Raw genomic sequence first — 72,089 nt, forward strand, 5'->3', positions numbered from 1 at the left:
ATCATATGTATGTTGGTGTGATGTGTCCCGATGAGTGAGCTCAATTAAGACCATGTTCAACAGAATAACACTTCATGTTTATAATTTGCAGAAGATTCTTAAAAACACCTGAGTACTATATTATTATTACAATATAGATGATCATTGACTAGAAATCAGCAGAGTACTACTGTAGAGGAACTTTGAACAGTGTAAACATATCCCTTCATTCACCATGAATTGATTAACGTGGACCCTGACTTAAAAAAGTGGAAAGCATTATTCGGGTGTTACCATTTAGTGGTCAATTGTACGGAATAGGTACTGTACTGTGCAATCTACTAATACAAGTTTCAATCAATCAATGTTACATCGAAAAGCAAATGACTGTAATAGTGTCAGGTATAATTAAAAAAATCTATCCATTTTACAGGTCTACAGTTTCCAGTGTACAGTTGCATACTCAAGCTAACATGTTAGCAGGTACTGTATGTTGTAATGTGATACAGGACATTGTATATATTTGAAAACTAACAATTACATCTCTAAATACGGCGTTTAACCTCCTTTACCTGTAGCTTGTGATGATGTTTGAGGTAAAGAGAAAAGCAGCACCGTTAAAATGAAAGATCGGACTCTTGTGGACATGCTGTTGTTTCGTTCTTTCGTGTGTCCCGCCATGATGTTGACGCCAGATAGTTCCGGTTGGTCCCGCCCTTTCCTCTTCCCGTCACTCGTCATGAAACCCACAGCCAATCATAACATTGGACTTGATCGTATTTTGGTTGTACATTCATGACAAGAAAAACGGAAGCAAATAAGAAAATTCCACGGTTGAAGTCTAAATTGTTCATAAAGCACGACGCACAGGACAGTAAACTAAAAAATGTAAACATGACGTAATACAATAAATGATGAGAAGTGACGAGAGGAAACAGTATTAAGTAAAACGTAAAAATGTAAATAATCCTACAGCTTCACGGTGGGAGAGGGGTTAGTGCGTCTGCCTCACAATACGAAGTTCCTGCAGTCCTGGGTTCAAATCCAGGCTCGGGATCTTTCTGTGTGGAGTTTGCATGTTCTCCCCGTGAAAGCGTGGCTTCCCTCCGTGTACTCCGGCTTCCTCCCACTTCCAAAGACATGCACCTGGGGATAGGTTGATTGGCAACACTAAAAATTGGCCGTAGTGTGTGAATGTGAGTGTGAATGTTGTCTGTCCATCTGTGTTGGCCCTGCGATGAGGTGGCGACTTGTCCAGGGTGTACCCTGCCTTCCGCCCGATTGTAGCTGAGATAGAAAATGGATGGATGGATGATTAAATAATCAGGAGGTTTACATATGCCAAAGGTTAAACGCACGACTTTCTAAAATAAATCCAAGAATGATTACTACTGAATACTACTTCTCTTTGCTAAATAATGTATAGTGTTGGGATATCATTAAGACAATGAAGGATGAAGTGATTGAGAAATGTTTAAGACAGGGCGTCAAACTCCTTTTAGCTCAGGGGCCGCAAGGAAGAAAATTCACAAGTGGGCCGGAATGGTAAAGTCATGGCATGATAACTTCAAAATAAAGACAACTCCAGGTTGTTTACTTTGTTTTACATTGGCCAAAAATAGAACCAGCACATTGTGAAAACATAAAAATCACAATAATTCTCTGGAAAAAACACTTAAAGTTTGTTGAAGATTCTGAGGAAACTAGTGCAGTTTCAAAAACACAATGAGTTTAGACGTTGTCTCAGATTATCTGCAAAACCAGGATTAAACTTTAAATCGCAGTCTTTCTGGGATTGAACAAAAACACAACATGTAAACTCTTCGAGGTATCAAACACCTCCTTTCTCACGTCCACGTATTAATCCAGAGTAAACTCAACAAACCGTGAGAATCAGAGGTAAAACTATTCAAAAGGGTTAAGTTTTCTCACTATATTTTCATACCTTAGTTGGCACCTGTCATGGCGGTAATCCTAGAACCCGTTGGTAGAACACCTTATTTCACCGGTTTGTTCCATGTGCCGCCTTTAATGGCTCTGATATTCCGAAGGGTTTCGGGTGTATAGAAAATAGTTTTATCCATCTATTATTATTATTAATGTTATCATTATGGAAAAAGGAGAACAACGAGGCATCTTGCAATGGTAAAAGTTGATTTTCAAGACCAAAAATTATTTTCAAGGTAAAAGTTGATTATTCGAGTACACAAGATACTAGCGTCTATTCTTAAAACCCACACAAAGACATTTTTGGGGAGTAAGGGTGCCAAATAACGATGTGTTAAAAGCGGAAGACACAAACCTCTTGCTGGTCCTAACAGAATTGCTATTGTGACATCCAGTGGACACATTCAGAACAGCAGTTTCTTTCATTAAAAAAAAAAAAAAATGCAAGTCATTTTAATACTTGGCAAACTCATCAGGCGGGCTGTATAAAACCTGTTGGCGGGCCTGATCCGGCCCACGGGTTGATGTTTGACACCCCTGGTTTAAAATATCTATATGCTTAGAATAGGCCGCGCAACTAATCATATTTTCTGAGTTTCAGTTGAAACTGGGGGAAAGTTAAGGCCGACCATAAACACTCTTATCTCCTACATCTTCAATGGTCACTTGGCTTCTTTGCTGAGGTCAAGAAGGACAAACACCAGATTTGTGGGGTCGGAGTCCAGGAAGGAGAAGGCAGAGGAAGATTCCACGCCCGAAAGAAGACACCTCGTTGCATATTAATACATTGTGATGTATATTAGTAGAGCGCGAGGGAAAGGACGCGTCCGGACAGCCATGTGTAAGTCGCCGTGTTGATACTAGTGAAAGACAGCGCTCAAACAAATTGTATTAGAATTGCATCTAATAGGGAATAAATATTTCTGATTTTAAGTTTACGCATTATGCCCTCTTTAAACATCTTATGGCTCCAGATTAAACAAATACATCCACAATAATAAGCAATCAAATTGTATCAATGAATTGATGAATGAATGAATGAATGAATATCTGTTAAGACCCTAAAGTAGTGAGCTGTGAAAAAAAATCCCTTGTTTACCTTTTGACTCGAAAACCTAAATGACTCTACCAAGTCTATAGCATCCTCTTGTGGATAATGACTTGACTTGACTTCACTTGACTTTATTAATTCATGGTTGCAGTGGAGCCAAGGCGCCAGTGAAAAAACAGCTGAACTTTAAAATAAATATCAAACAAACAACAATAAAAAATGGAAAGAAAAAACAGTATTTTAAACATTTTGAACATCCTCAGGGCAGTAGCAGCATGGAAACTGTTAGCATTCTGGTATATGACTATATTACTTATTCAATTAGATAGTGTCATTATACAGCTTAATTGCAGCGTGCAGGGTAGAGTTTTTAAGTCTCTTTGTCATAATCTCTGTGGACATCTGTATTTACCATCACTTGTAATCCTAAAGCCAAACAGAATGTATTATTTTGTTGATTATATTCGCTGTGTTCTTTAATGATATTATGTGTGAAAATAAACCAGTAGGCCGTGGAAAAATTATAGTAATAACAATGATAACAACAACTGCTCAATAAATGTTTACGAGAGAGCATAAAATCACACATTGAAGTAAGTTTTTCCAAACACCGAACTCATTATTGTTATACTGTGTAGTTTGATTACATATTATTCAACAACTTTCTTTGTGTGTAAGTGACAACGTATGTTGAGCATTTAGTTGACAAATCTGTTGTCCAAATAATATAGATATTTATTATTTGGGCATTATTGCCCTGCGTTGGGGGTGTACCCCGCCTTACGCCCAAGTGCAGCTGGGATAGGCTTCAGCACCCCCGCGACCTCGAGAGGGACAAGCGGTAAAAAATGGATGAATGGATGGATCTCCAACTGTTGAATATTTTAGTACTTTTTGTACAACTTGCTCTTCACTAACGACTCAACAGAGTGTTGACCAATTTAATTTCTGGATGTAACATATATAAATAAAACAGATTGTTTTTGGTCTATTTCTTATGTCAGTGTTACAAATAGTGAACAAAAACTGCCTTGTTATGCAAAATATAAGTGTCCACTGCAAAGGATACTAACTCCCAGGAGGTTAAATGTCAATGCAAGGATCTGCCATACTATATGTTTACACTGGTCAAAGTTCTTCTACAGGAGCACTCTGCTGTTTTTAAGAAAAGCTAGTCAAAGATCATCTATATTGTAATAATAATATAGTACTCAAGTGATTTTAAGAATCTTCTGCAAACATTTTAGCCTCTACCAAGTTTTGAATTGAACTCCGGGGAAGTTTATAGGTCAAACCCAGGGCCACATCATTTTATATGGCCTGTGAAAGCCTGGAAATGGTGTGCGTCAATAAAGTACCCCATATTTCCTAATAAACGTATTTGATCTTTCCATTTTGACAAACATGTATAGCCATACATCCGTTTTCTACCGCTTGTCCCTTTCGGGGTCCCGGGGGGTGCTGGAGCCTAGCTCAGCTGCATTCGGGTGGAAGGCGGGGTACACCCTGGACAAGTCGCCACCTCATCGCAGAGCCAACACAGATAGACAGACAACATTCACACATTAGGGCCAATTTAGCGTTGCCTATCAACCTATCCCCAGGTGCATGTCTTTGGAGGTAAGAGGAAGCCGGAGTACCCGGAGGGAACCCACGCAGTCACGGTGAGAACATGCAAACTCCACACAGAAAGACCTCAAGCCTGGGGATTGAACCCAGGACCTTCGTATTGCGAGGCACATGCACTAACCCCTGGTTCACCGTGCTGCCCACAAACATGTGCACACTGCATGAAATTACATGTCTTTTCAACTTTAATACAAACCCTGTTTCCATATGAGTTGGGAAATTGTATTAGATGTAAATGTAAACGGAATACAATGATTTTCAAATCCTTTTCAACCCATAATCCCTGCACACATAGCAACTTTCTTAGAAAAATACCCAACTCACATAATGTTTTTTCTGCTATGACTGTGGCAGAGTTGGACATGCGTTCTACTGAGGTGACAAATTATGATGCGTTCAGTTTATCGCAGCACCAAGCAAAAAATCTGAAATTTCCCGTCATATCAATTCCTAGATATTGTTGTAATTATTTTAAGTGCACTACGCAAAATAAACGCAACATTATTATATTGCTACAACGGAAAATTGGATCAAAAACTCCTTAAAACAGCCCACTACCTATAATATGGGCTTTTTAAACATAAGGTCATTGTCTCCCAAAACGTTATTAGTTAATGAGGTCATTAGAGACAGCAATCTTAAAGTCATCAGTCTCAGCGAAACCTGGCTTAAACCAGACGACTTTTCTGCGCTAAATGAGGCATCTCCTCCTAACTATACGAATGTGCATATTGCCCGTCCCCTTAAAAGGGGTGGGGGGGTCGCACTAATATACAACAAAAACTTTAACCTTAGTCCCAACCTAAATAATAAATATAAATTGTTTCAGGTGCTTACTATGACGTCAGTCACACCGCTGCCACTATACCTGGCTGTTATCTACCGCCCCTCAGCGCCCTATTCGGACTTTATCAGTGAATGTTCAGAGTTCGTTGCTGATCTAGTGACACACGCCGATAATATAATTATAATGGGTGACTTTAATATCCATATGAATACCCCATCGGACCCACCACGCGTGGCGCTCCAGACTATAATTGATAGCTGTGGTCTTACATAAATAATAAATAAACCCACGCATCACTACGGTAATACGATAGACCTAGTGCTTGTCAGGGGTATCACCAATTCCAAAGTTATGATACTCCTGTGTACTAAAATAATGTCCAATTATTACCTTGTAAAATTCAAAGTTCAGACTCATGTTCGGCAAGCTAATAATAATAATAACTGCTAATAACGACTCTTGCTGGCATACTGCCCTCGGTAATGGCCCCATTCCCAAAATTATGTGGGCTCTATTGATAACCTCACTAACAACTTTAACGACGCCCTGCGCGAAACCATTGATAGTATAGCACCGCTGAAGTTAAAAAAGGCTCTAAAAAGGCATACCTCATGGTTTACAGAAGAAACTAGAGCTCATAAATTATCATGTAGAAAGCTGGAACGCAAATGGCGCCCGACTAAACTTGAGTTTTACCATCAAGCATGGAGTGATAGTTAAATAACTTATAAACGCATGCTTACATTAGCTAGAGCTAAATATTTCCTCAAATCTCATCCGCCTTAATAAAAACGATCCTAAATTTTTGTTTAGTACAGTAGCATCGCTAACCCAACAAGGGACTCCTTCCAGTAGCTCCACCCACTTGGCAGATGACTTAATTAATTTCTTTAATAAGAAAATTGAACTCATTAAAAAGGAGATTAAAGACAATGCATCCCAGCTACAACTGGGTTCTATTAACACAGATACGACTGTATATACGGCGGATACTGCCCTCCAAAATAGTTTCTCCCGTTTTGATGAAATAACATTAGAATAATTGTTACAATGTGTAAATGGAATAAAATAAACAACATGCTTACTTGACCCACTTCCTGGGAAACATATCAAGGAGCTCTATGTTTTATTAGGTCCATCAGTGCTAAATATTATAAACTTAGCACTTTCCTCTGGCACTGTTCTCCTAGCATTCACAAAAGCGGTTATTCATCCTCTCCTTAAAAAGACCTAACCTCGATCTAACCTTCCCTTTATTTAAAAAATCCTCAAAAAAATTGTTGCAGAGCAGCTAAATGAACACTTAGCGTCTAACAATCTATGTGAAACCTTTCAATCCGGTTTCAGGGCAAATCACTCTACGGAGACAGCCCTCGCAAAAATGACTAATGAGCTATTGCTAACGATGGATTCAGATGCGTCATTTATGTTGCTGCTCCTCGATCTTAGCGCTGCTTTCGATACCGTCGATCATAATACTTTGTTAGAGCGTATCAAAACAAGACTATGTCAGACTTAGCCCTGTCTTGGTGTAACTCTTATATTACTGACAGGATGCAGTGCGTCTCCCATAACAATGTGACCTTGGACTATGTTAAGGTAATGTGTGGAGTTCCCCAGGGTTCGGTCCTTGGTCCTGCACTCTTCAGCATCTACATGCTGCCGCTAGGTGACATCATACGCAAATGCGGTGTTAGCTTTCACTGTTATGCTGATGACACCCAACTCTACATGCCCCTAAAGCTGACCAACACGCCGGATTGTAGTCAGCTGGAGGCGTGTCTTAATGAAATTAAACAATGGATGTCCGCTAACTTTTTGCAACTAATTCGCCAAAAAAACGGAAATACTGATTACCAGTCCTGCTAGACACCGACCTCTATTTAATAATACAACTTTAACATTTGACAACCAAACAATTTAACAAAGCGACTCGGTAAAGAATCTGGGTATTATCTTCGACCCAACTCTCTCGTTTGAATCACACATTAAAAGCGTTACTAAAACGGCCTTCTTCAAAATTTGCTCCATTTTGTCCACTAAAGACGCTGAGATCATTATCCATGCATTTGTTACGTCTCGCCTCGATTACTGTAATGTATTATTTTCGGGTCTCCCCGTGTCTAGTATTAAACGATTACAGTTAGTATTAAATGCGGCTGCTAGACTTTTGGCAAGAACAAGAAAGTTTGATCATATTACGCCTATACTGGCTCACCTGCACTGGCTTCTGTGCACTTAAGATCTGACTTTAAGGTTTTACTACTTACGTATAAAATACTACACGGTCTAGCTCCAGCCTTTCTTGCCAATTGTATTGTACCATATGTCCCGGCAAGAAATCTGCGTTCAAAGGACTCCGGCTTATTAGTGATTCCCAGAGCCCAAAAAAAGTCTGCGGGCTATAGAGCATTTTCCATTCGGGCTCCAATACTTTGAAATGCCCTCCCGGTAACAGTACCAAATGCTACCTCAGTAGAAGTATTTAAGTCTCATCTTAAAACTAATTTATATACTCTAGCCTTTAAATAGACCCCCAATTTCTCTATTTTGTTTCCATTTAAACCCCCATTATTTACTTTTTACTTTTTTTAAATTGATCTGAACTCTGTACACTGCTGCTGGAATTTTAATTTTCCTGAAGGAACTCTCCTGAAGGAATCAATAAAGTACTATCTATCTATCTATCTATCTATCTATCTATCTATGTATCTATCTATCTATCTATCTATCTATCTATCTATCTATCTATCTATCTATCTATCTATCTATCAATCTATCTATCTATCCATCTATCTATCTATCTATCTATCTATCCATCTATCTATCTTTTTAGACCAGTTGATCTGCCGTTTCTTTTCTTTTTCTCCTCTGTCCTCTTCTCCCTTGTGGAGGGGATCCGGTCCGGTGGCCATGGATGAAGCACTGGCTGTCCAGAATCGGGACCCAGGATGGACCGCTCGTCCAGAGTCGGGACCCAGGATGGACCGCTTGCCTGTGATTCGGATGGGGACATCTCTGCGCTGCTGATCCGCCTCCGCTTGAGATGGTTTCCCGCTGGCTCCACTTTGGACGGGACTCCCACGTTTATGTTAGATCCACTATGGATTGGACTTTCACAATATCATGTTAGACCCGCTCGACATCCATTGCTTTCGGTCCCCTGGTCATCATTGTCACTGTCACCGACGGCCCACTGGGGTGAGTTTTCCTTGCCCTTGTGTGGGCTCTACCGAGGATGTCGTTGTGGTTTGTGCAACCCTTTGAGACATTGGTGATTTAGGGCTATATAAATAAACATTGATATATTGATTGATATTCAATTGAATGCACTACAAAGACAATATATTTGATGTTCAAACTCATAAACTTAATTTTTTTTTTGCAAATGATAATTGACTTAGAATTTCATGGCTGCAACACATGCCAAAGTAGTTGGGAAAGGGCATGTTCACCACTGTGTTACATCACCTTTTCTTTTAACAACACTCAGTAAACGTTTGGGAACTGAGGAAACTAATTGTTGAAGCTTTGAAATTGGAATTCTTTCCCATTTTGATTGATTGATTGATTGATTGAAATTTTTATCAGCAGATTGCACAGTTCAGTATATATTTTTTTACAATTGACCACTAAAAGGTAACACCCGAATACGTTTTTCAACTTGTTTAGGTCGGGGTCCACGTAAATCAATTTTTAGTTTTATGTAGAGCTTCAGTCGTTCAACAGTCCGGGATCTCCACTGTCGTATTTTACGCTTCATAATGCGCCACACATTTTCGATGGGAGTCAGGTCTGGACTGCAGGCGGGCCAGGAAAGTACCCGCACTCTTTTTTTTGCGAAGCCACTCTGTTGTAACACATGCTGAATGTGGCTTGGCATTGTCTTGCTGAAATAAGCAGGGGCGTCCATGAAAGAGACGGCGTTTAAATGGCAGCATATGTTGTTCCAAACCCTGTATGTACCTTTTACCATTAATGGTGCCTTCACAGATGTGTAAGTTACCCATGCCTTGGGCACCAATGCACCCGCATACCATCACAGATGCTGCCTTTTGAACTTTGCATCGATAACAGTCTGGATTGTTCGCTTCCCCTTTGGTCCGGATGACACGATGTCAAATATTTCCAAAAACAATTTGAAATGTGGACTCGTCAGACCACAGAACACTTTTCCACTTTGCATCAGTCCATCTTAGATGATCTCGGGCCCAGAGAAGCCGGCGGCGTTTCTGGATGTTGTTGATAAATGGCTTTCGCTTTGCATAGTAGAGCTTTAACTTGCGCTTACAGATGTAGCGACAAACTGTTTACAGTGACAGTAGTTTTCTGAAGTGTTCCTGAGCCCATGTGGTGATATCCTTTAGAGATTGATGTCGGTTTTTGATACAGTGCCGTCTGAGGGATCGAAGGTCCCGGTCATTCAATGTTGGTTTTCGGCCATGCCGCTTACGTGGAGTGATTTCTACAGATTCTCTGTACCTTTTGATGATATTATGGACCATAGATGTTGAAATTCCTAAATTTCTTGCAATTGCACTTTGAGAAACGTTGTTCTTAAACTGTTTGACTATTTGCTCACGCAGTTGTGGACAAAGGAGTGTACCTCGCCCCATCCTTTCTTGTGAAAGTCTGAGCATTTTTTGGGAAGCTGTTTTTAAATCCAATCATGGCACCCACCTGTTCCCAATTAACCTGCACACTTGTGGGATGTTTCAAATAAGTGTTTGATGAGCATTCCTCAACTTTATCAGTATTTATTGCCCCCTTTCCCAACTTTTTTGTCACGTGTTGCTGTCATCAAACTCTAAAGTTAATGATTATTTGCACAAAAAAAAATGTTTATCAGTTCGAACATCAAATCAAATATGTTGTCTTTGTAGCATATTCAACTAAATATGCGTTGTAAATGATTTCCGTTTATATTTACATCCAACACAATTTCCCAACTCATATGGAAACGGGGATTGTATTACTTCATCAAGTAACCAGTATTATATTATTTACTGTATTAAATGTTTAGTAAAAATAAACATCCATGCAGTAGTTAAATATTTGCTTGTCAAAATAACTTATTTTAAAAGTTATCCATAAATTTGTACATTAAACAAATCTAATTAATAAATGCAATGGCAATTGTGTACTAATATCGTGAGGCGATTATTCATTTTTATGTATACATATTAAATGTTACAATACCCTCTCTGAAGGCAGCCATAATTGTGATGAGGCACTTAATAAAAATGAGTTTGATACACCTGTATAATGCATGTTATACAAATGAACATATTAATCACATTCCAAGCTTTCTTGTGGAGATGATCAAAAATACATAATTATCTGCTTCTCACCTTGACTTACAATTTTAAAGCAAGTTAGAAATCAATATGTCAGTAATCCAATACAATAATCAAATGCATAGACAATTGTATATAATGAGGCTTTTATTATTTACCTCACTGTTATAATTGCAATGAAAATGACTTTGACACCCCAGTGCAGTGGTCCCCAACCACCAGTTCTTGGGACCAGTACTGACGCATTTGCTACCAGGCCACATAGACACATTAATTAATTTATAAATGACCGCATGTTCTCTGACTTAACTTTTTTCCTCCTGCACTAAACACATACATAAGCTTGTACATAGGTGTATAGTAATACTCCTGATAGGAAGTTGACATTTGTTATATTTGTTATATCTTTGTTACAAAGAACAATGCACATTAATGAACATTTAAAATGGAAATGTACCATATTGTAGCCAAAGGCTAATTTCCATGTGCAGTCCCTGTCAAGTTGATCTTAGATACAGGTGTGTAACGATCTGTCACTTACTTTCTGATAGTTTTTCGTGTTTTGTACTTTATTTCCTGTTCAGTGCTCTTATTTTGTCATACTTCCTGTTTACTCCGCTGAGCACTGTTTTTGTCACACTCGCCGTTGATTGGCAGCGGTCCTCAGCTGCTGTCAATCAACATAGGTCTATTTATGTTTCACTCGAGCACTCCTCAGTGCTCGAAGTTAAAACCATGTTGGGAACATCTCCATGCAAGACTGCTTTCTGTTTATATCTTTTACTTTGATGAAATTAAAATCATCTTACCGGCTTTCTGCTCTCCTGGATTTTTGCATACTTGAGGTCACACAACTGCAGCCATGCGACATCCCCACAGTAACTTCGAGCCAGAGAATTGTGACCTCGCGAGAATCCCTGTCGGCAATCCTCAGCCGACGTTCTGGACCGCACAATTCCTGGAGGACTTGAAGGCCAGGTTTGTGCGGTCCCAGCCTACAGACGCGGACCCTCTCCCCGCGGCAACGCCACCGGCTTCGGCTCTCCGACCGGCGCGTCCGCCACTTCCTGCATGCCTCGCGGCTCCCGCGGCAACGCTACCGGCTACGGCTCTCCGACCGGCGCGTCCTCCGCCGCCATCCTTCCTCTCGGCAACGCTGCCGGCTACGGCTCACCGACCGGCGCGCCCGCCTCCTCCTTCACGTCTCGCGGCTCCTGCGGCTCCGTCGCCGACTGCGGCTCTCCGACCGGCACGTCCGCCGCCGCCATCCTTCCCGTCGTCTGCTGAGCTGCTTCTCCCTGCTCCTACGCAGCTTCCAGCGGCTGCTCCCCGGCTGCTCTTTTTGCCAGCTCCCGCTCTCTTTTTTGGTTCGCCGAGAGCTCCAGTGGAGCCCACAGTGAGGTCGCTTTTGTCCTCCTGCTGGGACTCGGCACGGGACGTGTCTTCGTCCCTCCTCCTGGTCCCCTCCCGCCCGTCCCTGGTTTTCGCACCGGGGGACTCCGACGAGCAGGCACGTTTTCCCGCATGTGTGAACGGTGTCTGGCAGCCACCTAGTGGAGGGGGGCCCACTATACACTGCGGTGCAGCCAGGCACACACCGCTGTCATCCCCGCCAGCGTCTCCTTCCACGGAGACATCTACGTCCCTGGCGGGTTTTCGCCTAGCCCCAACGCCGGCTCCACGCCGAGCCCCAACGCCGGCTCCACGCCGAGCCCCAACGCCGGCTCCACGCCGAGCCCCAACGCCGGCTCCACGCCGAGCCCCAACGCCGGCTCCACGCCGAGCCCCAACGCCGGCTCCACGCCGAGCCCCAACGCCGGCTCCACGCCGAGCCCCAACGCCGGCTCCACGCCGAGCTCCAACGCCGGCACTACGCACGGTTCCAACGCCGCCAAGAGCAGCACCACGCCGGGCTTCGTCACCGCCGGCATCCGCTATTCCTCGGCCAGCATTTGCTGCTCCTCGCCCGGCGTCATCTGCCGCTTTCACGCCGCCGATGACATCTGCAACAATCACGCCTCCGATGACGTCTGCCGCTTTCACGCCGCCGATGACGTCTGCCGCTTTCACGCCGCCGATGACGTCTGCAACAATCACGCCTCCGATGACGTCTGCCGCTTTCACGCCGCCGATGACGTCTGCCGCTTTCACGCCGCCGATGACGTCTGCCGCTTTCACGCCGCCGATGACGTCTGCCGCTTTCACGCCGCCGATGACGTCTGCCGCTTTCACGCCGCCGATGACGTCTGCCGCTTTCACGCCGCCGATGACGTCTGCCGCTTTCACGCCGCCGATGACGTCTGCCGCTTTCACGCCGCCGATGACGTCTGCCGCTTTCACGCCGCCGATGACGTCTGCCGCTTCCACGCCGGCACCAACATCGGCTCCTCAGCCGCCTCCTGCAGAGGTATCTGTTTTGGCTGCAGCCCCCTCCGCTTTGTCTGCTGTCTCCGGGCCTGCTTCAGCGCGCCCGCCTCTACGTCAGCCGCGGATGTGGCCGTGCCCTGGGCGTCCTCCTCGCGGGATGCACTCGTCTCTTTTTCGGCCAATGATGTGGCTGTTCCGTGGCCGCCCGCCCCGCCAGTTCCAGCGGCGCTCTACGCGCCGTCGCCACCTGACTTTCCCTCGCTGGCTGCGGGGACACGAGGTTTGGCGACCTTCCACCAAATCCTCCTTCCATCCTCCCTTGCTTTGTGGACATTTTTTTCCATTTTTCTTTTCCAGGGAACATCTGGTATCTGTTCCTTGAGGGGGAGGTCCTGTAACGATCTGTCACTTACTTTCTGATAGTTTTTCGTGTTTTGTACTTTATTTCCTGTTCAGTGCTCTTATTTTGTCATACTTCCTGTTTACTCCGCTGAGCACTGTTTTTGTCACACTCGCCGTTGATTGGCAGCGGTCCTCAGCTGCTGTCAATCAACATAGGTCTATTTATGTTTCACTCGAGCACTCCTCAGTGCTCGAAGTTAAAACCATGTTGGGAACATCTCCATGCAAGACTGCTTTCTGTTTATATCTTTTACTTTGATGAAATTAAAATCATCTTACCGGCTTTCTGCTCTCCTGGATTTTTGCATACTTGAGGTCACACAACTGCAGCCATGCGACATCCCAACAAGGTGAAACTAAAAAAAAATATATATATCTTGTAAAGATTCATTTATTCCAGTTATTAGATTCCCAAGGTGAAACTAATGCATGAAGTAGGCTTATAACATGCGACTGAATATATTTCAAGCCCTCGTTTGATATAATTTAGATGATTTTGTTTTACAGCTTAAGAAAACCTTAAATTGAAATTCTCCGAAAATTTGGGGTTTTCAAAAACTGTAAGCCATGATCATCAAAATGATAAGAAATAAAGGCTTGACATGTCTCACTTTACATGTAATGAATTTATATCAGATATTAGTTTCACATTTGAAGTTCAATTGCTGACGCAAATGGACTTTTGCATGATATCCACATATTTGGTGTTTCACCAAATACCATCCACCTCCCGAGGACCATCTCATCACAAAGAAAAAAGCCCAGGGCTCCCACTGATTCAGTGTAATGGTGAGTTGGATTTTTCATGCACTTATTTTTGCTGTATTTATATGCCATACGTGGAAAGGTCAGTTCACGAAAAATGATGGCTACATTAAATTGGTCCCTGGTGCGAAAAAGGTTGGGGACCCTTTCCGATGTAACCATCCATCCATCTTCTTATCCGAGGCCAGGTTACGGGGGCAGCAGCCTTAGCAGAAAAGTGCAGACTTCCTTCTGACCAGCCATTTCGCCCAGCACCTTCCGGAGGATCTTGAGGTGTTCCCAGGCCAGCATGGGAGACATTGACCCCTCAATATGTCCTGGGTCTTCCCAGTGGCATCCGAAAGGTCAGACGTACCCTAAACACCTCCCTCGGGTAGGCGTTTGGGGGCCGTCATGACCAGATGCCCAAACCACCTCATTTATAACTCCTCTCGATGTGGAGGAGCAGCGGCTTTACTCTGAGCTCCTCCCGATTGACAGAGCTTCTTACCTTTCCTCAAAGGGAGGAAACTCGTTTCAGCCGGGATCCTGCCCTTTCGGTCATAACCCTAAACTCATGACCATAGGTGAGGATAGAAATGTAGATAGACCAGTAAATTGAGAACTTAGGGTCCGCATCACTCCAGACGCCGCACTGATCCGCCTGTCAATCTCACAATCCACTATTCCCTCACTCGTGAATAACACTCCGAGGTACTTGAACTCCTCCACTTGGGGCAAGATCTCCTCCCCAACCTGGAGATAGCACTCCACTCCTTTCCAGGTGAGAACCACGGACTCGGATATGGAGGTGGGCGATTCTCATCCCATTCGCTTCACACTCGGCTGCGAACAGATCCAGTGAGAGCTGAAGATCCTGCCAAGATAAAGCCAGCAGGACTACATCATCTGCAAAAAGCAGAGACCTTATCCTGCAGCCACCAAAACGGTTCCCCTTAACACCCTGTCTGTGCCTAGAAGTTCCATCCATAAAAGTTATGAACAGAACCTGTGACAAAGAGCAGCTCTGGCGGAGACCAATCCTCACTGGAAAAGGGTTTAACTTACTGTCTTCAATGTAGACCAAGCTCATACAGCGCCCCAATCTATGATAATTGTTATGTACAGCGGGGTAAGGAGACGACACAACGGCAGGGATCAGTTCAATAGGTTTAATGAAACTGAAGATGATGATGTGTTGGGATGTGTATGCTACTGTACACGAATGGTGCAATAAGATGTGTAGAATTATCAATGGAAATGTTACCAGTTTGTCGTATGTGCGTGTTGGATGAATCCTTCGTCAGACCAGAGGGGCAAGGCAAGAAGAGAGTCCGTGGGCAAGCGAGAGGTTGGAGGCTGGAGAGAGCCCACAAGATCCGCCTCCAAGCAGGGTTCGAGGATCGAGAGAATCCGCTGGGAAGTCGAGGCACACAGCTCGATCAAGGGAAACAGAGGGAACACTGCAGGGAACACAGAGGACATAAGACACGGGCATAGGAAAGCACAGAGAGAGCAAGTACGCGGAAGGAAGCCACAGATGGGATGCTTACTACGGAGAGTGAACTACGTTCCAGCACTGGATCTTCGGGTCCGCTGGTCTTTATGCCGTCTGCCCTCTTTAGACTCAGGTGCACTGATTGCAGATTGCTTGCAGCCGTGTGGCCACGACGTGGGAAGAGCGAGCAGGGGCGTGTCCCGGCGCGCTTCTAGCGGAGCTGCCGGCTGCGCTTGCAGCAGATGCCATGAGGGATTGCACATGCGTCGTGAGAATAATGGCAATTCTGGCACTGGCCTTATTTTTGATGAAAAATACTAACATTAATTTGTCAATGTCCATCCATCAATTTTTCTACCTCTTGTCGCTTTTTTGGGTCGCGGGGGATGCTGGAGCCTATCTCAGCTGCATTTGGGCAGAGGGCGGCGTACACCCTGGACAAGTCGCCACCTCATTGCAGGTCCAACACAGATAGACAGTAATTTGTCAATGTGCATAATATAAAACTGATTAATGTTCAAATATTAAAATTGTACAAAAACCTAAATCTATCATTCTCAGGGGAATTTTTGCTTTTGTACACAGGCCCATGAACATTTTAAGGTGTGCATGTGTCTTTCCTAAATGTGTGCAGATTACAGACTTGCTTCATTTGGAAAGTAACAAGCAAGGCCAGTATAGCAAAGGGCAAACAACGACAATGTATCATATAAAATTAGATTAGATTACTTTATTTCGAAGGGGATCTTTCTCTCTGGCACTCATCGAGGGTGGATGCTCCCTTTTCCTCTCCCTTATCTCTCCTGCTTGCTTCTTTGTTTTGTCTTGTCTTAACTTTCTTGTTGCCTCTTTTTGCACTGCTCTCCAAATCTAAACATTGGAACTATTTAACTGGCCTCAACAAAATTGACAACATCTTGGGTTTGGGGGAACCTGCTGTTGTGACAAAGCGGTTGTTGCTGGACACACGACGGACTCTTGGGAGAAGAAGGAGTGCCACGTGCCTGGCGAACCTTTTCTGTCGAGGACGTGAAGATATCCACCTATTCGGAATTATGACAACAGGACTTCTGCTGATTAGAGTAAGCGTTGCTCTGGTTTGTCGACAAATTGGAAGTTGCTGTCAGTCTTCAAAGTACCCCAAAGCTGCCACAAATGATTGGAGGATGCGAGAAGTTCTGGGGATTACATCGGACCGTCTACCCCGCAGGTTTGAGGACCAGTCATAGACAATTTAGAGTGAAAAGGAAATTTTATTTTCATTCGCATACAAAATATTCTAACTTGGATTGTTTCCCTGGCTTCGAGACTCTCCCGAAAGAAACTGCAGAGAAGACACAACAAACTCCCTTCTTGTCTCTCATGGACACACACCTGCTCTTGTTGACTTTGGACTAGCAACTGCACAATACATCAAGGCCGCGGAACAGGGACACACTACGGGCTTACACACACACACACACACACACACACACACACACACACACACACACACATCCACAAAAAAATATACGCCACACATACACCCCCCTTCCCCAACCCACTGCCCTCGAAGCAAATCCCGTAGGGTAGATGAATGGATGGTCAGCGCCTGAAAGCTGCGGCCTACCACCATGACCTTGAACTACCTTCCCTCTGTTGCTAGATAGCTCGAGATGTATGTTGTAATATGTATATGTGCTTTGCTATGTAGGTTTTTTCCCACTCGAGACTGGGCCCCCTTAGGAGCCCAGTCTAGATTGTATTTTTTTATTCATCCATCCCCGGCGTTTACCTTTTTCCCATCTTTTATGGGGCGCCTTATGGCGACCCATCAGCGTTCTTCTTCTGTAACCCTGTACACAGTTCGTTTGTCTAATCTTGAACAGGTTTGTGCTGAAAACAAAGTTTTGTTGTACTTGTGCAATGACAATAAAGACCTATCCTATCCTATTCTATCATACAATGCAATTTCATAAAACACATAACTACACATGGTTAAAAAAGCCAGAATTAGCCAAAAGGTCAGTTTTCATCTGTAGTCCCCTGGCCATGATGTAAAAAAGGCAGTACAATTACAATTTAAAAGAAAAAGACAAGAAAGACAGAGAAAAAGAAAAAAAAGCACACAATACGTACACATCCATCCATCCATTTCTACCGCTTATTCCCTTTTGGGGTCACGAGGGGCGCTGGCACTTATCTCAGCTACAATCGGGCGGAAGGCGGGGTACACCCTGGACAAGTCGCCACCTCATCCCAGGGCCAACACAGATAGACAGACAACATTCACACTCACATTCACACACTAAGGCCAATTTTAATGTTGCCAATCAACCTATCCCCAGGTGCATGTCTTTGGAAGTGGGAGGAAGCCGGAGTACCCGAAGGGAACCCACGCATTCACGGGGAGAACATGCAAACTCCACACAGAAAGATCCCGAGCCTGGGATTGAACCCAGGACTACAGGACATTCGTATTGTGAGGCAGACACACTAACCCCTCTCCCACCGTGAAGCCCACAATACGTATACAATATGATAAAAAATAAAATACAACATCACAACATAACATTTATTTTAGCATCAAAACAGGCTCATCTTTTAGTGCTGGCACCTGTAGGCGTTGATAAGCCACATTTTCAATTTTTTTTGTGAAGGCCTTGTAACCAGTTTAACCTTCTCAGGTACTGAGTTCCTCACATTTACGTTCCTTACTGACCAGTGCTCTTCCGCAGAGGAATATACAGTAACAGTCACCTCTGACGGAGCCTCGAGTGACAGGCTGCCAGAGGATCTGGAGCCAATTCATGCAGTACTTCATAGGTCAGTTTTAAGTCTGCAAATGTGTGAAGACTGTCCCAGTTTAAAATACTGTATTTTTCTACAATGACACAGTGATGATAGTGCCTAGGTTTTTTTTTATCCATAACCTTAATTGGTTGTTTGTACAAGATTTCCCAAAAAATGTTTTAACTCTGACCAGCCTTAGACCAGCTTGTAAGGCAATAGTTGAAGTGGCTGAAAATCATCGAATGCAAATACAATTTTGCAGCTGACATTTAATTTCAATTAAACTTAATTATTTTACACAATTTGCCAATATGGCATTCAAAATGACTCAAGAGTTGTACATTTATTTATTTTTTCAATAGTTTATTTCGAACATGAACACGCTTACAGCATAATACGTCACACAATTTCATATCATTTCACTTTATTTACATCATGTCAGAAAAGGAGTAGGAAGAAGCAAAGCTTATTTAATCCTACCCCTTTCCCACTTCCGAGTATTGACAAGTATATACGTTCATTTACTGACTTATTTAGGTTGCACAATGACATCCGTGAATGATTAATACAGCAGTTTTTGTAATAGATAATTAAGTCAGTCATAATAAATATACTGAGATGAAGAATATCCATCCATCCATATTCTACCGCTTGTCCCTTTCGTGTTGTGGGGGGTGGGGGGAGGGGTGGGGTGCCGGAGTCTATCGCAGCTCCATTCGGGCGTAAGGCGGGGTGCACCCTGGACAAGTCACCACCTCATCGCAGGGCCAACACTGACAGACAGACAAATATCTTATTTTCAATAAGGTTGAACGTGTTTTTCATAATTCTTCTTCTTTGTACTTTGTAAGCACTGATAATTTGAACAACCTCTTAAACTGGATCATATCTGTCATGATCCGTTACCCGGGTCATGGTAAGATTTATGTTTGGTAATGTTTCTGTTTTAGTCTGTTTCCTGGGTGCACCATCTTTCCCTGTTTTCTGTTGGTTTTCATGGGCACTGACTCTCCTCACCTGTCTTAGTTTAGCAATTAGTGTTCCCACCAGGTGTTTAGGTTAAACACTTCCCTTTATTTTGTCCTGTCACCCAGCAGTAGTTGCTGGGTCAATGTTTGCTATGGGCAACATTTACGTTTCTCCTGTTTTCTCTCCTTGCTCTAGTGTTCTTTGTACAGTCTTGCTTTCCTCGTTTTTTCACCCTTGGTGACATTTTGGTTTTGTTTAGCTCCACACTTCTTAACGTCCTCAGTTTGTATTTTTGATTCTGCGTTAAATATATTAAAAGACTTCATCTTACCTCCACGCTACTCCTGCTTGCTTCACATGACAATCGCAGCCATGCGTCCTCGAAGACTTAACAATATCAGTACATTGTTTAACTTATTTACCTTATCCATCCCATAATTAAATCCCACATACTGATATACAGGGCTTCACGGTGGGAGAGGGGTTAGTGTGTCAGTGTGTCTGCCTCACAATACGAAGGTCCTGCAGTCCTGGGTTCAATCCCAGGCTCGGGATCTTTCTGTGTGGAGTTTGCATGTTCTCCCCGTGAATGCGTGGGTTCCCTCCGGGTACTCCGGCTTCCTCCCACTTCCAAAGACATGCACCTGGGGATAGGTTGATTGGCAACACTAAATTGGCCCTATAGTGTGTGAATGTGAGTGTGAATGTTGTCTGTCTATCTGTGTTGGCCCTGCGATGGGGTGGCGACTTGTCCAGGGTGTACCCCGCCTTCCGCTCGATTGTAGCTGAGATGGGCGCCAGCGCCCCCCACGACCCCAAAAGGGAATAAGCGGTAGAAAATGGATGGATGGATGGATATGCTGAAGGTTCTAAGTCTTGTACGTGCATACAATTGTTTTGAATTAGATTTTCCTCTAAGGTTATGTTTCTCCTCTTTAGTAGAAAAGAATTGTTGCACATTCTTTGGTAGCAGGTTATAGTGTGCATCGCACATATTTTTTTGCAATTTTACCAAATCATCGAACTTCAATACTTTTGACCAAATAAATAAAGGGTGTGTATGTTCTCTACATCCAACATTATGTAATCCATCCATCCATTTTCTACGGCTTATTCCCTTTGTGGTCGCGGGGGGCTGGGGGGGGGGGGGGGGGGGGGGGCTGGTGCCTATCACAGCTACAAAGGGGTGGAAGGCGGGGTACAGCCTGGACAAGTCGCCAACATTATGTAATCAATTGTCTAATTCAGTGGTTCTTAACCTTGTTGGAGGTACCGAACCCCACCAGTTTTATATGCACATTCACCGAACCCTTCTTTAGTGAAAAAAATATAAATGAAAATGTTTCAAATTCAAGAGAGTTATGTTTTTTTTTTTACCGGTGCACAAAATGAACCGTGCATGAACATCACCTTGTTCAAAGAACAAAACCAATACAGTGCATGAACTCACAACTAATTACACACCTGCAAATCAGATGGAACATTAGAGGGAACATTCTTTTGGGGTATCCATAATAACGCTGATAAGGGAGAAGTTTTTATTTACACGATGAGTCGGGTGTGTATTGACCTTCGTGGTGGAGGCTCAGCCGAACCCCTGAGGCAGACTCACCGAACCCTTAGGGTTCGATCGAACCCAGGTTAAGAACCACTGGTCTAATTGATATTTTTTGTTTCACGGTTAGCGGATGAAGCTCACATGTTTCGGCATCTCCCCATGTTTCTGCACAATAACTCAGATATGGTAGCACCAGCGAGCACTAGTAATAGTATGACAAGCAGTGGTGCATTCACGTGACGTCTAAGCCAAAACCAACAGTGTTCATTTAACCAAGGGGCCTTGAAGGTATCACGTGAGGCAAGGTCAATAAATGGAGTGGCGGAGGAGTACAAGTAGGGAGCAGCATAGACAATTGGGGAGGGACTAGAAACGACAGAAGCACTCCAAAACTTCTACGCTTTTGTCCTCGTCCTTCGGAGACGGCGTTTACACTCCAAAAGGTAGGCAACAAAATGCTTAACTTATAATTTAACTCTGTTTGAATGAAACTCAGGTATCTACAGTACTGTGGTTTGTTACAAATGTGTATAAAACGCTATAGTCGTCGGCTAAAATGGATGACACGCTCCAGTTAGCATGGAGTTTATTCAAGACTAAATTATCTAATAAATTGAATAAAGACCACCAAGTTTCGTTCGGCGAACAAAGCTGTCTTTGTTGCTGGTGGTGGTTAACGGTCTTTGTGCAGTGCTTCCCAGAACGGAACCTCTGTCTCGGCCTCGGCGACTTTTTAAGAGTTGAAAGCTACGCACTTAGTAAAGGTTGGTTGTAAACATTTGATGACGCGATAATATTGATTTTTCCAGTGCATCGTCGATGGGGGACAGAAGGCAAACTGATTAAAAAGTTGATCGCGTCTGTTTTAAACCACTAAAGCCAGGATGTCTCATTATCGCCTGGGGAAATTATTTTGATCTTTTTGTAGGAGCAGCTGTTGCTCACTTCTCCGAGGAAAAAAAGTGACCTAAAGTTGACAAATGTTCCTTTTTGCCTGATCCAGGAAGCTGATCCTCTTCAAACATGAGTCTCGAAGGGGGAATGAAGTGTGTCAAGTACATGCTCTTCTTTTTTAACTTCATTTTCTGGGTGAGTTACTGTTAACTTCTTCTTTTCTGACCAAATGTTTCTTATCAAAAGGAAGCAGGCACGGGAATGTAGATAACTGACATTTTATTTTTATGAAATAATAATGGCTTGTTGTGCCTGCAAAGTAATATACAGAAAGTTACATCAGCCCACTTTACTCTAATACAATATTTTCAAAGTTACATCAGCCCACTTTACTCTATAATACAATGTTTTCAAAGTTACATTAGCCCTCTTTACTCTAATACAATGTCTTCGAAGTTGATATTTTAGTGGCGTATCCCACCCTATGAAGCCTTTTGCTTTGTATCGGATCTGCTTTGACTTTGTTGCATTATGTGGGGAATGATATCATGATTCACCGTCAGCATACAGATCTTATGACATCTCCCAACCCCTTTCCGACTACAAATCTTCAAGGGGAACTGCACTTTTTGGAATTTTGCCTATCATTCACAATCCTAATGTAAGACAAGCACACATGGTTTTATTTGTATCTAACTTGTAAATAAAGGCGATCAAAATTCTGCTAACAATAGAGCTCATGAGCTCTATTCTGCCTATAAAAGCCCTTAAACGTCTGAACTCCTCCAAGGTTTTATATACATGTTGTATACGTTTGTATACATAACATTTAATATTTAGCTAATTTTAATTAAGCATACGTAATTCATTAATTTAAAAAAATCATTACATTTGCTTTGTTTTCCACCAACATCACAGATCATACTACCCACTGCAGACATGAGAGCCAACAAACCTAATAAAAAAAAATCACTTACTGTGTACAATATCTGCTCTCACTAGGATGCCGGCTGGTAGGATGTTTTTATAGTCCTGTTAGCTGAAGAATGACTCATAATTCTCACGAAGAAAAAATGGGGGATAGAACCGAGCCTCCTTATGTCTTTCTCACGATTTATGCCAGAGTTGACTATCTTGTTGGATTATGTCCTCATCCTTCAACTACCAAGGTGAAATACCTTATTTTTGATCCAGAATACATTTTCATGAGCTCTGAGGTGAGAAAGCAGCTCACCAGCCGATGACGTCAACTTGGCCACACAAGCTTAATTTCTCTGATTACGGTGCTGCCATAAATAATTTGTCTGCATTAACTTAGCGCTCACAATAACAAATACCGCAAATATTTGGTTTATATTAAAGTCATAAAATGTAAGTACTTTTTTGGTGGTCATTTAGAGTGCTTTACAGACAGAAAGGACGACTTCCCGTTGGCTCCATTGTAAGTAAAGTTTGATTTACGAGTTAAAATGCATTGAAAATATACTTTCACCGTCTTGTCTCTCATAAAAATTGGGAATGATGGGCAAAATTCCCCAAAAAGTGCAGTTCCCCTTTTCATTATGTTTCCCCTTCCTTGTGGTCCACACAACATGTAATGGTGGTTATTTGGTAAAAATTGTGCATGTTTTTTGTTTTATAGACCATATTCAAACCGCTTTCTAACTCTTCTTCAGAATGCGCACCGTTTGTGGGCAATCTTATTTCCAATCCACTTTATTTATATAGCACATTTAAACAACAAAAAGTTTCCAAAGTGCTGCACAACAATATTAAAAACATTCAAATACTATCCTGAGCTCCACCGACTGAATAAAAACTTAAAATAAATAATAAATAAATAAATACATATATTCCTTGCAGAAGCCATCCTCTAGGCCAAGCCCCCTCTGACAGCGTCTCTCCCATTCAGCTATGTTATGGTTTTTAGCCATTCCATTTCGAGTCTGACGGATATGAATTAAAACTATGCGCTACTTTTGATTAGAAATTGCAACAGTGGTGGATGTTGGCATACATGAGAATGTACAAGCCTGTCTGCCCCATAACAAGAGGATGACCAAAAAGAAGTAACCTATTGACTTCAACTGAATAAAAAATAGTTGACTCAGCAGAGCTTTTCGGGAAAACTTCTGTCCTAAATGGAGATATCTGCTGATACATCGCTAAAGTCTCATATTCCGAACGGGTCGTTTGGAAAGAGGCAAAAGTGGTTTATTATTATTTCCGGTTTTATAGACCGTCTTCAAGCTGTTTTCTGACTCTTCTAGATGCAGGATTTTGTGGGCGATCTTACAGTATATACGTGCCTTCACTTTGACAGCGTCTTCTCCCCGCCAGCCATGTTGTAGTTTTATAGCGTTTTTTTATCGAGTCTACTGACAGATATAAGTTTGAACTATACACTAATTTTGTATTAAAAATGGCAACAGCTGTGTAGAGTTAAAAGGAGCTTATATACACACGGACTACAATGCCAGACTCGCGCAAACCAATTTTAGGTAAATTTATACTCTATCAGTGGTTCTCAACCTTTTTTCGGTGATGTACCCCGTGAACATTTTTTTTTTATTCAAGTACCCCCTAATCAGAGCAAAGCATTTTTGGTTGGAAAAAAAGAGATAAAGTAAAATGCACTGTCATCAGTTTCTGATTTTTTTAAATTGTATAACAGTGCAAAATATTGCACATTTGTAGTGGTCTTTCTTGAACTATTTGTAAAAAAAGATAGAAAAATAACTAATCATCAACTTAATGTGCCCTCTCTGGGGATCGTAATAGAGATCCATCTGGATTCATGAACTTAATTCTAAACATTACTTCCCAAAAAAATAAATCTTTAACATCAATGTTTATGGAACATGTCCACAAAAAATCTAGCGGTCAACACTAAATATTGCACTGTTGCATTTCTTTTCACAGTTTAAGAACTTTCATTCATATTTTGCTGAAGTAATATTCAATAAATATTTATAGAAGATTTTTGAATTGTTGCTATTTTTAGAATATTTTAATAAAAATCTCATGTACCTCTCTGCATACCTTTGAGAACCACTGCTCTATATGGATAATCCGCTGACTTCAGCGGTGTAAAAAACGTAACAGGACAGAGCAAATTCCAAACTGCTCATTTTGAGGAAGTATGACAGAAGGGAAAATATTTTTTTATTTTTTTTTTATTTTTTTTTTCTTATATCTTCGCCATGCCTTTACATGTTGGGGACTAATGCAGATCTCAGGTACCATAAGGCAAGAGAAGATAGTTTTGCACAATAGGGCCCCTTTAAGTAAAATAACTTGAAATACACTCTAACCTACTTGTACCTTCCATTGTGTGTTAAGAGCTTTACAGCAAGTGGCGATGATGGAATGTGAATCTTATGACCAGATTTTACATGTTCTAGCATCATGTGATACTTTTTCCCCCCCTTTCTGATGGGATGCTTGAAGTTATTTTACAATGAAGAGGAAGAAGTGAATGATGGGGTTTTTTTTAATATATTTTATTAAATACTTTTGATGTTTTAATCTGCCAAGTTATCCCTTTTTGTTTTTAAAGAAAACAGATTTAAACTATAAATCCATACAATTTTGATAAAAAACCCAAAGAAAATCATGAAAAAAACTGGTGCCACTTTACATTTAAGCGTTTGTTTTTTTTAAACTGTACATCAGGTGATGCATTTTAAATATTTCCCCAAACTTGAATAGCAGTCAAAGAAGCATGTTCCACATGTGTACACTTAAAACAAATTTTCTAATAACATGTAAACTTGCTGAAAGTGATTGCATCTGAAACCGCAAGTATACACTTTGGTATATCTAAGTAATAAAGGTGACTATTTGAAAACTTTGTTCCTGTAATTATGTTAATCTGATTCCAATTTAAAGGTCCTATGTCGTCCTCTTGGCTATGTTTACTTGGCCTTTTTGTGTCTGTTTTCCTAGATCAACCATTGTATGCCTATTTGACTCAAATTCAAATATTCACATTTGTCGTGTAACAAGCTGCTTCCATAGCTTGACAAGAGAAAACAATATAATGCTGGGCCTCAGAAATTAATCTACCATTAGACTGGCAGTGTTCTTGTGCTATATGGTGCTCTTACAGCTTTCATAATAACTTCTAATTTATTTTGCTTCCCATTGCAGTTATGGTTGGTCGACATGTTGTCTATGCTTAAGTTTGATTTGTTGGCATTGAAAACTCTCCTTGGAGTGATGCAATGGCTGACTGTTAAATGCTATCTAAATAGTAGATGGTCTGTATTTCTATAGCGCTTTACTATACCTGAATGATACCTAAAGCGCTTTACATTATACAAACCCCGTTTCCATATGAGTTGGGAAATTGTGTTAGATGTGAATATAAACGGAATACAATGATTTGCAAATCATTTTCAACCCATATTCAATTGATTGCACTCCAAAGACAAGATATTTGATGTCCAAACTCATAAACTTAATTTTTTTGCAAATAATTTTTAACTTAGAATTTCATGGCTGCAACACGTGCCAAAGTAGTTGGGAAAGGGCATGTTCACCACTGTGTTTCATCACCTTTTCTTTTAACAACACTCTAAAAACCTTTGGGAACTGAGGAGACACATTTTTGAAGTTTTTCAGGTGGAATTCTTTCCCATTCTTGTTTTATGTACAGCTTAAGTTGTTCAACAGTCCGGGTTCTCCGTTGGGGTATTTTAGGCCTCATAATGCGCCACACATTTTCAATGGGAGACAGGTCTGGATTACAGGCAAGCCAGTTAGTACCTGCACTCTTTTACTATGAAGCCCCGCTGTTGTAACAAGTAACTTTGCATTGTCTTGCTAAAATAAGCAAGGACGTCCATGATGAGGTTGCCATCCAAGCAACGTAAGTTGTTCCAAAACCTGTATGTACCTTTCAGCATTAATGGTGTCTTCACCGATGTGTAAGTTACCCAGGCCTTGGGCACTAATGCACCCCCATACCAAGTTTGCACAGAGAAAAGTCCTGATGGTTCTTTTCCTCTTTGGTCCGGAGGACACGACTTTCACCGTTAACAAAAAAACTATTTGAAATGTGGACTTTTCAGACCACAGAACACTTTCCCACTTTGCAGCAGTCCATCTTAGCTGTGCTTGGGCACAGCGAAGCCGGCGGTGTTTCTGGGTGTCGTTGATAAATGGCTTTGGCTTTGCATAGTAGTTTTAACTTGCACTTACAGATGTAGCGACAAACTGTATTTACGGATAGTGGTTTTATGAAGTGTTCCTGAGCCCATGTGGTGATATCCTTTACACACTGCTGTCACTCTTTGATGCAGTACCGCCTCACGGAAAGAAGGTGTGTTATATATTCGCTTACGTGCATTGATTTTTCCAGATTCTCTGATCCTTTTGTTGGTATTACGGACCGTATGGTGGTGAAATTCCTAAATTCCTTGAGAAATGTTGTTCTTAAACTGTTTGACAATTTGCTCACACATTTGTACACAAAGTGGTGTCCGTTTCCCAATCCATGTTTCTGAAAGACTGAACATTTCACGAAAGCTGCTTTTATAGCCAATCATGGCACCCACCTTTTTACCAATTAGCCTGCACACCTGTGGGATGTTCAAAATAAGTGTTTGGTGAGCATTCCTCAACTTTGTCACGTGTTGCTGGCATCAAATTCTAAAGTTAATGATTATCTGCACAAAAAAAAAGGTTTATCAGTTTGAACATCAAATATGTTGTCTTTGTAGCATATTCAACTGAATATGGGTTGAAAATAATTTGCAAATCATTGTATTCAGTTTATATTTACATCTAACACAATTTCCCAACTCGTATGGAAACGGGGTTTGTACATCACATTTACCCGTTTACACACACTGATGGCGAAAACTGCCATGCAAGGCGCTAACCACGACTCGTCGGGAGTGCCTTGTCCAAAGAAACAAAGGCTGTGACGAGTATGGCGCAAGCTGAAATGGAAATGGAACCTGGAACCCTCCAGTTGCTGGCACAGCCGCTCAACTGTCCGCGCCACGCCACCCCTATCTATACTGAACTGATCACCAGTCAATCACAGAAGACCTGAAATGAAGCAAAAATACATGTTTTGGGACTGTGAGAAAAGTTGGTCCAACGGATTCCCCTATAGATCGGTAATACAATATTGAGAGACATATTGACTAAGGAACCAAATTAAATCATATTAAAATTTGGGACAATTTTACACTGACTTTCATACAACATTTCCTATGACTGTTGCAGGTGGAGAAATGGTGTTAAGCAAACTGAAACTAGTTAGAAACTATTTCAGATCCATGACAAGCCAAGAGAGCGCTATATGGCCTTGCTGGACTAACAATTGAAAGTCAGCTAAGCTGACAATTGGACTTCAAAGACCTCATTAGCAAATTTGCTACCAAAAAGGCCCAGTGTTTGGTTTTCTGATGAGAATTGCTGAACAAACGAACCAATTTAATCTCAAATTGAGAATAGATGAGTTCTCTTATTTTTTACATATGTTGTACAAACCCCGTTTCCATAAGAGTTGGGACATTGTGTTAGATGTAAATATAAACGGAATACAATGATTTGCAAATCATTTTCAACCCATATTCAGTTGAATATGCTACAAAGACATTTGAAGTTAAAACTGCTAAAGATTATTTTTTTTTGCAAATAATCATTAACTTTAGAATTTGATGCCAGCAACACATGACAAAGAAGTTGGGAAAGGTGGCAATAAATACTGATAAAGTTGAGGAATGCTCATCAAACACTTATTTGGAACATCCCACAGGTGTGCAGGCTAATTGGGAACAGGTGGGTGCCATGATTGGGTATAAAAGCAGCTTCCATGAAATGCTAAGTAATTCACAAACAAGGATGGGGCGAGGGTCACCAATTTGTAAGAAAATTGTTGAACCGTTTTAGAACATTTCTCAACGAGCTATTGCAAGGAATTTAGGGATTTTACTATCTACGGTCCGTAAAATCATCAAAAGGTTCAGAGAATCTGGAGAAATCACTGCACGTAAGCGATGATATTAAGGACCTTTGATCCCTCAGGAGGTACTGCATCAAAAACCGACATCAGTGTGTAAAGGATATCACCACATGGGCTCAGGAACATTTCATAAAACCACTGTCAGTAACTACAGTTGGTCGCTACATCTGCAAGTTAAAACTCTACTATGCAAAGCTAAAGCCATTTATCAATAACACCAAGGAACGCTGCAAGTTTCCCTGGGCCCGAGCTCATCTAAGATGGACTGATGCAAAGTGGAAAAGTGTACTGTGGTCTGTCGAGTCCACATTTCAAATGACATTTGGAAACTGTGGACGTGGTGTCCTCCGGAACAAAGAATAAAATAACCATCCGGATTATTAAAGGCGCAAAGTTCAAAAGCCAGCATCTGTGATGGTATGGGGGTGTACTAGTGCCAAAGGCATGGGTAACTTACACATCTGTGAAGTCACCATTAATGCCGAAAGGTACATAAAGCTTTTGGAGCAACATATGCTGCCATCCAAGCAATGTTATCATTGATGTCCCCGCTTATTTCAGCAAAACAATGCCAAGCCACGTGTTACAACAGCGTGGCTTCGTAGTTAAAGAGTGCGGGTAGTTTCCTGGCCCGCCTGCAGTCCAGACATGTCTCCCATCGAAAATGTATGGCGTATTATAAATGGGTTGTACCTTTTTTTTTTTTTATAGCGCGTTTCTACCTTCAATGTACTCAAAGGTCTTTGAAACTATTACCACATTCACACACTGATGGAGGGAGCTGCCATGCAAGGCGCTAACCAGCACCCATCAGGAGCAAGGATGAAGTGTGTTGCCCAAGGACACAACAGCAGTGACTAGGATGGCAGAAGCAGGAATTGAACCTGCAACCCTCTGGTTGCTGACATGGCAGCTCTACCAACCGACCTATACCGAACATACAATACAATAGCGGGGACCCCGGACTGTTGAACAACTAAAGCTCTACACAAAACAAGAATGGGGAAAGAATTCCACTTTCAAAGCTTCAACAATTAGTTTCCTTAGTTCCCAAACGTTTGAGTGTTGTTAAAAGAAAATTTGATGTAACACAGTGGTGAACATGCCCTTTCCCAACTACTTTGGCACGTGTTGCAACCATGAAATAAGTTAATTATTATTTGCAAAAAAAAAAAAGTGAGTTTGAACATCAAATATTTTCTTTGTAGTGCATTCAATTGAATATGGGTTGAAAATTATTTGCAAATCATTTTATTCCGTTTATATTTACATCTAACACAATTTCCCAACTCATATGGAAACGGGGTTTGTACAACAATGTATTTAATGTGCTCTTTGTTTTACTTTCACATTTAAGGTCAATGGTGACTTGTAGAGGTTGTACCTCGCCTTTCGCCCGATTGTAGCTGAGATAGGCACCAGCCATCCCAAAGGGAATAAGTGGTAGAAAATGGATGGATTTAAGTTCAATTTGACATTTGTATTTACCTGCGGACTATCTTCAACCAGGACACTCTGTTTGTTTTTTTGCATATCAATGCTAGATTGTCGAATACAATAAAATACCCACTACCTGCTTGAGTGGTTGATTTAAAAATGTATGTGAAATGAGAGTGAGACAAATCATACAAAATACTCTGACTTTTTAAGTTGGTAATCGTAAAAAAAGGAAACAAATTGGGTGTATTACACCAGGCACTGCCAAAAACATTGGACAAAAACAAATAAAACGGAATGTGGCAGTGAATGGGCAGAGGGATGTTTTGACGATGTCCGCCACCCATTGACGTCTGCTCCTCAATGCTACTTAACAAACACAAACACAAAATTTTCACATTATTGCCTCAAACAAAAAGCCGCTGCCTTGTGAAGAAGTAGTGCTTTTAAATGATGTATCTTCTGACCAGCAAACATATAAACAATTACAGTGTGAGAAAGTTCACATTGTATTATAATGCCCATTGAAAGCTCGAGCATAAAGCGATTGTCTCGTGTGCAAGTAGTGATTTTAAATTGTATTTCATTGTATCTTCTGACCAGTAAGCAAGTAGACAATTACAGTGTGAGAAATATACTGCTAGTTTTTTTTTGAGGAAGCAGCCAAATTCGACAACAGAAGCCCACACAGATTCTTTCAGAATTTCTAGCAATGGCCCTAAAGGTGGGAGAGGAAGTCAGCAGGTCAGATCCACTGGAGTGAGGCAGTGCGCATGCCCTGGTTGGAAAAGGCACTGCCCCACCGCCCAAGCCGCAAGTTGAAGAAGAAAAGGTGTGGCCGATGTATCATAAACCCCCCTACGTATTGTGTGTTAAAAACCTTAGACTGCACTCAAAAGTTGAGGTACTACTGTACATAAAAGAAGAACCTGAAATCCCATAGTTTTAAAGTGCTGCTGCTCCACAGCAACTGATCGAACTGGTATAACAGACTTTTAACACTGTAAATATTGTGTGACGTTAATATTACCCTTGGGTGACCACATTTTAGGTAAAACAGTATACACTTGTGAATTGAAACTACAATTAATTTTATCAACTGTAGTTTGTTTGTTGAATCACTGTAAGCATGCAAGCTCAGAACAGTGAATCTTCTCACACCAAAAAATATGATTTATTAAAACAATCTGATTAGTTGTACTGTTGATGTAAGAAGGTAAAATAGATCCCAATTAGACCTCATTTTAACAAGGGTTTTGTTGAATCACCCTTGGCTAGATGAGATTTATTGTATTTTATAAATTTGAACTGATAAAAAACATGTAAAATGTTCCTCCTTTTTAGTGAAGGTTAGTCCAGCGTTCAGCCTGATATCTTTAACGTGTGCTTACTCTGCTGTAGTTAAGCATTATGCAGATTTTAAGTTTCTAACAAAGTGTCATGCAGGGAAACTTGATCATACTTGCTCAAACAGTTTACTGTCATAATCTTAACGAACGATCAAATGAGCTGCTACTCCCCCACCTCCCTGCATGAGTGTCTAACTTCTACATGACGAAAGAGAGCATACGGCAGAATAAAGCAACTTCCTTCCGTTTGCTCACCGTTTTTGTTTATTCATCATAGCTCTCTGAAGTGTGATAAGCAGACAAGAAAACATTGGGGTTAGCAGCGTTTTGCAGTCTTAGGGGGTTGAGGGTTCAATCTCCATTTGGGCATCTCTGGAGTTTCTGTTCTCCCTGCATGTGTGAGTTTTCACTGGATACACTGGTTTCCACACACATTACAGCAGTTTGAAATTAAAGACTAAATTATCCATAGGTGTGAATGTGAGTGTTAACGGTTGTTTGTCCATGTGTCTGTGACTGATTTGTGCCAGGGTGTATGGCCCGCCTCTTGCCTAGTCGGCTAGGATAGGGTCCTGGGTAGAAGCTGGGGCCTATTGAGGACAAACCATATCAAATTGTTTAGCTGGATCAATCAAAATGTTATCACAATAGACCTTGTGACTTAAGCAAAGCCATATTGTGGAAAAACCAGGGTTACAAACACTGCCTAGTGAAGTTTCAACAATTAGATTGAAAGCTCTAAAATGTATTTTGTTTGGCCTAACAATGGCTTATGACACAAATGATCTAAATAAAGAATTACTTAAAAAATCAAAACAAAGATTTTTTTTTTATTTTTTATCTTTTGTTGTGTATTTGGGATCCCTATAACTCCCGAAAATTGTAAACCAAATCATAGAGGGATGGCGGAGATAGTAACACTTTGCATTTTTTTTCAAATGAGCCGTTTCAAATTTAAAACTTTAGTGACGTGTACGCGGAAATCTCCAAGTTTTATTCGAAGAGCTTTGTGCGAGTAAGACTTTTTTTCACTTGTAGTGAAGTTCTTGTTGTGGGGCAGACAAGCTCGTACATTCTCTTGGATGATAACATCCTCCACTGTTGCCATTTCTAATAAAAAAGTTGTGTATACAGTGTTTCCCACAGGTCAGGCATCTATTTGTGGTGGTGTGGTCGGGCGGCCCGGGGGGAGGGAGAGAAGCGATGGCGATGACCAAGAAGAACGCGGAGTTGGAATATAATTACAACACTTTATGTACATATTTGTATACATATTTATATAATATGCAACTACAAGCTCCATTCACAGACGGAGTCCCATTGCTTTTATGAGTGGTCCAGCGAGTCAAAAGCCGAAAAAAAATATATATATATTTTATTTGTGGTGGCCGTAATTCTTTCGTGGTGGGCCGCCACAAATAAATGAATGTGTGGGAAACCCTGGTATAGTTGTAACTTGTATTGGGTAGTAGACTATATGGAAGCACTAAAAATTACAACATGGCTGACGAGTGTAAACTATACTTGCCAACCTTGAGACCTCTGAATTCAGGAAATGGGGGGGAGGCGTTTGAGGTGGGTGGGGTTTGGTGGTAAGAGGGGTGTATATTGTAGCGTCCCGGAAAAGTAAGTGCTGCAAGGTATTCTGGGTATTTGTTCTGTTGTTTGTTGTTACCTTTCGGCTGTTCTCCCGAAATGTGTTTGTCATTCTTGTTTGGTGTGGGTTCACAGTGTGGCGCATATTTGTAGCAGTGTTAGTTGTTTATACGGCCACCCTCTGTGCGTGCGTGCGTGTTTGTATGGAGGAAAAGCGGACGTGACGAAAGAGGATGCTAAAGGCAGTATAGCTCGGTTGGTAGAGCGGCCGTGCCAGCAACTTGAGGGTTGCAGGTTCGATCCCCGCTTCCGCCATCCTAGTCACTTCCGTTGTGTCCTTGGGCAAGACACTTTACCCACCTGCTCCAAGTGCCACCCACACTGGTTTAAATGTAAAAATTAGATACTGGGTTTCACTGTGTAAAGTGCTTTATAAATAAAATTCACTTCACTTAATGTCACGCCCCCAATAATGTTGTCCGGGTGGAAATCGCAAATGTGCGTACAAGGTGACACTTTTGGGAATTCTCTACACTTCTACTGAATCAAAGGTTCCATACCAGAAAGTTTTTGTTCTTGAATATTAGGGTTGTTCTGAGCACCTTTTACAGCACATAAACATTCACATTTTCATACAGTAATTAATTTGAGAGTGCCTGGTGGAATACAATGTGGTTGTCTGTGTCCGGTAATTTTTTTGTTAGGAAATGAGGTCGACTCTACCACCCTACGCTCTGCCTTGTAACAAAAATCCTCTTCTCTGCAGCTATGTGGCCTTGCGTTGATCGTAGTGGGGGTCCTGGTCCAAATGTCCCTGCACAGCACCCTTATGATCAGTGATGCGTCTGCTTCAGGAGCTCCCATCGTCATCATCGCAGTCGGTGTGGTCATATTCTTTGTTGCTTTCTTTGGCTGCTGTGGCGCCTGGAAGGAGAGCTACTGCATGGTTACCATGGTAACTCGAGTTGTCGGATAACTACCAAGTGACGAAACAAACATTTTTAATTTTGGATTTTTCTCTCCCCCAGTTTGCCATCCTTCTCTCACTAGTCATCATCGTTCAGATTGCTGCGGCCATCGCTGGTTACATCTTCAGAAACAAAGTGAGTGAATGATGGAAACGTGGGCGAGACCTGCCACTCGTGTGCCCGATGATAAAAAGCTTGTGTCCTCCACAAGGTCTCAGATGTCGTCCAGGATAGTTTGGCGGACATGATTTCCAGGTACAGCAACAGCTCAGCTGAATTCAAAGCGAGCGTGGATGCAATGCAGGAGGATGTGAGTTGCACTCTCATTGTTGAATTAAGTCAACTACACCCTCACATAACAAGCCTGCATCCTAGTGCTGCAGGAATGTTTGCCTTTGCATAAGCTGCTGTGTGACATTCAACCTGTGGTCCTGTTCGAACCTCAACAATGTCCATTATACGCTTCCAGTTGAAATGCTGTGGCATGAACAACTCCTCCGACTGGAGAAACTTCCGACTCGATGAGAACTCCGTGCCTGACTCATGCTGCTTGAATGTCTCTACCAATTGTGGATTTGGGGCTATGACTGATTCTGCCAAAGTGTACCAAGAGGTAACCATAGTCGCCGGGCATTTATTTAGTTAGTGCTGTCAAATTACCATTAAAAATATGATTAATCACACTGAATTTGAATTCATCACAGGTTATTACTTGCATGCATGATTTAAATTAACAAAGACTACCCGATTGTAGCTGAGATAGGCACCAGCGCCTCTCGTGACCCCAAAGGTAATAAGCGGTAGAAAATGGATGGATGGATAATATTTAGACACAACTGCAATTTTATTGTCAGAATGTCATACAGAATCATTTTTAAATGTTTACTGCACTCATTTATTTGCTCAAAACTGTTTATCTCATTGTTGAATTGATTCAACTACACCTTATTAAATAACAAGCCTGCTCAGTGGCCTTGTGGTTATTGTCCGCCTTGATATAGGTAGGTCTTGAGTTCAAACCCCAGTCGAGTTATACCAAAGACTATAAGAATGGGACCCATTATCTCCCTGCTTGGTACTCAACATCAAGGGTTGAAATTGGGGGTTAAATCCCCAAAATTATTCCCGAGCGTGGCCACCGCTGTTGCTCACTGCTCCCCTCACCTACCAGGGGGTGGAACAAGGGGATGGGTCAAATGCAGAGGGTGATTTCACCACACCTAGTGTGTGTGTGTGACTATCAGTGGTACTTTAACATTTAAAGTGTATTTTGAAGTCAAACTTGCCAGTAAGTACACCAGTCGGAGTCGCCGCACTCAGCGCTGATTTACGTATTGACCTGATCATTGGATTTGGATGTAGCTGATTAAAAAGGGAGGATTAAGATGTCCTAATTAACATTTGACATGTATATACTTGACATAATAGCCAATGGCTAATTTTCATCTCCAGTCTGTTGGCATATTAAAATGAAAAAAAAAAAAATTCAAAACAGTGCACTGATTCACAATATTAAAAAGTAACATTCCGAGATTTAAGTGCCGAATTGCTGCCACATTCACCTTGTACACTCCATGCATACATAAAACAATTGATAAAATTCATATTCCATTTTATAGTATACATTTCCATTTTATACCAGTAGCCTATTGACTATAATTCCAATTTTGGGTTCTAAGCAGCCAATGTTTCAAGGTCTTATTAGAGAGTACTTAACCATTCAAAAACTTTTCAGGTAATAATCCATACTTAAGGAAAAGGAACTTGTACTGTCAAAATAAATCTATCTGTACTGTATACATTATACAGATTTCATTCTACTTCAAAAATTGGACCAAATATGTATGCATTTGAAAAAGTGTTCATATAAATTACAGATGAAAAGGAACTGTGGCAATTAAATGACTGTACTCTTTAAAGCTTAGCTGCTGTAATCCTTGCTTAAAGCTGAACAAGTTATTGAAAAAGCAGAATGTCAATTGAGCCTGGGACTCCGCCATGATGTCTGTATTTTAATGCATAATCCAACTGCAACAAAAAAACCTGTGACTGCAGAACACTGATATAATATGATAAGAACTTATCGTGGAAATTGCCATTGAGTGACTAAATCCAGTAGCAAGAACATGAGGTGCAGTCCAGGGAGCCACTGCCATTACATTTGAAGTTGGTAGTACAGTGTAGGTAATATTCAAATACAACACACAAGCTTGTACCCATTAGCTCAAATATGTCCCACACTAGACTTTGTTTGGCCTTATTACATGGACGTTGGAGATACTTTATTCTGCAGCCTGTTAAGTCAAGCTGCATTGGTTCAAAGGCCCGTTGCCTCAATTTGTCAGTAACCCATTCAAGATCTGGCAACATGTTCTTGTTGCATACCCAATGCAAATGTCAGATCTGTGGGGACATAGGGAGTATGTTTGACAAGCTACATGGAACCTCGTCCTAAACAAGTGTTCTCATTTTCAAAAAACATGAGTTTGTTACGCACATAAGGAGGCAATCCGTCTTACCGACAATGTTCGCTTTTCTCTCTCTCAAGGGTTGTCGCACTGCAGTCGAGGATTTACTGAGGAAAAATATCCAGTGGGTGATAATTGCAGCTCTCGTTCTTGCTTTTGTGGAGGTATGTGTGTAACTGTAAACTTACAAACGTGTACCGCTTAACTACTAGTCTTTCATGAGAAACACTTGACAAGTATGCTTTTTTTTTTTAAATATGTAATGTGTTCTGTTTGCAGATCATGGGAGTTGTGTTTGCCTGCGTGCTGATGAGAGGCATCCGTAGCGGCTACGAGGTCATGTGATTTAGTCCACACCCAAGTTAAACATGGCGCCTAAATTCTTTTCTTTGTTTTATCAGATGTAGTGCACAGAACAATGTCTCCTTTTTGGATGCTTTAAAAAGTCAGGAGTGTTTCTGGTTTAAATGTGTTTAGGCATGCAATCTACATTTCTTAGGCAATACTGTCTACTTTTGTCAGTTTTCTTGATGGTTGAGGAATATAATCTTTGAATTTGCTTGTTCAGTTAGTAGTTTTTAAGGTTTGTTGGTTCCCAATCTGTTTTTATTAAAGAACCTTTTAAATTATTTGTAAATTGACTTATTTAAGAGTAGATGCATTTTTATTGGACAACTTTATTACATGGCACTGTAAAACACATCACCGAACATGAGAAGTTATGCCAGCAACCCATTTTAAATGTAATGTGCAAGTCCTTGTAAGGGGCACACGAGCAAGTGGTATTTCCATTAGAACTTCCTCTTTGTACAGTCAGCACAATTTGGACAGATAAAGCTTCAATGACAGTTTTTAGCATCATCTGACCAGATGAGTGAACATTGACTTTTAACATGAAGCAAATTTGACGCAAATTGTCATCACTCAATAGGCTTCTACCGGCTAATCAGGCCTTTGATTGATCAATAAGATACATTTTTTTGCAAACATTTGAACATATTTACAAATACTGGTAATGACAGGTTATTTTCTTTTATTATTTTATCCTTCAAAGACAGTCTTGCAGCCAAATTGGTTGCTAGTTACCATCATGAGTTAACATTAAGCAGGGCACACAATAAGGAACATGCATTGAAAACAAATACAGCAGATGATTGATGGGAACTTGCAAATGTGTTCACAAAAAAGCTGTGTTTACAATTGGGATGTGTTTGAACAAAGGTAACACTCCATTAGCAAATTTATCCTGTGTGCATGGTACTAGTCTGTAGCTTTGTGGGGACATTTGTGGTTATATGTAAACAGAAAACAATGATCAAATAACACTCTGGATATATTAGGAAATAACATGTGTATTAGAACCACTGCAACATGTAAAGTGCACTCCACATTATATCCTCACAGAATTTGGGAGTATCAGCCTCTGTGTAAGATTTGATCCAAAACTAAAGGTGCTCAGAAAAAATGTTTGGCATCAGCAATGGGAATTACATTTTACAGCATACATGCGTTGGGCTTTTATTTTACCCATGAACTAGAAAATTTGAATTTGCCAAGAGAAGCATGTTTTGAAATATTCTCATCAGGAAAAATGAGTCAGAAGTAACTTCTGGCCAGGGTCTGAAGAGGAGGGCTCCAGGCTTTGTTAGGAGTGGCTGCCGTTATTTGGGTAATTGGCGGAGAGAAATGCAAGGCAGTGCAAAAGTAGCGATACTTCTGATTCTGGGAAGAAAAATGTTTTAATTAAATCCAGTATGTTTTTATCAAATGTATTGAAGACATGTACATGCTTTTTGGTTAATACATGAAGATGGATTTGAAGACCAAACAGTTCCACTAGATCAAGCCTGAGAAATTATTTTGCTTCGGGGGGCCAGATTTAGAAAAATAAATTTGTCTGGAGGCCGGTATATGTATTTTTAAATGTCACAATGTTTGAATGCTAAGAACGTTATGGCAGACCGCCCTAAAAAACGGAATGGAATTTAAATTTTTTTACCAAATGAGAGAACCAGAATTTACATGAAAATAAAGAATGGGGAATTTACAATATTAAGTATGAACAATAAAACACTGAATATTGACAACATAAACATCACACCCCCTCTAGATCGACATTTTACATTCAAGCGAAACGCAATAAAAATGCAACAGTGAAAAATGAATGCGGAAAGTAAGAAACCCCACCTATTATCTCAGGTGCTGTGACTTAGATTACCATAGTAACTAGTATATCATGCAAAAGCGCAGATTCCAACCATTGAAATACTTTGCATTTTTCAAGACTTATGGTGATTTGAAAACATAATGGCAGCTATAGTTCCCATCTTAAAAATCCCCAAAAAATAATTTGGAAATGTCGGGGAGGCCAGATTAAAAAGCTTAACGGGCCGCCTGTGGCCCCCGGGCCTTAATTTGTCCATGTCTGCACTAGATTATGGTAAACAGATTTTACTTCTATAGCGTTTTTCTACCTTTAAGGTACTCAAAGCATTTTGACACTATTACCACATTTTACCTAGTGATGATGCAGCATAGAGCGCACATTACCTTTCAGTGAAGAGGATATTTCAAGCCACTGGTATAACCACTCGCGACACTTTTCTGTACTAACACAATCAGAATTGAGTCCTCTCACATAGCATGCCTAAAAAGAGGAATACATGGGTTTGTAACATCACAACTTCAAACGCACAATCGCCTCGGGTCCAGAGTCTTACCTGTCTCATCTCTGAGTCACTGAGTTGGTGAGGACCCAGCCTGATGAGCGCTCGGTCCAGCAGGGTCAGCTCAGAAGCGTGGCCAAGTAGCCGCCGTTTAATTAAGAACCCTGGGAGGCGGGGTGTCAAGAAAAGGAATGAGCTGATCTGTCTCTGAGTAACACACACACACACACACACACACACACACACACGCGTTAGTCCACAGAATTCAGGTGTGAATGGACATTTTTACTGACCATTTGATCACCACTTAACCTGTTTATACCCAGGGGAGGCCCTGAAAACAAGCCTCGAACAGCAAGAATTTCAGACGCGTTGGGGTTTGCTCCAGTCTGTACCTGAAATATTGGACATTGTTTCTTATATCAATGAATAATGCACTGGCCTAACACAAGGCTGGAGTTGGCTTCAATTTGCCAGCCTGCGATACTGACAGTGGATTTCATACTGATAGATTTCCTGAAATTCCCTGATTAAATAATTTTGTCACTAAAGTAAAATAACAAAACCCAACCAAACAAATATGTAAAAAATTGTTTTGTGAAACCTTTCATATATGTATTTGTGAAAACGCAAAAAAGACCTATGTAACACTTTTTAGGCATGTAGACTACATAAGACAGGTCTAGATTAAATGTGTCCATATAGAATTTTTATTCACAGAAATGGAATGTATGCAATGCAATAAAGGTTTTACAAAGCAAAATTTGTGATTTGTCCATATTTGAGAAATCTAGGTACAGTAGTTTATAATCTAGACTATTTTTAAACTGGTGTAAATGTCTAAAATAGGGTGTGTCATTATTGCATCTTCACAAATAGATGAAAGGTTTCACAAACAAACTTGGTTATGACTCTTTAAACAAGTTATATTTTGGGGTAGTTGGGATTTTGTTGTTTGTTTTTACAAAATCATCAATCAGATGATATTTCAAGTAAAAAGTCTCTAGACAAAATGATCGATCAGATGATATTTCAAGTAAAAAGTCTCTGGTATCGACTATCAGTATCTCCCACCATTCAAATCTGAAGCCAACTTCAGCCTCGTTGGGTTTACCTTGGAGCACAGGTGGTTAAGATGACTCCGTAGCTGAGAATCTTTCACCTGGCTGCTCACTTGCTGGAGCCCTTTGAGTAAGGGCCAGTGGTGCCGGGCCCTAAATGAATGATACACTTGCCTATATTCTACCTGCCGCTTTGGGGTCCAAAAATGAGGAATCAGCAGCTGCCGGGGGAAAAGGTACCTACCGAGCAAAGGGAAGTGGAAGAAGTGATGACACAATGCAAGACTAGGGCATAAAGCAGTGATTACGCAGGCTTCATCTAGTGGTACACCAAATAATCACTTGGTTAAAGTACCGTGTTTTATTTTCCTATATTACAACAGTGTTACTGTTTAAATTGTGGGTAATGTTGCAGTGGCCAAAGTATTACAAAAACTTGTGAAATAAAACCTCTGCTTGTTTTTAATGAATACTTTGGCCTACTACACTGCTGTGTTTTAATATTAGTCATTATGGTGGTACCTGAAGGTCCAAGTGTTTTCTGAGGTGGTACATAGTGGAAAAAGTTTGAGAACCACTGGTATAGAGTGTTACCTCAATTCACGAGCACCGTATTTTTCGGACTATTAGTCGCATTTTTTTTCATATACTCAGGAGCGACTTATGTGTGAAATAATTATTACATTACCGTAAAATATAAAATAATATTCATCTCATTCGCGGAAGAGACAAAGAAAATGGCCAATAAGAATTTGGCGGGGAAGGGTCAAGGCAGAAGTGCATTTTGGGTCATGGAATGCTAACTGCTATATGTTATATGCTACTGCCGCAGCTATTAAAAGGGATAATTTCATTGCTGGCGGTAACTTATAAAAACTGAGAAGGGTTGAACAAAAATTGGATCGAAAAGGAAATCATGTACTGCAGATTACAAGCTGGACGTAGTGAAATATGCAGCAGCAAACGACAAGAGGAAGCGGCGCATACCTTTGGAGTTGGCAGAGTTGATCGGATTTATCGATTAGGAGTGAAAGATTGTTTGGTAAATGTATAGCATGTTCTATATGTTATATGTTTTTGAATGACTCTTACAGTAATATGTTACGTTAACACACCAGGCACGTTCTCCGTTGGTTATTTATGCGTCATATAACGTACACTTTTTCAGCCTATTGTTCACTATTTTTTATTTATTTTAAATTGCCTTTCAAATGTCTATTCTTGGTGTTGGATTTTATCAAATAAATTTCCCCCAAAAATGTGACTTATACTCCAGTGTGACATATGTTTTTTTCCTTCTTTATTATGCATTTTCGGCCAGTGCGACGTATACTCTGGAGCAATTTATAATCCGAAAAATACGGTATCTTTATTAATGAGTATTTTGAGATTCTAGCTATCTCTGCTTATTGTTACGCTTTAAATGGCAAGCATTGATTAAGTTACCAGCCCCCAACGTGGGAGTTAGGCAAGTTAATAGCTCCTTAGGCCGCAGCGCACAGCTGCTGTGTTGGGAGGATTAATTGATTGTGTTCATCATATCTTCTTTAAATATTAAAACAATATTATTGTGCAGAGACAAATAGAGTTTCGGGAGCAAGAGATAAATCTTGGTTTTGACTGTCTCTTCAGCCTTCATTTTAATTTTCCTGAGGGAACGCTCCTGAAGGAATCAATAAAGTACTATCTATCTATGTATCTATTATTTAGAGCAGTGCCTGCATTGGCTCTTATTATTATATAAAAACTATTTGTCTGCACACAATAGTAATATTTTACAACAAGTGTTTAGCAGAAGGTTTCTATATGGCGGACGTGATTGTTGGTACGCGTACATATGGAGCTTGCGTTCCAAACCGAACGCGGTGTAGCTCTCGTTTTGTAATGGTAATGATCCTTTGGCAGGTTGACCAACAGAAATTTCATTAGGACTTTTATTTGCTCTATTTCATCAAGTTTAATGTCTTCTTGGCACTGTGTGCCAGAGCTGAGGTCGTCACAAACTGTGCATAAGGCTTTTTTGGGGGTGGAAAAGGTCGCAAATGGGATCTTTGCTTTGCAGATTTAAATGAAAAACTATATTCCTAAAATTAACTTTACAATATTCACATACACGTACCATATTTACCGAACTTTAGAGCTCATCGAAACATAAGGCACACCCATTGAATTTTAGAAGAAAAAATATTTTCCGTATAATAGCCGCACCAGACTAAAAGCCGCTGATATATGCACTGACAAATTAGTTAATTACACAAATTTTTTGAAAATGTTTTTTTACATACCTTAATTGTTTCCAAACAGTGCCTGTAACACGGCAGTAAAACAGAAAATCCAACAAAACAGACTAGCTGCAGAAGCTAGCTCTCAAATCAGCTTAACATACTCAATAATTCCACGGTGACGTTTTGGTGAATTTACCGAGTAATTTATTATACTGAAACAATACTAACAGAGACACTCATGAACAGATTAGCATATTAGCTAATGCTAATGACACTAGCTTGATTACATTACGATAGCATGTACAAATAGGCATGAAAACACGCCTACCGACATCACACAAGGGATGGTTTAATGAATGAATTGTTTCAGTTATATTGTAAAAGAATCCATACGAGTAGAAGACGGAACAGCACTTGCCCTTCCGGTTCAAAGCACTAAACAGAAAGAAACACTGTAGATGTTCACTACGCAGCACCTGCAGTGAGCGAACTCGTCCAAAAGATAGCGCCATTGCACAAACAATAAGAAATTTTTCCAGTGTCTCTGCTTGTGTTTAATGAAGACATTTTTTAAAATACAAAACATTATGGTCGTTAGCGAAGAAAAATCTACAAATTAGTCGCACCTTTAATAAGCCGCAGGGTTCAAAGAGTAGGAACAAAGTAGCGACTTATAGTCCGGAATTTACAATAAATGCTAGAGCACGTCTATGTGACATTACTGACCCCTAGTGACCTGTCAGTATACACTACACAGGGGTCACCAACCTTTTTGAAACCAAGAGCTACTTCTTGGGTACTGATTAATGCGAAGGGCTACCAGTTTGATACACAAAAAAATTGCCAGAAATAGCCAATTTGCTCAATTTACTTTTAACTCTGTTATTATTAATAATATTTATCTTTGTGGAAACAGTGATCCTCTTAATGATTTCTCACAATAAATATATATAGAAACAGATAAATATCAATATGCAACACTTTATTTTTATATTTTTTCTTAAGTGCACATTTTTCAAATTGAACATTTTCAAATTATCACTTCTAAGACAGTCTTATGAAATCACAATATCCCATTTTAACTAGCTAGCCACTTACATTTTTTAGCAAATCATGAATTTCTTTGCACCATGTGTGTACAAATAATAACTCATGTAAAATACAAAAGTCAACTCTCAAATGTTTAAATAAATCATGTCACACTGAACGGACACCAAATCTGTTATCTGTTTCTTTGTAAGTTAGTGGGAAGCCTGGCATAGCATGCTGTTAACTAGTGTGTTGTACTCTGGTGTGTAACTTGACACTGCAACTCTGAGTGAGTTTTGCAGATGTGCATCAGTGAGGCGTGTTCTGTGTTTGTTCTTGATGAAGTTCATCTCAGAAAAGGCAGATTCACAAAGATAAGTTGAACCAAACAGGCTTGCAACCTTCATAGCTGCTGCGCATACACCACTGTACTTTTCTGTGTTAACAAGGCACCAAAAGTTTGGTGCAGCCTGGTGGGCTTTAAATTTTAGATTGTCAGGAAAGAAGAGGAAGGAATTTAAAAGGTAATAAGGTATATGTTTTTAAGAATCCTGTAATCATTTTTAAGGTTGTATTTTTTCTCTAAAATTTTCTTTCTGAAAGTTGTAAGAAACAAAGTAAAACAATAAATTAATTTATTTAAACAAGTGAAGACCAAGTCTTTAAAATATTTTCTTGGATTTTCCAATTCTATTTGAGTTTTGTCTCTCTTAGAATAAAATGTCGAGCAAAGCGAGGCCAGCTTGCTAGTAAATAAATAAAATTTAAAAAATAGAGGCAGCTCACTGGTAAGTGCTGCTGTTTGAGCTATTTTTAGAAAAGGCCAGCGGGCTACTCATCTGGTCCTTACGGGCTACCTGGTGCCCGCGGGCACCGCCTTGGAGACCCCTGAACTACTATATCGCACCATCTGATTATTTTTCTTTAAAAAAACACAGATATGACTGATCGTCAACAACAGGCAATTTCTAACGAATCAGAATAGAGTATGAAAATCTTTGGTCAAAGACAGTACTAATTATTTTTACTGTATTACATTACTTCATAAAACTGTACTTTAGTTGTTTGTTTTACTATATTATTTGTTTTTAACAATATTTGTTATATAAAAGTTTTTGGGTCTTTTTATACAGCATGTTACATGTTCAAATGTTGCTGTGTTGGGAGGTTCAAAACAAATGTAATTGATTTAAATTAATTTCTATAGGTGAAGCTGATTTAAGATACAAGTTTTCCGAGTCATGGAACACAATGTGCTCGTAGGCTGGGATATTAATGTATTTCTAAAGAAAAAAGACATCTCAGAGTAACTTACATCAAGACGAAAACTAGGTAGTTAGCAAAGGGAGGGATGGCTATTATTGCCACTGGGATGGTCTTGATCAGGTCTCGGCGAAACTGTCTCACAAACGTGAAGAGACATAACATAGAAACAGAACAAGTATGAGCTCAATGTTAATAAACATACTGCATTGAAAACATTTTCTTACTGTGGTATATTGAAATAGAGTTTAAGAATCTTTAGGTTGGTCTTTGAGAAGCAGTGATACTGGATCACAAGTCTACTAAAGAGGGGAAAGGCACACCAACAGGAACCACTAATACCCACTTTTATAAATGGTGTGTAAGAAGGCAAAACAGCCAACCAGCTCACCTGTCTGACTTTCTCCAGTTCCCTATAGGACAAATCTGTGTACTTGATTCTATGACTTGCCATCCTTGTTTTTATCTGCATCACCTCTTTGGCATCTTGGTAGAGAAGCTTGAATCCTACATTGACACAATAATACACTCTTTTTAGTATCATCATCTTAAAACACTTTACCCCTATCATAATGCTCACTTGTATTGACATTGTCTTCATTTAACAATATGTTTGGTTTGACATTTGATACTTGAGACCCAACAATGCATTTTTGTGCTCTGTAAGGTACATGCATTTCATAGTCTTATTTCATATGCAAAACAATCAGCAAGATTAAAAGTTGCAGTACTGTTGTGGACATCCTGGCCTTTCCAGTGATTTGTTGTTTGTTGGGGTTTGCCCAATGACATAGAAATATGCCTGTCTTCCCAAAATGGCTGCCATACTGACCAGCAGGTTTTATCCAGTTATTGTGTGTACAAAGGTAGAAATGGAGAGGTTTTTTTTAAGCACAAGCAGGAGTTTAAGGTGGTTTGGGTAACATTTGTCGTGGACATCAGGATTTACTACTACTCTATTACCTTTTCATATATAGGCAATTCAAGAAGGAATTGTGTGTGAATTCTCCAATGTTGAAGTTGAACTCAAATGCTGATAGAATGTAGTATGAATGTAAAACCAGTTTGAATGTTGAAATGGTTTCAACGTTCAACTGACGCCGAGCTGAAATGCTAAAGGATGAAGTCAGAAATGGTTTGAATGTTGAAATTGTTTAAATGTTCAAATGGTATGAATCTTAAAGAGCTGACACTTAAGTGAAATACTAGTGGAATGTAGAAATGTTGACAGTTGAAATACAAACCCTGTTTCCATGTAAGTTGGGAAATTGTGTTAGATGTAAATATAAACTGAATACAATGATTTGCAAATCCTTTTCAACCCAAACTGATAAAAAAATTTTTTGCAAATAATCATTAACTTTAGAATTGATGCCAGCAACACGTAACAAAGAAGTTGGGAAAGGTGTGGAGAGGCGGAGCCAACGGGCCGAAGCTGCAGCCCTGCCCAAGATGGCGACAAGGAGGCGGAGGATGTGGCGGAGGATGTGGCGGAGCGGAGAGGCGGGGCTTACTGGGATCGACAGCACCACAATCTAAGTCAGGTGCGTGACACACACACCGGCACGCAATTAATTCATCTCCTCTTGCTATATAAAAGGGGAAAAGGAGGTGGAGTGGCGGAGGCAGTGGCTGGAGAGAAGCAGACAGCAAGACGCGAGACACGGAGCACGAGCAGTGAGAGCGACGACGGCGAAAAAGACATCTCTTATCGAAAAATAAAAGAGTCAAACCAGCTAAAGCGATGTCCTTCCGGGGTGGTCAGTGGAACCCGAGCGGCGACAGGAAAAGTCATTCACATTTGGCGCCAAACGTGGGGCCACCAAAGTCGGGGAAGGACGACTCCCTGACTGCTCTCACGGCCGTGCTTGGGGAGGTGGCAGCAAGCAGCCGCCAACAGTGCCAGGTCCTGCAGGTTATGGCGGACCAGGTGGGCGGGACGCGATCAGGTCCGACGGCCGTCACCATTCACCGCATGGGGGATGAAGAGGACCCCCATGCCTTCCTGGACATTTTTTCGGCCACGGCGAGAGCATGCGCGTGGCCGGAAGAGGAGTGGTGGGTGCGGGTCTTGCCACTCTTGACGGGGGGAGGCGCAGCGGGCGGCGCTCAGTCTACCGGCGGCGTCCAGGGTACGCTTTACGGACCTGAAGAGGGCGGTGCTGGACCGAACGGGTTGCACCGCTGAAGAATACCGGCGCCAGTTCAGATCCATGCTGCTGGAGAAGGAGGACCAGCCGTTCACAATCTGCCAGCGGCTCCAGGAGGTGGCGACGCGCTGGCTGCAGCCGGAGGAAGGAGACGGCCGGCTGCTGGACCAACTCGTCCGGGAGCAGTTCCTGGAGGCGATCCCGAAGCGGATGGCTGACTGGATTCGGCACCACCGGCCCCGAGACCTGGCAGCTGCGGTGACCCTCGCCGAGGACCACCTGGCCGTCCACAGCGAGGCGCATCCAGCAACCCCAGCACACGGACAGAGAGCGCAGCAAAAGGAGGAAGGAGTAGAGCACGTCCCACACCATGACCTGCGTGACTCTTCTTCTGCTCTTTCTTCACAGATCCAGGCTGCTGCTTCCAGAACATCTCCCGCACAGACGTCCCCTTAAACACGTGGGCAGGCGTGCTGGAGGCGTGGCCGGCCCGGTCACGCACGTCAGGGACCTCAGCAGGTGGAGGTGGGGCGCGTGGCCGCGGTGGCTGGCCATTCAGTGCCCTCTCCCGGCCCGGGTGAGACGTAAGGTATCAAGGTAACGATACAAGGGAGTACATACATACCAGGCGATGGTGGATTCGGGCTGCGGGAAGACCATGCTCCACCAGAAACTGGTTCGACCCGGGGCTTTGAGGCATGCAACACGGCTAAAAATCAGGTGTGTTCATGAAGATGTGCACGAGTACCCCATGGTGCCCGTAGAAATTTGGTATGAGGGCCAAAATCGTAGGGTTGAGGTAGCTGTAAGCGCGCACCTCTTGCACCCCATTATTTTGGGCACAAATTGGCCGGGGTTTAGACGTCTACTGACACAATGCGTGGGGGTGCGTTCACGGACCATAGGAAATGGGGAGTATCCGCGCGGTTCTCAGTGGCGACGCGTGTTCATCCGACACTGCCGAGCGGGAAACGGCAGGGGCTACGCGGGAAGCCCACCCGGCCCCCTGTTGGCGCTGTATGGAGGATTTTCCCCTCGAACAGTCTAGCAATGAAACTTTGCGCGAGGCTTGGAACCAGGTGGAGTACATCGACGGTCAGCGGGTGCGCCCGGGAGCAGCGCGGGTATTCCCTCACTTTTCCGTTATTAGAGATAGATTATACAGAGTGAGCCGTGACACTCAGACAGGAAAGGAAATCACCCAATTGTTGGTGCTAAAATGCCGTCAGAAAATGATTTTCCAAGCGGGACATTTTAACCCGATGGCTGGACCACCGAAGGCGTTCACATTTGGCGCCCAGCCTGGCCGGACCACCGAAGGTGGGGGAGGACGATCCCCTGTGGGCTCTCGTGGGCGCTCTCACGCAGCTGGCAGCGAGCAGCCGGCAAAATTGCAGACTCCTGCAGACGCTGGCGGACAAGGTAGGAGGAGGCGGCGAGTGCCCCTCCCAAACAAACTGAAGTACAACCTCAAGACTGGAAAGGAGAGAAAGAGGACGCCAATGAGGTTTTGGTTGAAGCGTCACACCAGGAAGACTGTGCGGGTGAAGCTGCAGTGGCGTCTGCAGACCAGCAGGGCGAGCTGTCGGCGAAAGAGGGAGGCCGAGCTCGCCTCGGTGAAAGAAGTGGTGATGGTGGAAGGAAAAGACGAAGAAGAGGAAGAAGTGAAAAGGAAGAAGAGGAAGAAGTCGAAGAGGAAGATGCAAGGTGGAAAAGTGTTCTGTGGTCTGACGAGTCCACATTTCAAATTGTTTTTGGAAATAATCGACATCGTGTCATCCAGACCATAGGGGAAGCGAACCATCCAGACTGTTATCGACGCAAAGTTCAAAAGCCAGCATCTGTGATGGTATGGGGGTGCATTAGTGCCCAAGGCATGGGTAACTTACACATCTTTGAAGGCACCATTAATGCAGAAAGGTACATACAGGTTTTGGAACAACATATGCTGCCATCTAAGCGCCGTCTTTTTCATGGACGCCCCTGATTATTTCAGCAAGACAATGCCAAGCCACATTCAGCACGTGTTACAACAGCGTGGCTTCGTAAAAAAAAAAGAGTGCGGGTACTTTCCTGGCCCGCCTGCAGTCCAGACCTGTCTCCCATCGAAAATGTGTGGCGCATTATGAAGCGTAAAATACGACAGCGGAGACCCCAGACTGTTGAACAACTGAAGCTCTACATAAAACAAGAATGGGAAAGAATTCCACTTTCAAAGCTTCAACAATTAGTTTTTCATCAGTTCCCAAATGTTTATTGAGTGTTGTTAAAAGAAAAGATGATGTAACACAGTGGTGAACATGCCCTTTCCCAACTACTTTGGCACGTGTTGCAGCCATGAAATTCTAAGTTGATTATTATTTGCAAAAAAAAAATAAAGTTTATGAGTTTGAACATCAAATATCTTGTCTTTGTAGTGTATTTAATTGAATATGGGTTGAAAAGGATTTGAAAATCATTGCATTCCGTTTATATTTACATCTAACACAATTTCCCAACTCATACGGAAACAGGGTTTGTAGAAAAGGATACAATGGTTTGAAGGTGTAGAGCAGAAACTATAATGAAATGTAGTATTAATTTTGAAATTAAAATGTTGGAATAGTGAGAAGTTAGCGTACTTCAAAAGGTTGTAAAGTATCTTGCACATGAGCTAAAATTCTGGCATCCTAAGTGCAGGACTAATAGACTCAAAAACTATTTTGTTCCACACGCCATCAAACTGTACAACTCCTCTCTGGGGTGGACGGGGAGGGGGGGTGGAGTACTAGGATGACAGGGGATGCAAAACAATAACATAGACCCCCATCATTTATTATTTGCTTTTTAAATTATATCTCAATTCTGTACACTGCTTGTATAATTTAAATTTTCCTGAGGGAACTCTCCTGAAGGAATCAATAAAGTCCTATCTATCTATCCATCTATCTATTTATCTCAAAACTCAGCATGCTAACAGGGGAACATTGCATCCTTTGATTTTTTTCACTGCAGCAATCTTGCTGCCACGCCCAACACTCTCCCTTTCTCTTCCTCCTGCAATGTCGGTCGCTTGTACACAGTATATCTCTGCTGCTTAACTTTCAAATTGTCATTGTTTTTGCCAGGAAATCCAGTTTATGTCCTTCTTTCCTGGCATCTAACCGTTTCGTCCTGAGTCAGCAGTACTCGCAGCGTTGGCTCATTAAAGAAGCGTACGGTTTTATGTTCCGTTCCTCTCTCGTACTTACTGCACTTTTTTTTGTTTGTTCCTTGCACTGAACAAAGTCAAATTCCTTGTGTTAAACATACTTGGTCAATAAAGATGATTTTTGTTTCTGAATATGAGACTTATAATGTAAGTAAGGAGGAGCAGGCAGCAGCTTAAACATTTGCATTATTTTTGTCATATCCAGAAATAAATGTCCGCCATCTTGAAAACTGTGTCATCGATAATCTACGTGAAGGAGCCCAGAATACCTTATTTTTTAATGTTTTCAATACTTCAGGGTTCCTCACAGGAAAACCTTATTAAATCCATAAACAGTTCTAAAATTGTATGGAATAGAGTAAACGATAAGTTATTGTGATGTAGAGAAGTCCCATATTTTTACCAATTTCCCATATTTTGAAATGCAAATGTTGATGCTCCTCTGACCTGCAGCATTAGACAAATAATAAAACATTGAGAAATCCCTTGATGTTGTTTAGTGCTAAATTAACCACAACAGCCTCATAAAATACTGTTCCTTTTTTTTTTTTTAAAACAGCTTAAAGACTTGCCCAGCTGTTTATTGCAAAGGCAAAATGTCCCTCTTTAACTGCCCGAAGACTTTCTTGATAGTTTTTATATATAAATGTCTTCTTGGACATGTCCCTACCTATCTGTGTTCCTTTGTGTGTAGAGACTCCAGTCATTACAGCCTACGCTCACAGGATGTCCTCCACATGTTGGTTCCTAGAGCAACACAGAACCCGGGGGAAAAAAAGCATTCAGCTATGCTGCTCCCTGGTCATGGAATAACATCCAGAAAGATTTGAGGTTACCAGAATTGATTACTTTGGTGGACTTTAAGTCCATTTTAAAAGATTGCGAAACCATTCTCTTGGGAAATGTACTTGCTTTAATTGAATTATTACTTAATCGTTTTAAAAAATATTTTGACCTGTTGTGGTATGACTGCTGTTGTTCTGTTGTATTGTCTTGTTGTAATTATTATTGTAACTTTGTTTGGGCCACCCTCTTTGTCAGGTCACTCTTGTAAAAGAGATTTTAATCTCAATGAGTCTTGACCTTGTTAAATAAAGGAAATTGATAATGACATACTAATCATGTTTGAATAACTTTTATTGCAAATGAATATCAGCTCCAAATATAGGTTATTGGTATCAGACCTGGAAAATCATATAGGTCGCTCTCTATTCTGTGCTACAGATGGGTTAACTGCATGTTATAAAAAATCTGATTAATCATGATGTTGATGGACTATTCTTCATTAAGTAGTAATTTTGACAGCCCTAAAACAAACACAAGGCAGCACGGCGGTAAAAAAAAAAGAAGGGTTTAGTGCATGTGCCTCACAATACGAAGGTCCTGAGTTCAATCCCCGGCTCAGGACCTTTCTGTGTGGAGTTTGCATGTTCTCCCCGTGAGTGCGGGGGTTCCCCCCCGGTTCTCCAGCTTCCTCCCACCTCCAAAGACATGCACCTGGGGATAGGTTGATTGGCAACGCTAAATTGGACCTAGTGTGTGAATGTAAGTGTGAATGTTGTCTGTCTATCTGTGTTGGCCCTGCGATGACGTGGCGACTTGTCCAGGGTGTAACCCGCCATTTGTCTGTGTGCAGCTGAGATAGGCTCCAGAGCACCCCCCTACGACCCCAAAAGGGACAAGCGGTAGGAAATGGATGGATGGATAAAATAAACACATATTCTGAGAAGTTTGCTGATTGTTTTCACACTAAATCATTACACTTTTAGGGGCTCAAGAGCATACTTGCCAACCCTGAGACCTCCGAATTCGGGATATTGGAGGCGGAGGTTAAGGTGGGCGGGGTTTGGTGGGGGGGGGGGGGGGTGTATATTGTAGCATCCGGACTAGTTAGTGCCGCAAGCGGTTCTGGGTATTTGTTCTGTTGTGCTTATGTTGTGTTACGGTACATATGTTCTCCCGAAATGTGTTTGTCATTCTTGTTTGGTGTGGGTTGACAGTGTGGCGCATATTTGTAACAGTGTTAATGTTGTTTATACGACCACCCTCAGTGTGACCTGCATGACCTTTGACCAAGTATCCCTTGCATTCACTTATGTGTGTTTATACAAGCCGCATAGATTATGAGACTGGCTGTTTGTATGGCGTTAAAACAGAAGTGACGACGTGTTGTAGAGGACGCTAAAGGCAATGCCTTTAAGGCAGCACTGGGCAAATTGAGGCCCGGGGGCCACATGCGGCCCGTTAAGCTTTTCAATCTGGCCCGCCGGACATTCCCAAATATATTTTTTTAGATCTTTAAGATGGAAAGAGTAGCTGCCATTATGATGTGCAGTGATGTTTTCTAATGACCGTAAGTCTTCAACTAAACTAAGTCTTTCAATGGTTTGAATCTGCACTTTTGCATGATATACTAGTTACTAGGAGTGTGGGGAAAAATCGATTAGAATACGAATCACGATTCTCACGTTGTGCGATTCAGAATCGTTTCTCTTTTTTTTTTTTTTAAATCCATTTTATTTATTTTTTTATCAATCCAACAAACCAATACACAGCAATGCCATAACAATGCAATCCAATTCCAAAACCAAACCTGACCCAGCAACACTCAGAACTGCAATAAACAGAGCCATTGAGGAGACAAAAACACGACACAGAACAAACCAAAAGTAGTGAAACAAAAATGAATATTATCAACAACAGTATCAATATTAGTTATAATTTCAGAATAGCAGTGATTAAAAAACCCTCATTGACATTATCATTAGACATTTATAAAAATTAAAAAAAAAGAACAATAGTGTCACAGTGGCTTAACTTGCATCGCATCTCATAAGCTTGACAACACACTGTGTCCAATATTTTCACAAAGATAAAATAAGTCAGAGTTTTGGTTTGTATAATAGTTAAAACAAATTTACATTATTGCAATCAGTTGAAAAAACACTGTCCTTTACAATTATAAAAGCTTTTTTTTTTTAAATCTACTACTCTGCTAACATGTCAGCAGACTGGGGTAGATCCTGCTGAAATCCTATGTATTAACTGAAAACAGAATTGTTTTGAATCGTAAAAATATCGTTTTTGAATCGAGAATTGCTTTGAATCGAAACAAATCGATATATAATCGAATCGCGACCCCAAGAATCGATATTGAATCGAATCGTGGGACACACAAAGATTCGCAGCCCTAGTAGTTACTGTCATCATCTAATTAGTTACTATGGTAATGTAAGTCACAGCAGCTCAGACGAAGCACCAAGCAGTGTGGGTGGGGAGTGTTTCCACAGAGTATCAGCCTGAAATGTGGGTGTCAGAGACAGACACGGAAGGAGATTTTTATACCAAAGTACCATACCTTAGTGATATATCACATATATCAGGTTGGAGGTGGGGTTTTTTACCCTTCATGTTCATATTTTGCTGTGTTTGTTGCGTTTTTGTTGTGTTTCGCTTGATTGTAAAATATGTGGATGGAGAGGGGGTGTGACGTTCATATATTGTCAATATTCAGTGTTTTATCCTTCATAGTTAATATTGTAAATCCCATCCATCCATCCATCCATTTTCTACCGCTTATTCCCTTTGGGGTCGCTGGTGCCTATCTCAGCTACAATCGGGCGGAAGGCAGGATACATCCTGAACAAGTCGCCACCTCATCGCAGGGCCAACACAGAGACAGAAAACACTCACACTCCCATTCACACACTAGGGCCAATTTAGTGTTGCCAATCAACCTATCACCAGGTGCATGTCTTTGGAGGTCGGAAGGGCCTATCCTCAGGTGCATGTTTTTGGAGGTGGGAGGAAGCCGGAGTTCTCGGAGGGAGCCCAAGCAGTCACGGGGAGGACATGCAAACTCCACACAGAAAGATCCTGAGCCCGGGATTGAACTCAGGACTACTCAGGACTTTCGTATTGTGAGGCAGACCCACTAACCCCTCATCTACGGTGCTGCCCCATTTAAATAAAATAATTAAATAAATTGTAAATCCCACATTTTTTCATCTTCATGTACATTCTGGGTGTCTTATTCAGTATAAAAATGTAAAATTGCATTCCGTTTTTGAAGGTGGTCTGTCATAACGTTTGTAGCTTTCAATCAGACATTATTGTGAGGTTTTGTATTAGTGTTCCTAAAAATAGATGTACCGGCCTCCAGACACATCTTTTTTCTCGAAATTAGGCCCCTGAGTCAAAATAATTGCGCAGGCCATACCCCAATTTTTCTGTTCGAGTGGAAATCGGGAGAAATTAGAGAGAATGCTTTCCTCGGGAGATTTTCGGGAGAGGAACTGAAATTGGTTGAGTGTCCCGGAAAAATCGGGAGGGGTTGGCAATAGTGATGTGTCGGTGCGCGTGCCGCCTTTAGAAAGTCACGTGACCGATCATGAGCGGTTTTGGTCACATGACCGATACGCGAATTGTGTCGCACTGACTGCGCGCCAAACTGTGTTTATAGGGAAGCGCATCTGTCAACGAGATGCTGCTGCCAACAGAATCGCCGCACTTCTGTCGTTGGTCATTTGTAATTTATCGTCGTCGGAGATAATTTCCGCCGTGTGGGAATATTTTGATCCTATATCGGAAAAAAAGGTATTTGTGTTAATTTCCTTGTCGTTTCATCCTGTTCTCTCAAAGTTTCCAGCGTTATCCCACCCACATAACCATCCTATTGTTTACATATAAAAGCCGTATTAACCAATCTCTTCGATAGCTCAGTTGATAGAGTGGAGGACTGTAGTTGTTTATGCTTAGTTCCTTAGGACAGTGGTCCCCAACCTTTTTGTAACTGCGGACCGGTCAACGCTTGCAAATTTGTCCCACGGTTTTTTGTTTTTTCATAAAGAAACATGTGTGCTTAAACACTGTATCCCTGCAGACTGTATTGATCTATATTGATATATAATGTATATCTTGTGTTTTTTTATGTTGATTTAATTATCCCTGCAGACTGTATTGATCTATATTGATATATAATGTATATCTTGTGTTTTTTATGTTGATTTAATGATAAAAAAGCATTTTAAATGTTTTAATTTTATTTATTTTTTTATTTCTTGTGCGGCCAAGTACCAATCGGTCTGGTGGTTGGGGACCACTGCCTTAGGGCAATTGTTCGAATCCAGCTTGAACACACCACCTTTTTACCATGAATTGATTAACGTGGACCCCAATCTAAACACGTTGAAAAACTTATTCGGGTGTTACCATTTAGTGGTCAATTGTACGGAATATGTACTGTACTGTGCAATCTACTAATACAAGTTTCAATCAATCAATCAACAGTGCGTATTCAGAGAGCATGTAAAAAAAAAAAAAAAAAATTCCCAGTCCAAAAGTATCCTCTTTCACAACACGTTCTCTTAGATTTCCATGTTATGATACATGTGCATACCATTTAGTGGCCAATTGTACGGAATATGTACTGAACTGTGCAATCTACTAATAAAAGTTTCAATCAATCAATCATGTTCACATTATATATTGACTGTATCTAAAAAAGATAAAAAATATATTTTTATTTAAATGAAGATATGAAATAATCCTAAATGAAATACAATGACTTGGTTTATATTATTGTGTATACCAGGTCAGTGGATCTTAACCAGGGTTCGATCGAACCCTAGGGGTTCGGTGAGTCGAACTCAGGGGTTCGGCCGAGGTCCAAAACACACCCGACTCTTCGTGTAAATACAAACTTCTCCCTGTTGGCATATTACGGATACGGCAACAGTTGATTGATTTGCAGGTGTGTAATTTGTTGTGAGTTTATGCACTGTCTTAGTTTTGTTGTTTGAACAAGGTGATGTTCATGCATGGTTCATTTTGTGCACCAGCAAAAAAAATATGGTAACACTTTTGTATAGGGAACATATTCACCATTAATCAGTTGCATTAACATGCAAATTAGTAACATATTGGCTCTTAACTAGTCATTGGGTACAAATTAATGCTTTATTCGGCATGGCCTTATTAGAACCCTAACCCTCTATCCCTGACCCTAACCCTAACCAAATAACTCTAAATTAAGTATTTATTACTTACAATATGTTGCCCTAGTGTCCAAATTTAACCCTGACCGTAACCCTAACCAAATAACTCTAATTTAAGTCTTTATTACTTACAATATGTTCCCCTAGGGTCCAAATAACTCTAAATTAAGTCTTTGTAACTTAGCATATGTTCCCCATACTAAAGTGTTACCAAAAACATACAACTTTGTCTTGAATTTGAAAAAAAATTATATATATATTTTTTCCACTAAAGAAGGGTTCGGTGAATGCGCATATGAAATTGGTGGGGTTCGGTACCTCCAACAAGGTTAAGAACCACTGTACTAGGTCATAAAATAATTGTCAGTTGAGTCGGTCCATAGGTTGCCTGTGGGGATTTTAATGTCCGGCAGATGTCAGTATTTAGTGACACAGTATTGACACAGTATCAACACAGTTTTGCAATGTGTCGAAACGCTACATGACGCCTTATCAACCCATCACTAGTTGGCAAGTATGCTCAAGAGGGACAGTCGAGTTCAAGTGTACTTAATGAATTGTAATCGTTCTTGAAACCAGTACAATTGCATTGTTGTGGTGCAGACGTCGTGACACTTTACCTTGTGAAAAAGTATGGTGGAGCACATAGACGCGGGGCAATCGTCTTTTGAGAAAACCTTCATATTTGTCGTTTGCCCATTGGAGCTTGGAAGTGACATAATGTACAAAACCTCGTCTCGCTTCTGACGAAGAGTAACATCTACACGGGGGAGACATTTTGACAGGTACAGGAATCATTAGTTCGAAAGATAAAACGTGTAAATAAAGTCAACATATAATCACCATGGTTATGTTAAAAAAATATTCACATAGTTAATAAATATAAAGTTCTATTACGGAAAAATAAAAACACACATGACAGCATTTTATATAGGCAGCTAACTAATAGCAACAGAACGCTAATTGACTAAATACAAATGCAAATAATGGAGGAATCAACCTTAACTAGTTGTTAACACACCTGGACTGAAGACCCGCATAAGGTGGGCACAGGTCGTTTATTTTGCAGTTAGTTGTCACTCTCCGGAGTCCAATCAAAGACAAATGTTGAGCCATCCTCAAAGAGGACAGCGCCATGTTGGAACGCCAACTTTAGGGTAGGTAACGTCATGGCTTCTTCTTCTCTGTTTTAATGACAGTTGGCAGGCAACCGTCTGGTATCTATTAGCGCCACCTTTTGATTTGGAGTGCTGACCGAGATGAACCCCTATTCCAGTGGTTCTCAACCTTTTTTCATTGACGTACCCCCTGTGAACATTTTTCTAATTCAAGTACCCCCTAATCAGAGCCAAGCATTTTTAGTTAAAAAAAATAGATGAAGTAAAATACAGCAGTATGTCATCAGTTTCTGATTAATTAAGTTGTATCACAGTGCAAATTATTGCTCATTTGTAGTGGTCTTTCTTGAACTATTTGGAAAAAAAGATATAAAAATAACTGAAAACTTGTTGAAAAATAAACAAGTGATTCAATTATGAATAAAGATTTCTACACATAGAAGTAATCAACTTAAAGTGTCCTCTTTGGGGATTGTCATAGAGATACATCTGGATTCATGAACTTAATTGTAAACATTTATTCGCAAAAAAAGAAATATTTAACATCAATATTTATGGAACATGTCCACAAAAATGAATATTGCATTGTTGTATTTTTTTTCACATTCATATTTTGTTGAAGTATTATTCAATAAATATATTTATAAAGGATTTTTGAATCGTTGCTATTTTTTAGAATATTTAAAAAAAAAATCTCACATACCCCTTTGCATGCCTTCAAGTACACCAGGGGTACACGTACCCTCATTTGAAAACCACTGCCCTACTCTATATATTCTTTTATTTAAACCCCTGTCTTTTTTTTTTGTATGTAATGCTTTGTAACCTGCATGTTCAGAGTGGAATCCTAAAATATCTTCCACTACTGACCTAACCCTGTCTTTTTGATTGATTGATTTATTGAGACTTTTATTAGTAGATTGCGCAGTACAGTACATCCATCCATCCATTTCCTACCGCTTACTCCTTCCAGGGTTGCGGCGGGCGCTGGTGACTATCTCAGCTACAATCATGCTGAAAATTAAAAAAAAGAATTTATGGAACATCATTAGTAATTTTTCCTGATTAAGATACATTTTAGAATTTTGATGACATGTTTTAAATAGGTTAAAATCAACTTTGAAATAAGATTTAAATATGATTCCACAGATTTTCTAGATTTGCCAGAATATTTTTTTTGAATTTTAATCATAATAAATTTGAAGAAATATTTCACAAATATTGTTCCTCGAAAAAACAGAAGCTAAATGAAGAATTAAATTAAAATGTATTTATTATTCTTTACAATAAAAAAAAAATTACTTGAACATTGATTTAAATTGTCACGAAAGAAGAGGAAGGAATATAAAAAGGTAAAAAGTTATGTGTTTAAAAATCCTAAAATAATTTTTAAGGTTGTATTTTTTCTCTAAAATTGTCTTTCTGAAAGTTATAAGAAGTACAGTAAAAAAATAAATGAATTTATTTAAACAAGCGAAGAACAAGTCTTTAAAAAAATATTTTATTGGATTTTCAAATTCTATTTAAATTTTGTCTCTCTTAGAACTAAAAATGTTGAGAAAAGTGAGACCAGCTTGCTAGTAAATAAATACAATTTAAAAAATAGAGGCAGCTCACTTGTAAGTGCTGCTATTTGAGCTATTTTTAGAACAGGCCAGCGGGCTACTTATCTGGTCCTTACGGGCTACCTGGTGCCCGTGGACACCGTGTTGGTGACCCCTGCCCTACACTTTCTATCTGATGGCAATAGTCACACAGCCTGTATCATGTTTCCCTATCAATTTCAATGAACTATTTATATATGTATGTCCTAACCTCATATCTCTATTGCCTCCTCTCATGACACGTACTCTCCTCTGGACTTTTTAATCCTCCTTACCAGTGATGTGCGGTGAGGTTTATAGCTGGTAATCAGAATTAGATTTTCAAATATACAGTATGGGCTCTGCGCAGATTATTTTCCATTTGATTGGCAGCAGTTTATGGGTTATGTTTCATTTCTGCATTCTTTACACATACAAACTGTCGCCCACAAAATGTGCATTTCATTAAAATCGAAACAAAAATAATGTTATCGCCGTCTTACCTTTATAAATGAAATCCATGCCTTGGTCCTTCTGAATAAAACAGCCGTCACTTTCTGGTAAAAGTCCTCCTTCAGTTTTAAAAGTCTTGTAAGACTTCAACATAGTTTCCGCAATTAGCAGAGCTCCTACTTCCACGAAATGCGAGCTGCTGTTTGGCGAGAAAGCAGGTCGTATTGATGACATCTTTTAAAATCTCTCGGTTGTCTTTTACCTTAGCATTGTGGACACTGATGTTGAGTCGCCGCTGTTCATCCAAAGCAAAGTCTATCCTCGTCATCACAAACGTTTTTAGCGCAATCCAGCTTTGAATATGAGCGGCCGACCGCTCATGTTTGGTGAGGTTTCTTTGCAAATTCTTTAGGTCACAAAATACCATTTGAGTCCACACACTTCCACAAGTTCAAAAAAGAAGGCAAGGAAAGTAGAAAAGGCAGTTTCTTGCATAACATCCACACAGCCAGTCTTTTCACGTACACCACTCTGTTTGGAAAGAGCGAGTAACTTTCTGTCCTGCTGATTGAAACACACCATTCAGCTCCGGCGTTGGTCTTCCTTTAGTAATTATCTCCTGCTTCGCTTAAAGGCCACTTTAGAAAACTGTTTAAGTGCGGAAATGTAGTCATCCATGTTGAAAGTCGGAGTGAACGTGATGGAAAAAATAGGTCGTTGCGGCACTTACCCGTATTATTTTTGGGTCATATGTCTAGCATTAAAATATTACAGTTGGTACAAAATGCGGCTGCTATGACTTTTGACAAGAACAAAAAAGTTTGATCATATTACGCCTATACTGGCTCACCTGCACTGGCTTCCTGTGCACTTAAGATGCGACTTTAAGGTTCTATTACTTACGTATAAGATATTAAATGGTCTACCTCCGTCCTATCTTGCTGTTTGTATTGTACCCTATGTTTCGTCCAGAAACCTAGGTTCCAAAAACTCTGGCTTATGAGTGATACCCACAGCCCCAAAAAATTTCTGCGGGCCATATAGCATTTTCAATTTGAGTTCCAGTACTCTGGAATGCCCTAATGGTAACAGTTACAGATGCTACCTCAGTAGAAGCATTTAAGTCATTTATAATTTATACACACTAGCCTTTAAATATACCCGTTATTTAGATCAGTTTATCTGCACTCTCTCTTTTCTACTTTTCCTCCCTCTCCTACGTGGAGAGGTTTTTAGGTGGCCACGGATCAGTTTCCACGGAGGAGGCGGTAGCTATTCCAAATCTGAACCCGTGGTGGACCACTCTGTGCATCAGTTGGTCACATCTCTGCGTTGCTGACTTGTCTACATACAAGTGAGTCCCCTGCTGGCCTCACTATGGTCTGGACTCTCACATTATTAACCATATCTAAACGTTTGTACAAGGTTTCACATTGTTCCCATTGGGTTGAGTTCTTTCTTGCCCTGCTGTGGGATCAGATCCGAGGATGTCGTTGTGGTTTGTGCAGCCCTTTGAGACATCTGTGATTAAGGGCTAGATAAATGATCCGCCTCCGCTTGGGATGGTTTCCTGCTGGCTCCGCTGTGAGCGGGACTCTCGCTGCTGTGTTGGATCCGCTTTGGACTGGACTCTCGCGGCTGTGTTGGATCCATTATGGATTGAACTTTCACAGTATCATGTTAGACCCGCTTGGCATCCATTGCTTTCGTCCTCTCCAAGGTTCTCATAGTCATCATTGGGTCATCGTCATCCCACTGGGTGTGAGTTTTCCTTGTCCTTCTGTGGGCCTACCTAGGATGTCGTAGTGGTTTGTGTTGTGGTTTGTGCAGCCCTTTGAGACACTAGTGATTTAGGGCTATATAAGTAAACATTGATTGATTGATAAATATTCTTTTATTGACTGATTGATTCATATTGACTTCAGAAAATTTGGGACTGAACATAATAGATTTGTTATCCCACATAAACCTTAAGAAGTACACGTCAAAATAATTCATACATGTTATCCCTGTAACTCTTATTCAGCCAAATTCACACAGGACGTTCCTCCAGAAATCGGATTTTGTTATACTGAAAAATAATATATTACCCTGTGTTTTTTGATTTTCCCTTGTCCAAATTGTTTTGGGCTGAAGTTTCATTTATTCTGTTTAGTACTTACCATACAATTTTTGAGTTAAAAAAGAAATGGTTTTGTTTTTACTTTGCAATTTTAATCAAGAATTAGAGGTTGCAATAAAACGATTTTGTATTTTAGGTATTTTTCACATTCAAAAATCCAGTGTTATCATGCAAAACAAAAATGTTTTTTTTTTGTTTTATTCTCAACTAAAGAAATTGTACAGCTCACTAGTAATGACAAAGAAAAACAAAAAGGCCATATTTGACCTCCCATGTTCTAAAAATAAAAATTATAAAAACAATCACCATCAAAAAAATATATAAATGTATAGCCTCATATTTGTATTTGCTTTTATTTTAGTGTTATCCCCTGCACATGTTATGTTCTTGTTTTATTTTTATTTTATCTGTTTCTGTGTGTGTTATGTTTTATCATTCTCCTGCCTTCTCCTTTATTGTGATGTCTGCATTTTGTTTTCAGTTCATTCGTCCTCGACTAGGGGCGGACCTTGAGGCATACCTACATCTATTTTGGCCCATTAATATTTAAGCTCGTCACTGACAGTTTGGCTTGGCTATTGTCTACTGAACTACTCACATCTCATGCACCTGCTCCACCTCGCCAGTCCTGGTACGCTGGTCGCTACTTAGTCTTAATATCCCTAACCTATTTTGTGTTTTCTTCCTAACCTCCCTGAGGTAGAGAGGATATCTTTTGTTGGAATTTTTTTTTGCTGTGCTAATTGCGCCCAGGCCTATCCACCTGCCGACCCCTGAGGAATCTGTTTTAGTCTGTGATACAGGGTGTGCACTTCTGCCCCATCGCCTTTTGTTACCTGTTTTTTGACTAATTAAACATTTCCTTTTTGTAATTCAACCTTACCTCCTGTCTCTGAATCCTGGGGTCAACACCTTGACTGATACTTTAACAGGGTAGAGGAAAATAAAGCAAGGAAAGCAGTCGTGGGCTCGGACTCCAGCAGTACCTTGATCAGCATAAAAAAAAACATTGCAACAGAAACAAGATATGATTTAGTATATGAAAGAGTTCAGGCAATCTACAGCAGTGTTTTTCAACCCCTGCACTGTGAGATACAGTTGTGGGAGATTATTTAGTTTCACCTAATTGGGTTAAAAATATTTTTTGAACACAAATAATTATAATCCGTAAATTTGCCATTGTTGAGTGTCTGTACTGTCTAGAGCTCGGCAGAGTAACCGTTTAATACACTTCCATATCAGTAGGTGGCTGCAGGTAGGTAATTGCTTTGTAGATGTCGGGAGCATGTGTGTTGATCACAATATGCAGCGTGCGGGTAATAAGGTATCTTATGCTTAAACCTAAAATAAACAAAAGGCAAGTGCCGCTAACAAAAAGGCATTGTAGTTTAGGCATGGCTATGCAAAACGAAACTATAACTGAACTGGCAGCAGAGTAAACGAAAACAGATTGCTGGACGACAGCAAAGACTTACAGCATGTGGAGCAGACGGCATCCACGAAATACATCCGTACATGACAATCAACAATGTCCCCACAGAAGGAAAGCGTCCACACAACTTAAAATAGTTTTGATTGTGAGACAAAGCAGGTGTGGAGGATTGCGCTCAAGGAAGACACGAAACTGCTTCAAGAAAATACCAACAAAACAAGAAAAAACACAACAGGAGCGCAAGACAAGGACTGAAACACTACACATGGGAAAACGCCCAAAAACTCAAAATAAGTCACATCGTAATGTGACAGGTCGTGACCAGAAGTGGGTAGTAACGCGCTACATTTACTCCTTTACATTTACTTGAGTAACTTTTGGGATAAATTGTACTTCTACGAGTAGTTTTCATGCAACATACTTTTACTTTTACTTGAAGATATTTATAGAGAAGAAACGCTACTTTTACTCCGCTCCATTTATCTACATTCAGCTCGCTACTCGCTACTTTTTTTTTAATCGATCTGTTAACGTTTGTTTTGGTTAATGACAGAGCTTCAAAGTAGGATCTGCGCATGCCTGCGTTTCACCAATCACATGCAGTCACTGGTGACGTTGGACCAATCAAACAGAGCCAGGCGGTCACATGACCCGACTTAAAGAAGTTGAAAAACGTACTGGGGTGTTAACATTTAGTGGTCAATTGTACGGAATATGTACTGTACTCTGCAATCTACCAATAAAAGTATGAATCAATCAATCAAAAGTGTAAAGAAAAAAAGACACTTTTAATTTCAACCGTACTTCCCGTCAAAAGCCTAAAGACTGATCGCACAGTTCCTGTCTTCACAATAAAAGTGCCGCTCCATCGCGCCTGCGCTAACAAAATAAGAGTCTCCAAAAGCCAGCGCAAACAAGCTAGCAAGCTACGGAGTTTGCCGCCAATGTATTTATTCTAAAGTGTATAAAAAACAATATGGAAGCTGGACAAATAAGATGCCCAAAACCAACGACTTTCATGTGGTATTAGACAGAAAAGAGGAACGTTTTTTCTCCTCCATTTGAAAAAGTGGACGATATCGGCACTAAAATACAAGTTATCACAATCAGGTAATACACCAATTTATATTCTTGTCTTCATGAAAGATAGAAATCTATGTGTTAAACATATATGCATATTCATTAAAACACCTTTAACATGTCAACAAAAACGGCTAAATAAATAAATATAAATTATATACTGTATATATATATATATATATATATATATATATATATATATATATATATATATGATATGTGTGTATGTATATGTCTATATGAGGTAGATCACCTCGACTTGGTCATTTATTAAGTAATTGATTAACGTTGAAAAACTTATTGGGGTGTTACCATTTAGTGGTCAATTGTACAGAATTTGTACTGTACTGTGCAATCTACTAATAAAAGATTCAATCAATCAATCCATCAATGCCTATTGAGCCTATGGTGCTGTTAAGTTATTGTGGCTCAATGTGCCTTAATTGTTTTATTTTAATGTACTATTATTTAAAATATATTATTGTTTTAGTTGCTTAAGAGATATTCATGGCTCTGAATTTGCTCATTGCTATTTTTATGTTTTTGTGCATTATTTGTTGCCGTAATCAGGTTACTCATCAGTTACTCAGTACTTGAGTAGTTTTTTCACAACATACTTTTTACTTTTACTCAAGTATTTGGGTGACTACTCCTTACTTTTCCTTGAGTAATGAATCTCTAAAGTAACAGTACTCTTACTTGAGTACAATTTCTGGCAACTCTACCCACCTCTGGTCGTGACAGTACACCTACTTTGAGACAAGAGTTATAGTGATGCATGCTTGGTTATGGTTTAAATTCATATTCAACAATTGCGAGTTCCACTTTTTATTGTCAACATCGGCTACTGAGTTTAGTTTTTTAATTTCTGCTTGTGGTGTGCCTCAGGATTTTCTCAATGACAAACATTTTGCCTTTCCTCAAAAAAGGTTGAAAAACACTGTTATACATAACTAAAGCGGGAAGTGTGGTAACATTTATGTGTACCTGCTCATGTACGAGTGGTGGGCAATGAACTAACAGATACTGTAGGTACACAAAGCAAACAACCATTAAAACAGAAGGAAACATGGAGATTGACCACATTAAAGAAGAAATGAAGAATATAGTTAAGATAGAACACAAAAAGTGGCAGGATAATTGGAATAAGGAAACAAAAAGGTAAGGAGCAGTGACGTGCGGGCAAGGGAGGCAGTGCCTCACCTGTGATCATGCAAACAAATAAAAATATATGATAAAATAATTGCAATTCCATATATCCATTTTCTACCGCTTATTGTTAGTTTTTGATTTTCATTTGGCTTCACCAATTTGGATTATTTTTTTCTTCAAACATCACTGCATTTTCACAATCCCTGGTGTGTTGCTGTGCGTTCAAAACGACAGAAAAAAGTCTGAGGTGACGCAAACAGTTCTCGTGTCTCACGATAGGGGCGCTCACGATCAGAGAGATACGGTGGCGTAAACGAGTCAAGTGCCGCAGCGAGTAACATGTTTTGTGTGTTGGTTGAGCCATCAAAACAGCAGAGAAAAAAAGTCTGCGGTGAGGCGAACAGTTCTCGTTCATACCAGCTTTTTCTGGACCAGAGACAGAGTACAGACGCCCCTTGGAAATTGTGGCCCCGGGCAGTAGATCAATGGCACAGTCGTAGGAATGGTGGGGTGGAAGTGACAGGGCCTTTGTTTTGCTGTAGATGGTGATAACAGGAGGGGACAGAATTCAGGTCCGGAAATTCTGCGTCTACGACGGAATTTGCAGAAAAAAAAAATCCTTGAAACTTTCTTTCTGTACAGTAGAAAAAAAAATACAGTTCTGGGTACATTCCCTTCCCTATTCACTGATCATCCCTGTCTACCAGTCCACACAAGGGTTATGCTGGTACAGCCATGGATACCCCAAGATCAACGGATAAGAAGGAGAAATAATCGAATATGGAAAAATTTGTTCCTGATGGTCGTCAATGTTCATTTGGAACGGTTCACTGATGTGTGTGATGGTGAAAAGCTCCTTGCTATTCAGAGATATGGCTCTAATGGGTTGAGTCCTAGTCTCCTAGCTAAACCCCAGTCCATCAGACTCTCATCTGCCCCAGGGTCTATTAACGCTTCTAAAATTGTGGCTGTGTGATGAGTTAACGTGATCTTGGTAAGAATGCATGGCCTCTGAGAAACAGCCAGAATGTGATTCACCGCCTGGGATCTCTTGGTTTGACATGAAACGACAAGATGGCCACCACAGTAAAAACATCTCCCATCAGCCGGTTGCGTCGCTCCTCTGGCGTCAGTCGGGCCCGCCCCAGCTGCATGGGCTCCTCATCCCGGTTGGTGCGTAAGTGAGGACATAGCTCCGGGGGTGAGGGCCGAGTCGTCGACCAGTTAGGTGCTAAAGGATGGGTGGTTCTTTCTGCAGCCTCCGATCCTCCACCTCGCTGTCGTCTGTCCGTCCTGATGGCAAGCACAATGAGGGCATCTAGATTGTCAGGTATGTCCAGGGGAACGAGGAGGTCCTGCATGTATGCACTGAACCCTTTCAGAAAAACATCGTAGAGAGCTGTGTCGTCCCACCCGCTTTCTGCTGCCAGCGTGCGGAAGCGGATGGCGCAGTCACACACGGAACCGCTGCCCTGCTTTAAACTGCTTAGTTCTCGTGCCTTTTCTCTGCTGGAGGTCACCGCGTGAAAAGTCTTGGTTAGGGCAGCTTTAAAGTCTGTGAAGGAGTGGCAGAGTGACGAGTTCCGCCCCCATTCGGCAGAAGCCCCTGCCTTAGCTCTATCCGTAAGATGTGAAATCCATCCATCCATCCATCCATCATCTTCCGCTTATCCGAGGTCGGGTCGCGGGGGCAGCAGCCTAAGCAGGGAAGCCCAGACTTCCCTATCTCCAGCCACTTCGTCTAGCTCTTCCCGGGGGATCCCGAGGCGTTCCCAGGCCAGCCGGGAGACATAGTCTTTCCAACGTGTCCTGGGTCTTCCCCGTGGCCTCCTACCAGCTGGACGTGCCCTAAACACATCCCTAGGGAGGCGTTCGGGTGGCATCCTGACCAGATGCCCGAACCACTTCATCTGGCTCCTCTCGATGTGGAGGAGCAGCGGCTTTACGTTGAGCTCCTCCCGGATGGCAGAGCTTCTCACCCTATCTCTAAGGGAGAGACCCGCCACCCGGCGGAGGAAACTCATTTCGGCCGCTTGTACCCGTGATCTTATCCTTTCGGTCATGACCCAAAGCTCATGACCATAGGTGAGGATGGGAACGTAGATCGACCGGTAAATTGAGAGCTTTGCCTTCCGGCTCAGCTCCTTCTTCACCACAACGGATCGATACAACGTCCGCATTACTGAAGACGCCGCACCGATCCGCCTGTCGATCTCACGATCCACTCTTCCCCCACTCGTGAACAAGACTCCTAGGTACTTGAACTCCTCCACTTGGGGCAGGGTCTCCTCCCCAACCCGGAGATGGCACTCCACCCTTTTCCGGGCGAGAACCATGGACTCGGACTTGGAGGTGCTGATTCTCATTCCAGTCGCTTCACACTCGGCTGCGAACCGATCCAGTGAGAGCTGAAGATCCCGGCCAGATGAAGCCATCAGGACTACATCATCTGCAAAAAGCAGAGACCTAATCCCGTGGCCACCAAACCGGAACCCCTCAACGCCTTGACTGCGCCTAGAAATTCTGTCCATAAAAGTTATGAACAGAATCGGTGACAAAGGACAGCCTTGGCGGAGTCCAACCTTCACTGGAAACGTGTCCGACTTACTGCCAGCAATGCGGACCAAGCTCTGACACTGATCATACAGGGAGCGGACCGCCACAATAAGACATTCCGATACCCCATACTCTCTGAGCACTCCCCACAGGACTTCCCGAGGGACACGGTCGAATGCCTTCTCCAAGTCCACAAAGCACATGTAGACTGGTTGGGCAAACTCCCATGCACCCTCAAGAACCCTGCCGAGAGTATAGAGCTGGTCCACAGTTCCACGACCAGGACGAAAACCACACTGTTCCTCCTGAATCCGAGGTTCGACTATCCGGCGAAGCCTCCTCTCCAGTACACCTGAATAAACCTTACCGGGAAGGCTGAGGAGTGTGATCCCACGATAGTTGGAACACACCCTCCGGTCCCCCTTCTTAAAGAGAGGGACCACCACCCCGGTCTGCCAATCCAGAGGTACCGCCCCCGATGTCCACGCGATGCTGCAGAGTCTTGTCAACCAAGACAGCCCCACAGCATCCAGAGCCTTAAGGAACTCCGGGCGGATCTCATCCACCCCCGGGGCCTTGCCGCCGAGGAGCTTTTTAACTACCTCAGCGACCTCAGCCCCAGAAATAGGAGAGTCCACTACAGATTCCCCAGGCACCGCTTCCTCAAAGAAAGACGTGTTGGTGGGATTGAGGAGGTCTTCGAAGTATTCCCTCCACCGATCCACAACATCCGCAGTCGAAGTCAGCAGAACACCATCCGCACCATACACGGTGTTGATAGTGCACTGCTTCCCCTTCCTGAGGCGCCGTATGGTGGTCCAGAATCGCTTCGAAGCCGTCCGGAAGTCATTTTCCATGGCTTCCCCGAACTCTTCCCATGTCCGAGTTTTTGCCTCCGCGACCGCTAAAGCTGCACACCGCTTGGCCCGTCGGTACCCGTCCACTGCCTCCGGAGTCCTATGAGCCAAAAGAACCCGATAGGACTCCTTCTTCAGCTTGACGGCATCCCTCACTGCTGGTGTCCACCAACGGGTTCTGGGATTACCGCCACGACAGGCACCAACAACCTTGCGGCCACAGCTCCAATCAGCCGCCTCGACAATAGAGGTTCGGAACATGGTCCACTCGGACTCAATGTCCCGCACCTCCCTCGTGACATGTTCAAAGTTCTCCCGGAGGTGTGAATTGAAACTCTCTCTGACAGGAGACTCTGCCAGACGTTCCCAGCAGACCCTCACAATGCGCTTGGGCCTGCCAGGTCTGTCCGGCATCCTCCCCCACCATCGCAGCCAACTCACCACCAGGTGGTGATCGGTAGAAAGCTCCGCCCCTCTCTTCACCCGAGTGTCCAAAACACAAGGCCGCAAATCCGATGACACAACTACAAAGTCGATCATGGAACTGCGGCCTAGGGTGTCCTGGTGCCAAGTGCACATATGGACACCCTTATGTTTGAACATGGTGTTTGTTATCGACAAACTGTGACGAGCACAAAAGTCCAATAACAAAACACCACTCGGGTTTAGATCCGGGCGACCATTCTTCCCAATCACGCCTCTCCAGGTTTCACTGTCGTTGCCAACATGAGCGTTGAAGTCTCCCAGTAGGACAAGGGAATCACCCGGAGGAGCACTTTCCAGTACTCCCTCGAGTGTACCCAAGAAGGGTGGGTATTCTGAACTGCTGTTTGGTGCGTAAGCACAAACAACAGTCAGGACCCGTCCCCCCACCCGAAGGCGAAGGGAAGCTACCCTCTCGTCCACTGGGTTGAACTCAAACGTACAGGCTTTGAGCCGGGGGGCAACCAGAATTGCCACCCCAGCCCGTCGCCTCTCACTGCCGGCAACGCCAGAGTGGAAGAGGGTCCAGTCCCTCTCGAGAGAACTGGTTCCAGAGCCCTTGCTGTGCGTCGAGGTGAGTCCGACTATATCCAGCCGGAACTTCTCTACCTCGCGCACTAGCTCAGGCTCCTTCCCCCCCAGTGAGGTGACGTTCCACGTCCCAAGAGCTAGCTTCTGTAGCCGAGGATCGGACCGCCAAGTGCCCTGCCTTCGGCTGCCGCCCAGCTCACAATGCACCCGACCTCTATGGCCCCTCCTATGAGTGGTGAGCCCATTGGAGGGATGACCCACGTTGCCTCTTCGGGCTGTGCCCGGCCGGGCCCCATGGGAACAGGCCCGACCACCAGGCGCTCGCCATCGTGCCCCAACTCCGGGCCTGGTTCCAGAGCGGGGCCCCGGTGACCCACGTCCGGGCGAGGGAAATCTGGGTTCATTTCGTTGTAATTCCATTGAAGTCTTTGAGCTGCTCTTTGTCTGATCACTCACCTAGGACCTGTTTGTCTTGGGAGACCCTACCAGGGGGCATGAAAACCCCCAGACAACATAGCTCCTAGGATCATTGGGACACGCAAACTCCTCTACCACGGTAAGGTAGCAGCTCAGAGAGGAGGCATGGGGCATCAGTTCATCATGAATTGCACAGTCAATTAAAAATGTTTTGCACAAACCAGGAGCGCCAGCATATGGCGTCGACGGGGCCAGCTTGCATCCAGCTCCGGGAGGAGGTGAAGACAGAGTGGGAGCAATGGGTGGCGTGGGGGGCTGGGACGCCGGAACCGGTCGAGCAAACTGCTCAAGTAGCCCTGCTGGGAGGAAAGGTGACCCATGTTTGCTGCCATCGCCATCTGGAAATTGTCCTGTCGGGTGAGCCGTGATTCCTGGGTGCGCAGGATTTCTGTCAGTTGTTTAGCCTCTGCTGAGTCCATACTGGCCAGAGTATACTGTTAGGGCTGGGCAAAAATGAGGACTCAGGTGCAGAAGCGTGACAATTGACTCAGACTTTAATTAGTTGTCTTTGCTATCTCTAGGACAGAGTGATCAAAAAGTGGCTGCAAAATCTGTGATATATTTGAGGAACAAAGGAAATGTAGCAAAGGGCATAAGGCAATAAACAGAAAATCACTCCATAAAAGGAGGAAAAAGGCAATTGCAAAAATTCTATACAAGTCTAATAGCAAAAACCAACAATCTACGATTATCTACAAAAAAGAAAATCAATCATACAAAGGAGTTGGGAAGCCAGCAAACTAAAAGCGCTCCAGAAGGAGGAAAAAGGAAGACAAGGCACTATGAAATAGATAAAAAAGACTAACACGAAAAACTTTAGCAACAGAAAATCACTTTCTAAGAGGAAACAAAGAAATCAACAAATAAAGCGAGACAATACTTATCAAACTTGGTACAAGGCTGTGGACAAGGCTGGAGGTACATAGCGAGACGAAATACTCTGGCACAAGACAAGAGGAGGAAGAGACATTTATACACTTGAGGGAGGGTGACACAGGTGGGCACAATCAGGCAATCAGGAGAGACATCAGACCAGTGAAATGTTAGGAAAGGCAAGTGACCTGAAACTAGAGGGAGAGTTAACCTTTCAAAATAAAACAGGAAATGACAAAACAATATGAAACCAGACAAAAACCCAGACAAGACTTTACCCAGGTGTGACAATCACATGTTATCACATGTCGAATTATTAGAAGAAATTTTGGGCATAAAGGGGGTAACTTATTGTAAGAATGAGTCACAATCTTCAACATTAAAAGAAGACAAGTATAGCTTATGACAGAAATTTCAAATATATGTTTTAATTATTTTAGCATCTGCAATGAGAACTTTTTTTATGTTAAGTTTCTCAATCCACGTTTCTTCTCCAGACTCCTGACGGAATAAATAAAGTACTATCTAATCTAATCTAATCTAATCTATGAAACCATATATTTTTTTCCCGTGCTCCAAACATTTAGCTCTTAATCTTATAAAATCCCCTTTAGCCTTTCAATATACACTTTGCCCAGTTAATCTCGAATATTACCTTATGCCATTTTTTCTATATCATCCAAAATTGTTTTTCTTTTAATATTTCTGTTAATTTCAATGACAAAATATTTGTATTCATTAGCTTTCTTTTTAGCAAGTTATTTTCCAAAATTAATGGCAAACATTGTGCACAAAAATTTCAGTAATTCCCACTTCCGAGTAAACGTGAAATATTTGAGTTCTATGTGTCTAAATAGTATTTCTTTAATACCCTCACAGTACAAATTATATCTTAATAGAGAGCAATGTAATGTCCAATATTCTGAATGTTTTGAGTCAGGATGAATAAAACTGAAAGGGTCTAGCAGAGATAATTTACTCCAGGAATGATTGTTTATTGGGTCGAAAATATATTTGTCAGTTCTTTGTGGAAATCAATCAAGTTCAGAGTTTGGGGCTTCATTAAAGTCTCCTCCAATAATAAAATAGTCTGTTGTA

General features: G+C 41.5%; 3 protein-coding genes across 4 annotated transcripts in view; 1 reads left to right on the plus strand and 2 right to left on the minus strand.

Moving 5' to 3' along the window:
- Positions 1 to 723, minus strand: part of nemp1 (nuclear envelope integral membrane protein 1) — a 13,147-nt gene extending 12,424 nt beyond the window's left edge. The window contains exon 1 of the mRNA XM_061903618.1: positions 552 to 723. Within this exon, the coding sequence (XP_061759602.1) occupies positions 552 to 720 (169 nt within the window). The 5' untranslated portion in view covers positions 721 to 723. The remainder of the gene's footprint in view (positions 1 to 551) is intronic.
- A 20,561-nt stretch (positions 724 to 21,284) lies between these two features.
- On the plus strand, positions 21,285 to 37,323 carry cd63 (CD63 molecule). Its single transcript, XM_061903621.1, has 8 exons — positions 21,285 to 21,443; positions 22,004 to 22,089; positions 34,025 to 34,213; positions 34,287 to 34,361; positions 34,438 to 34,536; positions 34,696 to 34,839; positions 36,775 to 36,858; positions 36,974 to 37,323. The coding sequence occupies exons 2-8, from the start codon at positions 22,024 to 22,026 to the stop codon at positions 37,037 to 37,039; spliced, it is 723 nt and encodes a 240-aa protein (XP_061759605.1). The 5' UTR covers positions 21,285 to 21,443; positions 22,004 to 22,023; the 3' UTR covers positions 37,040 to 37,323.
- On the minus strand, positions 34,024 to 57,454 carry letmd1 (LETM1 domain containing 1). Of its 2 annotated transcripts, none has more exons than XM_061903619.1 (9): positions 57,296 to 57,454; positions 56,895 to 57,034; positions 45,330 to 45,445; positions 44,991 to 45,073; positions 40,475 to 40,661; positions 39,654 to 39,755; positions 39,415 to 39,567; positions 39,245 to 39,341; positions 34,024 to 38,416 (listed from the first exon to the last, which is right to left on the minus strand). In XM_061903619.1, the coding sequence occupies exons 1-9, from the start codon at positions 57,409 to 57,411 to the stop codon at positions 38,340 to 38,342; spliced, it is 1,071 nt and encodes a 356-aa protein (XP_061759603.1). In that variant the 5' UTR covers positions 57,412 to 57,454; the 3' UTR covers positions 34,024 to 38,339. The 2 variants fall into 2 exon arrangements, with proteins under 2 accessions (XP_061759603.1, XP_061759604.1); XM_061903620.1 differs by lacking the exon at positions 57,296 to 57,454 and adding an exon at positions 50,949 to 51,025 and having other exon boundaries at positions 56,895 to 57,036.
- Between the last annotated feature and the right edge of the window lie 14,635 nt (positions 57,455 to 72,089).

The sequence above is a fragment of the Nerophis ophidion genome, linkage group LG06 (assembly GCF_033978795.1).
Source record: "Nerophis ophidion isolate RoL-2023_Sa linkage group LG06, RoL_Noph_v1.0, whole genome shotgun sequence".
NCBI classification, from domain to species: Eukaryota; Metazoa; Chordata; class Actinopteri; order Syngnathiformes; family Syngnathidae; genus Nerophis; species Nerophis ophidion.

What these genes read in the sequence shown, in the direction of transcription:
- letmd1 (XM_061903619.1), bottom strand. Translation starts at nt 57,411, where the DNA reads ATGGCGCTGTCCTCTTTGAGGATGGCTCAACATTTGTCTTTGATTGGA. An exon ending in TATGCGGGTCTTCAGTCCAG is followed by an intron (nt 57,035 to 57,295) that starts GTGTGTTAACAA and finishes TCCCCCGTGTAG; the next exon opens with ATGTTACTCTTCGTCAGAAG. An exon ending in TTAACCACCTGTGCTCCAAG is followed by an intron (nt 39,756 to 40,474) that starts GTAAACCCAACG and finishes CCAATATTTCAG; the next exon opens with GTACAGACTGGAGCAAACCC.
- cd63 (XM_061903621.1), top strand. Translation starts at nt 22,024, where the DNA reads ATGAGTCTCGAAGGGGGAATGAAGTGTGTCAAGTACATGCTCTTCTTT. An exon ending in TTTTTAACTTCATTTTCTGG is followed by an intron (nt 22,090 to 34,024) that starts GTGAGTTACTGT and finishes TCTTCTCTGCAG; the next exon opens with CTATGTGGCCTTGCGTTGAT. An exon ending in GCTACTGCATGGTTACCATG is followed by an intron (nt 34,214 to 34,286) that starts GTAACTCGAGTT and finishes TCTCTCCCCCAG; the next exon opens with TTTGCCATCCTTCTCTCACT.